Below are 72,089 nucleotides of genomic sequence, written 5' to 3'. Positions count from 1 at the left end.
ACCACGTGATGATCGGGTGTGATAGATTCTAACGTTCACATACAACGGGTGTAAGCCAGATTTACACACGCGAAACACTTAGGTTGACTTGACGAGCCTAGCATGTACCGACATGGCCTCGGAACACAAGATACCGAAAGGTCGAGCATGAGTCGTATAGTAGATACGATCAACATGAAGATGTTCACCGATGATGACTAGTCCGTCTCACGTGATGATCGGACACGGCCTAGTTGACTCGGATCATGTAATCACTTAGATGACTAGAGGGATGTCTATCTGAGTGGGAGTTCATAAGATGAACTTAATTATCCTGAACATAGTCAAAAAAACCTTTGCAAATTATGTCATAGCTCGCGCTTTAGTTCTACTGTTTTAGATATGTTCCTAGAGAAAATATAGTTGAAAGTTGACAGTAGCAATTATGCGGACAGTAGAAGGCTTATGTCCTTAATGCACCGCTCGGTGTGCTAAACCTCGAACATGGTCTGTGGATGTTGCGAACATCTGACATACACGTTTTGATGACTACATGATAGTTTGGTAATGTTAAATGGTTTAGAATTGAGGCACCGAAGACATTTTGAAATGTCGCGGAACATATGAGATGTTCCAAGAGCTGAAATTGGGATTTCAGGCTCGTGCCCACGTCAAGAGATATGAGACCTCCGACGAGTTTTCTAGCCTACAAACTAAGGGAGAAGATCTCAATCGTTGAGCTTGTATTCAGATTGTCTGGGTACAACAATCACTTGAATCGAGTGGGAGTTAATCTTCCAGATGAGATAGTGATATTTCTCCAAAGACATTGCCACCAAGCTACTAGAGCTTTGTGATGAACTATAACATAACAGGGATAGATATGATGATCCTTGAGCTATTCGCAATGTTTGACACCACGAATGTAGAAATCAAGAAGGAGCATCAATTGTTGATGGTTAGTGAAACCACTAGTTTCAAGAAGGGCGAGGGCAAGAAGGGGTACTTCATGAAACGGCAAATCAGTTGCTGCTCCAGTGAAGAAACCCAGGGTTGAACCCAAACCCAAGACTAAGTGCTTCTGTAATGAGGGAACGGACACTGAAGCAGAATTACCCTAGATACTTGGTAGATGAGAAGGCTGGCAAGGTCGATAGAAGTATATTGGATATACATTATGTTAATGTGTACTTTACTAGTACTCCTAGTAGCACGAGGGTATTAGATACCGGTCCGGTAGTGTTGGTAACTCGAAATAAAAGCTGCAGAATAAACGGAGACTAGCTAAGGTGAGATGACGATATGTATTGGAAGTGTTTCCAAGCTTGATGAGATCAAGCATTGCATACTCCCTCTACCATCGAGATTGGTGATAAACCTAAATAATTGTTATTTGGTGTTTGCGTTGAACATAGACATGATTGGATTATGTCTATCACAATACGGTCATTCATTTAAGGAGAATAATAGTTACTCTATTTATTTGAATAATACCTTCAATGGTCTTACACCTAAAATGAATGGTTTACTGAATCTCGATCATAGTGATACACATGTTCATTCCAAAAGATATAAGATAGTGATGATAGCACCACATACTTGTGGCACTGCCATTTGAGTCATATTGGTATAAAACGCATCAAGAAGCTCCATGTTGATGGATCTTTGGACCCACTCATTTTTTGAAAAGTTTGAGACATGCGAACCATGTCTATTAGTATGTGCGCATGAAGAAAATCCATGCAGATGGATCGTTTGGACTCACTTGATTCTAAATCACTTGAGACATGCAGATCATACCACATGGGCAAGATGACTGAAAAGCCTCGTTTTTCAGTAAGATGGAACAAGAGAGCAACTTGTTGGAAGTAATACATTTTGATGTGTGCTGTCCAATGAGTGTCGAGGCACGCAGTGGATATCCTTGTGTTCTTACTTCACAGATAATTTGAGTAGATGCTGAGGATATTTACTTGATGAAACACAAGTCTGAATTATTGAAAGGTTCAAGTAATTTCAGAATGAAGTTAAAGATCTTCGTGACAAGAGGATAAAATATCTATGATATGATCATAGAGATGAATATCTGAGTTATGAGTTTGGCACACAATTAAGACATTGTGGAAATTGTTTCACAACTAACACCGCCTGGAACACCATAGTGTGATGGTGTGTCCGAAAATCATAGATGCACCCTATTGGATATGGGGAATACCATAATGTCTCTTATCGAATTACCACTATCTTTTATGGATTAGGCATTAGAGACAACTGCATTCACTTTAATAGGGCACCACTTAATTCCGTTGAGATGACACCATATGTACTATGGTTTAGAGAAACCTAAGTTGTCGTTTCTTAAAAGTTTGGGGCTGCGACGCTTATGTGAAAAAGTTTCATCCTGATAAGCTCGAACCCAAAGTGGATAAATACATCTTCATAGGACACCCAAAACAGTTGGGTATACCTCCTAATTCAGACCCGGAAGCAAAAGTGATTGTTTCTAGAAGTGGGTCCTTTCTCGAGGAAAAGTTGTGGGAGGATGGTGGAGACTTGATAAGGTTATTGAACCGTCGCTTCAACTAGTGTGTAGCAGGGCACAAGAAGTTGTTCATGTGGCACCTACACCAATTGAAGTGGAAGTTGATGATAGTGATCATGAAACTTCGGATCAAGTCACTACCAAACCTCGTAGGACGACAAGGACGCGTACTGCTTCAGAGTGGTACGGTAATCCTGTCTTGGAGGTCATGTTGCTAGACAACAATGAACCTACGAGCTATGAAGAAGCAATGGTGGGCCCGGATTCTGACGAATGGCTCGAGGCCATAAAATCCGAGAGAGGGTCCATGTATGAAAACAAAGTATAGACTTTGGAAGAACTACTTGATGGTCGTAAGGCTGTTGGGTACAGATGGATTTTAAAAGGAAGACGGACAATGATGGTAAGTATCACCATTAAGAAAGCTCGACTTGTCGTTAAGAAATTTTCCGACAAGTTCAAGGAGTTGACTATGATGAGACTTTCTCACTCGTAGCGATGCTAAGAGTCTGTTGGAATTATATTAGCAATTACTGCATGATTTATGAAATCTTGCAGATAGGATGTCAAAACATTGTTTCCTCGACGATATTCTTGAGGAAAGGTTGTATGTGATACAACCAGAAGGTTTTGTCAAATCCTGAAAGATGCTAACAAGTATGCAAAGCTCCAGCAATCCTTCTAAGGACTGGAGTAAGAATCTCGGAGTTGGAATGTACGCTTTGATGAGATGATCAAAGATTTTGGGTTTATACAAAGTTTATGAGAAACTTGTATTTCCAAAGAAGTGAGTGGGAGCACTATAGAATTTCTGAGGAGTATATGTTGTTGACATGTTGTTGATCAGAAATGATGTAGAATTTCTGGAAAGCATATAGGATTATTTGAAAAGTGATATTCAATAGAAAACCTGGATTAAGCTGCTTGAATATTGAGCATCAAGATCTATGAGGATAGATCAAAAAATGCTAAATGGTACTTTCAAATGAGCACATACCTTGACATGATCTTGAAGGTGTTCAAGATGGATCAGTCAAAGAAGGAGTTCTTGACTGAGTTGTAAGGTATGAAGTTAAGAGTTAAAGCTCAACCACGGCAGAAGAGAGAGAAAGGACGAAGGTCGTCCCCTATGCTTCAGACGTAGGCTCTATAGTATGCTATGCTGTGTACCGAACCGGAAGTGTGCCTTGCTACATACCTGGCAAGAGGGTACAAAGGTGATCAAGGAGTGGATCACCAGATAGCGGTCAAAATTATCCTTAGAGGAATAAGGACATGTTTCTCAATTATGGAGGTGATAAAGAGTTCGGCGTAAAGGGTTACGTCGATGCAAGCTTTAACACCTATTCGAATGACTCTGAGTAGCAAACTGGATACGTATAGTGGAGCGACCATTTGGAATAGCTCCAAGTGGAGCGTGGAAGCAGCATTTACAATATGACCTAGAGATTTGTGAAATACATACGGATCGGAATGTTTCAGATCCATTGACTAATAACCTCTCTCACAAGCGAGATATGATCAAACCCCATGGGTGTCGATTCATTACAATCACATAGTGATGTGAACTAGATTATTGACTCTAGTGCAAGTGGGAGACTGTTGGAAATATGCCCTAGAGGCAATAATAAAATGGTTATTATTGTATTTCCTTGTTCACGATAATTATCTTTTATTCATGCTATAATTGTATTGACCGGAAACCGCAATACATGTGTGAATACATAGACCACACCATGTCCCTAGTGAGCCTCTAGTTGACTAGCTCGTTGATCAACAGATGGTCATGGTTTCCTGACCATGGACATTGGATGTCATTGATAACGGGATCACATCATTAGGAGAATGATGTGATGGACAAGACCCAGTCCTAAGCCTAGCACAAGATCGTGTAGTTCGTATGCTAAAGCTTTTCTAAATGTCAAGTATCTTTTCCTTAGACCATGAGATTGTGCAACTCCCGGATACCGTAGGAATGCTTTGGGTGTACCAAACATCACAGCGTAACTGGGTGGCTATAAAGGTGCACTATAGGTATCTCCGAAAGTGTCTGTTGGGTTGGCACGAATCGAGACTGGGATTTGTCACTCCGTGTGACGGAGAGGTATCTCTAGGCCCACTCGGTAGGACATCATCATAATGTGCACAATGTGATCAAGGAGTTGATCACGGGATGATGTGTTACGGAACGAGTAAAGAGACTTGCCGGTAACGAGATTGAACAAGGTATCGGCATACCGACGATTGAATCTCGGGCAAGTACTATACCGGTAGACAAAGGGAATTGTATACGGGATTGATTAAATCCTTGACATCATGGTTCATCCGATGAGATCATCGTGGAACATGTGGGAGCCAACCTGGGTATCCAGATCCCGCTGTTGGTTATTGGCCGGAGAGTTGTCTCGGTCATGTCTGCATGGTTCCCGAACCCGTAGGGTCTACACACTTAAGGTTCGATGACGCTAGGGTTATAGGGAAGGTATGTACGTGGTTACCGAATGTTTTTCGGAGTCCCGGATGAGATCCAGGACGTCACGAGGAGTCCCAGAATGGTCCGGAGGTGAAGATTGATATATTGGACGAAGGGTTTTGGAGTCCGGAAGTGTTCCGGAGGTACCGGGTGATGACCAGCATGATCGAAAGGTGTTTCGGGAGCCCCAGCAAGTGTTGGGGGGGCTTCATGGGCCAAGGGGAGGGGGAAAACCAGCCCACTAAGGGCTGTGCGCCCCCCTCGCCTATTCCCACGTGACCAGGGGGTTTGAGGCGCCCCATCTAGGGTTCCCACCTCCTGGCTTGGGGGCCAAGTCACCCAAAGGGGAGATCCCATCTGCCCTGGCCGCCGCCCCCCTAGGGGAAACCCTAGGGTGCCTCCCCCTCTCCCTTCCCCCTATATATAGTGGAGGTTTTGGGGCTGCCCAACACATGAGTCTCTCTCTCCCAAGGCGCAGCCCTACCTCTCTCCCTCCTCGTCTCTCGTAGTGCTTGGTGAAGCCCTGCTGGAGTACCGCGCTCCTCCAACACCACCACGACGTCGTGCTGCTGCTGGACGGAGTCTTCCCCAACCTCTCCCTCTCCCCTTGCTGGATCAAGGCATGGGAGACATCATCGGGTTGCACATGTGTTGAACGCGGATGCGCCGTTGTTCGGTGCTTAGATCGGAATCAACCGCGATCTGAATCGCTGCGAGTACGACTCCTTCATCCGCGTTCTTGTAACGCTTCTGCTTAGCGATCTACAAGGGTATGTAGATGCACTCCCCTTCCCCTTGTTGCTAGATTACTCCATAGATTGATCTTGGTGATGCGTAGAAAATTTTGAATTTCTGCTACCTTCCCCAACACCACCTATATATAAGTGAGAGGGGGCGCCTAGCACACCCAGACAATTTCCTAGCCATGTGTTGCGCCCCCTTCCACCGTTTACACCCTCGGTCATATTTTCGTAGTGCTTAGGCGAATCCCTGCGAAGATCACTTCACCATCACCGTCACCACGTCGTCGTGTTGACGGAACTCATCTACTACCTCGACGTCTTATTGGATCAAGAAGGCGAGGGACGTCACCGAGCTGAACATGTGCAGAACGCGGAGGTGTCGTGCGTTTGGTACTTGATCGGTTGAAGCTTGAAGAAGTTCGACTACATCAACCGTGTTGTGAAACGCTTCCACTTACGGTCTACGAGGGTATATAGACACACTCTCCCCCTCGTTGCTATGCATCTCCATGGATAGATCATTGCATGTGCGGAGAAATATTTTTGTTTTCCATGCAACGATTCCCAACAGTGGCATCATGAGCCAGGTCTATGCATAGATGATATGCACGAGTAGAACACAAAGAGTTGTGGGCGGTGATAGTCATACTTCTTACCACCAGCATCTTATTTTGAATCGGCGGTATTGTGGGATGAAGTGGCCCAGACCAACCTTACATGTCCACGTACATGAGACTGGTTCCACCGACAGACATGCAACTAGTTTTGCATAAAGGTAGTTGGCGGGTGTCTGTTTCTCCTACTTTAGTTGAATCGAATTTGACTGCGGCCGGTCCTTGAAGAAGGTTAAAACAACAAACTTGATGAAACACCGTTGTGGTTATTTGCCGTAGGTAAGAACGGGTCTTGCTAGAAGCCCGTAGCAGCCACGTAAAACTTGCAACAACAAAGTAGAGGATGTCTAACTTGTTTTTGTAGGGTATGTTGTGATGTGATATGGTAAAGACATGATGTGATATACGTTATTGTATGAGATGTTCATGTTTTGTAAAGTTATCGGCAACCGGCAGGAGCCTTACGGTTGTCTCTTTATTGTATGAAATGCAAACGCCATGTATTTTCTTTACATTATCACTATGCGTTAGCGATAGTTGTAGAAGCAATAGTTGGCGAGATGACCACGACACTACGATGGAGATCAAGGTGCCGAGCCGGTGACGATGGAGATCATGATGATGCTTTGGAGATGGAGATCAAAAGCACGAGATGATGATGGCCATATCATGTCACATATTTTGATTTAATGTGACGATGTTTATCTTTTATGCATCTTATTTTGCTTAGTACGACGGTAGCATTATAAGATGATCCCTTCTCCTAATTTCAAGATAAAAGTGTTCTCCCCGAGTATGCACCATTGGGAAAGTTCGTTGTTTCGAGACACCACGTGATGATCGGGTATTATAGACTCTACGTTCACATACAATGGGTGTAAGACAGTTTTTCACATACAGAATACTTGGGTTAAACTTGATGAGCCTAGCATGTACAAACATGGCCTCGGAACACTGGAGACTGAAAGGTCGAACATGATTCATATAGTAGATATGATCAACATAGAGATGTTCACCATTGAAGAGTACTCCATCTCACGTGATGATCGTACATGGTTTAGTTGATTTGGATCATGTATCACTTAGACAACTTGAGGGATGTTGATTTAAGTGTGAGTTCATTAGTAATTTGATTAATTGAACTTAAATTTATCATGAACTTAGTCCAGATAGTATTTGCAAATTATGTTGTAGATCAATAGCTCGCGTTGTAGCTCCCCTATTTTTGATATGTTCGCAGAGAAAACTAACTTGAAAGATGATAGTAGCAATGATGCGAACTTGGTCTGATCTGAGGATTATCCTCATTGCTGCACAGAAGAATTATGTCATTGATGCACCGCTAGGTGACAGACCTATTACAGGCGCAGATGCATACGTTATGAATGTTTGGATAGCTCGATATGATGACTACTTAATAGTTTAGCGCGCTATGCTTTACGGCTTAGAACCGGGACTTCAAAAACATTTTGAACGCCACGGAGCATATGAGATGTTCCAAGAGCTGAAATTGGTATTTCAGACTCATGCCCGTGTCCAGAGGTATGAGACCTCTGACAAGTACTTTGCCTACAAATGGAGGAGAATAGCTCAGCTAGTGAGCATGTGCTCAGAATGTCTGGGTACTACAATCGCTTGAATCAAGTGGGAGCTAATCTTCCACATAAGATAGTGATTGACAGAGTTCTCTAGTCACTATCACCAAGCTACTAGAACTTCGTGATAAACTATAATATGCAAGGGATGACAAAAACGATTCCCGAGCTCTTCGCGATGTTGAAATCGGTGAAGGTATAAATCAAGAAAGAGCATCAAGTGTTGATGGTTAAACAAGACCAGTAGTTTCAAGAAAAAGGGCAAGGGGAAGAAAGGGAACTTCAAGAAGAATGGCAAGCAAGTTGCCACTCCCATGAAGAAGCCAAAGCTGGACCCAAACCTGAAACTGAGTGCTTCTACTACAAGGGAAATGGTCACTGGAAGCGGAACTACCCCCAAATACTTGGCGGATAAGAATGATGGCAAAGTGAACAAAGGTATATTTGATATACATGTTATTGATGTGTGCCTTACTAGGATTCATAATAGCCCCTGGGTATTTGATACTAGTTCAGTTGCTAAGATTAGTAACTCGAAATAGGAGTTGAAGAATAAACAGAGACTAGTTAAGGGCGAGGTGACGATGTGTGTTGGAAGTGATTCCAAGGTTGATACGATCACCATCGCACACTCCCTCTACCTTCGGGGTTAGTGTTGAACCTAAATAGATGTTATTTGATGTTTGTGTTGAGTATGAATATGACTGGATCATGTTTATTGCAATATGGTTATTCATTTAAGTCAGAGAATAATTGTTGTTCTATTTACATGAATAAAACCTTCTATGGTCATACACCCAATGTAAATGGTTTATTGAATCTTGATCGTAGTGATGCACATATTCATCATATTGATGCCAAAATATGCAAAGTCGATAATGATAGTGCAACATACTTGTGGCACTGCCGTTTAGGTCATATTGGTGTAAAGCGCATGAAGAAACTCCATGCGGATGGACTTTTGGAATCACTTGATTATGAATCATTTGATACTTGCGAACCATGCCTCATGGGCAAGATGACTAAAAACTCCGTTCTCCGGAACAACGGAGCGAGCTAATGACTTATTGGAGATAATACATACCGATATGCGGTCCAATGAGTGTTGAAGCACATGGTGGGTATCGTTATTTTCTCACCCTCATAGATGATTTGAGTAGGTATGGGTATATCTACTTAATGAAACACAAGTCTGAAACATTTGAAAAGTTCAAAGAATTTCAGAGTGAAGTGGAGAATCATTGTAACAAGAAAATAAAGTTTCTACAATCTGATCGCAGAGGTGAATATTTGAGTTACAAGTTTGGCCTTCATTTAAAACAATGTGGAATTCTTTCACAACTCACGCCATCTGGTACACCACAACATAATGGTGTGTTTGAACACTGTAACCGTACTTTATTAGATATGGTGCGATCTATGATGTCTCTTACTGATTTACCACTATCGTTTTGGGGTTATGCATTAGAGACAACCACATTCACGTTAAATAGGGCACTGTCTAAATCCGTTGGGACAACACCGTATGAACTGTGGTTTGGCAGGAAACCTAAGTTGTCGTCTCTTAAAGTTTGGGGTTGTGACACTTATGTCAAAAGGCTTCAGCCTGATAAGCTCGAACCCAAATCGGAGAAGTGTGTTTTCACAGGATACCCTAAGGAAACAATTGGGTACACCTTCTACCACAGATCCGAAGGCAAGATCTTTGTTGCCAAGAATGGATCCTTTCTATAGAAGGAGTTTCTCTCGAAATAAGTGAGTGGGAGGAAAGTAGAACTTGATGAGTTAAATGTACCTTCTCTCAAATTGGAAAGTGGTACATCAGAGAAAAATGTTCCCGTGATGCCTACACCAACTAGAGAGGAAGCTAATGATGATGATCATGAAACTTCAGATCAAGTTACTACTGAATTTCGTACGTTGACCAGAGCACGATCCGCACCAGAGTGGTACAGTAATCCTGTCTTGGAAGTCATGTTACTAGACCAAGGAGAACCTATGAACTATGAAGAAGCTATGATGAGTCCAGATTCTGACAAATGGCTTGAGGCCATGAAATCTGAGATAGTATCCATGTATGGGAACAAAGTGTGGACTTGCTCGATGATCGGCAAGCCATAGAGAATAAATGGATCTTCAAGAGGAAGACGGTTCCTAATGGTAATGTTACAATCTACAAAAACTCGACTTGTCACAAAAAGGTTTTGGACAAGTTCAAGGGGTTAACTATGATGAGACTTTCTCACCCGTAGTGATGCTTAAGTCTGTCTGAATCATGTTAGCAATTGCCACATTTTATGATTATGAAATCTGGCAAATGGATGTCAAAACTGGATTCCTTAATGGTTTCTAAAAGAAGAGTTGCATATGATACAACCAGAAGGTTTTGTCGATCCTAAAGGTGATAACAAAGTGTGCAAGCTCCAGCAATCCATCTATGGACTAGTGCAACAATCTCATAGTTGTAATATACGCTTTGATGAGGTGATCAAAGCATATGGTTTTATACAGACTTATGGTGAAGCCTGTATTTATGAAAAAGTGAGTGGGAGCACTACAACATTTCTGATAAGTATATGTGGATGACATATTGTTGATCGAAAATGATGTAGAATTTCTGAATAGCATAAAAGGATACTTGAATAAGAATTTTTTCAAAGAAAAGACCTCAGTGAAGCTGCTTACATAATGGGCATCAAGATCTATAGAGATAGATCAAGATGCTTGATAAGACTTTCAATGAGTACATACCTTGATAAGATTTTGAAGGAGTTCAAAATGGATCAGGCAAAGAAGGAGTTCTTGCCTGAGTTGTAAGGTATGAAGTTGAGTAAGACTCAAAGCCTGACCACGGCAGAAAAATAGAGAGAGAATGGAAGTCATTCCCTATGCCTCAGCCATAGGTTCTATAAAGCATGCCATGTTGTATACCAGACCAAATGTGTACCTTGCCACGTGTCTGGCAAGGGGGTACAAGAGTGATCCAGGAGTGGATCACTAGACAATGGTCAAAATTATCCTTAGAGGAATAAGGAAATGTTTCTCGATTATGGAGGTGATAAAGAGTTTGTCGTAAAGGGTTACGTTGATGCAAGCTTTGACACTAATCCAGATGAATCTAAGTATCAATCTGGATGCGTATTGAACGTAGGAGCAATTAGCTAGAGTATCTCTATGTAGAGCATTGTAGACATAGAAATTTGCAAAGTACACAGAGATCTGAATATTGCGGACCCGTTGACTAAAACCTCTCTCACAAGCAAAACATGATCATACCTTAGAACTCTTTGAGTGTTAATCACATAACGATGTGAACTAGATTATTGACTCCAGTAAACTCTTTGGGTGTTAATCACATGGCGATGTGAACTATGGGTGTTAATCACATGACGATGTGAACTAGATTATTGACTCTAGTAAACTCTTTGGGTGTTAATCACATGGCAATGTGAACTAGATTATTGACTCTAATGCAAGTGGGAGACTAAAGGAAATATGCCCTAGAGGCAATAATAAAGTTGTTATTTATATTTCCTAATTCATGATACAGGTTTATTATTCATGCTAGTATTGTATTGATCGAAAACTTAAATACATGTGTGATTACATAAACAAATACCATGTCCCTAGTAAGCCTCTACTAGACTAGCTCGTTGATCAAAGATGGTTAAGGTTCCCTGACCATGGACATGAGTTGTCATTTGATAATGGGGTCACATGAGAAATGATGTGATGGACAAGACCCATCCGTTAGCTTAGCATAATGATCGTTCAGTTTTATTGATATTGCTTTCTTCATGTCAAATGCATATTCCTTCGACTATGAGATTATGCAACTCCCGGATACCGGAGGAATACTTTGTGTGCTATCAAACGTCACAACATAACTGGGTGATCATAAAGATGCTCTACAGGTATCTCCGAAGGTGTTTGTTGAGTTGGCATAGATCGAGATCAGGATTTGTCACTCCGAGTATCGGAGAGGTATCTCTGGGCCCTCTCGATAATACACATAATAAGCTTGCAAGCAAATGACTAAGGAGTTAGTCACAAGATGATGTATTACGGAACAAGTAAAGAGACTTTCCGGTAACGAGACTAAACTAGGTATGAAGATACCGACAATTGAATATCGGGCAAGTAACATACTGATGGACAAAGGGAATTACGTATGTTGTCACAACAATTCGACCAATAAAGATCTTCGTAGAATATGTAGGAGCCAATATGGGCATCCAGGTTCCACTATTGGTTATTGACTGGAGAGGTGTCTCGATCATGTCTACATAGCTCTCGAACCCGTAGGGTCCGCACGCTTAACATTCGATGACGATATAGTATTATATGAGTTATGTGATTTGGTGAACGAATGTTGTTAGGTGTTCCGGATGAGATCACGGACATGACGAGGAGTCTCGAAATGGTCGAGATGTAAATATTGATATATAGGACGATGGTATTGAGACACCAGAAGTGTTTCGGAGGGTACTGGGTACATATCGGATCACCGGAAGGGGTTCCGGGCACCCCCGGCAAAAGATATGGGTCTTAAGGGCCAAGAGGGAAAATGCACCAGCCACAAGGGCCTGGTGCTCCCCCCCCCCAAATGGGTCAGCCAAGGTGGAGAAGGAAAGGGGAAGGAGGAAAGGAAAGAAAGGGAATAGGATTCCCCCTTCCTTCCCCCTTCCCCTTTGACAAATATGGTAGGGGGCGCGCCACTTGGGAGGACACCAAGTAGGATTCAGCCTACTTGGGGTGCCCTCCTAGCTGCTCCCTCCTCCCCCCACCTATATATATGTGGAGGGGGCGCCTAGCACACCGAGACAATTGCCTAGCCGTGTGTGGTGCCCCCCTCCACTGTTTACACCTCCAGTCATATTTTCATAGTGCTTAGGCGAAGTCCTGCGAAGATCACTTCACCATCACCATCACCATGCTGTCGTGCTGACGGAACTCATCTACTACCTTGACGTCTTGCTGGATCAACAAGGCAAGGGATGTCACCGAGCTGAACGAGTGTAGAACACGGAGGTGTCATGCGTTCGGTACTTGATCGGTTGAAGCACGAAGAAGTTCGACTACATCAACTGTGTTGTGAAACACTTCCGCTTACGGTCTATGAGGGTCCGTAGACACACTTCCCTCCTTGTTGATATGCATCTCCATGGATTGATCATTGCGTGTGCGTAGAAAATGTTTTGTTTTCCATGCAACGATTCCCAACATATTCTGCTATCCCTACCCCAAAGTCACATGTCCCACTATAATTGTACCCATTATCATCTATAACATGCAATACAAATTGCACAATCCACACCCTAACTTTTATTAGTTGACATTCAATCCCCACCTTAATATTACTTCAGCCCCCTTCTCATCCTTTTATCTCGTCGTTAATGAATCATCATTAAGTATGAGCCCCGTCTCCTCTTCTTACTCCTATTGCACCCCGGGAGATGGTCGGTGTTGTCAGTTGCTACCTCCATGTATGGTGGAGCACTGCAACAACTAGCACCACTGGCATGCGACAATGCAACTCTATATCCCCTCTACCTGATCTGTCTCTCCTTTTCACACAGACATTGACTCATGGGTGCAACAAATTATGTGCACATTATATTATTGAAAGGATCGAGATGGGCCTAGAGAGGGGGTGAATAGGTACAATTACAAATTTTAATTATTACTTAGCAATTTTAGGCAATATGCGGAATATGAAAGTGAGCCTAACAATTGCAAGTGAGTACTAAGTACTAAGCAAGTAACACAAGCATATAAGTAAGCAAGCACAATATGATGTAAGTAAGTGCAAAGAGACAAGTAACCACAAGTAGAGAGTTAGGGTTAGGAATAACTGCAACTCTGTGAAACGAGGATGTATGCCGATGTTCACTTCCTTGGAGGGAAGCTAGTACCCGTTAGAGAGGTGGATGTTACCACGAAGGCACACCAACGCCACGAAGGCTCACCCTATTCTCCCTTTGAGACAACACCACGGAGGCATTTCTCAACCACTAGTGGTAGACCTTGGGGTGATCTCCAAACCCTAACAAACTTCCCGGGGGTAATCATAAAGGTTGATTCCTCTCCGAATGACTCCTACCGCCTAGGAGTCTCCAACCTCCAAGAGTAATAAGAATGTTGGAGAAAAGCTCAAGACTTGCTCAAATCACAAAGTCCTTTGGTGCAAATAAGGGGAAGGAGTGGATCTATCACTTGATCGGAGAACTTCTCTCAAATGCTCCTAAATCACTTGGGGATCTAGGACTTGGTGTAGGTGATTGAGAGAGAGAGTGAAGAGTGTTCTTAGCAAGCTCAAAGTGAATGGTCAACCTTATCCCGTGGAAGGGACAGGTATATATATAGTGGGTATGGAAAAGTGACTGTTTGGGATACTTTAGTGCACAGGATAGGTCAGACATCCGGACAATACCGGACGTTCGGTGGCACAAATAAGTCCGGACGTCCGACACGCATCGGTCATCCGGCCACTGGGAATATATGAGCCACGGATCAGTGCACAGGATACGGACGTCCGAGACGTGCCGGACGTCCGGAGCCCGGAAGTCCGGAGAAGCCCAGAAATCCGAATATGGTTCTGTGGTGAAAGTGTCGGACGTCTGAGAACTGCCGGACGTCCGGAGGTCGGACGTCCGAAGAGTTCCGGGAATCCGTAAATATCATTCTGTAAAGGAACACCGGACGACCGGAGGGAGCCAGACGTCCGTACAGCTGAGAGGGACCGGACGTCTGTAGAGTACCGGACGTCCGGAGAGAAAAAGTAGGAGTTGTGGGTTTTGAGCAAGTCTTTCACTAGATCCAACGATCCCCTCTTAATAGTGCGGGATCCCTATACTCAAGAACAAACCATAAACAAAGCCAATGTCTTGTATCTCCATTCTTGAGTTATATGCATATTGTCCCTAGTCATGATCCACACACATGGTCTTTGGGACACAATCCCGAGATATACTTGATAAACATGATTAGTCCCTAGCATACATGTTGTCATCAACATCAAAATATGATTAAGGGCATGATTGCACTTTCAATCTCCCCCTTTTTGGTAGTTGATGACAACATATATGCACACACATAAGAAAGGTAGTAATCGAAAGGATTTGTTGTGGAGCTCAAAAATCAAGAATAAGCAAGGAGTGAGCTCCCCCTCAATATGATACCATAGAGACTAAACATGAAGAGCCCCCCCCCCTCAAAATGATACCAATACAACCAAAGCTCATACACAAGATACTCAAGAAGTAAGCTCCATATAGATTCATCACTCATAGCATAGAACAGAAGTTTCGTCAATCTCATACATAAGTTCGATAGAAGCTAGTCCACAATCATAGCAATGAGTTCGATTACACATTAAACAAGCTAATATCATAATGAGCTCAAAAGCATGCATAGACCCTACTCCCCCATGGCATCAAATATCCCAAAAAAAGGGGGGAAACATAACAGCATCATAGATCATCCTCATCATCATCATCATCATCATGAGCACCACTGCCACCCGCCTCGTCGAAGAAATCAGCCCACTCAGGACCCGAGGGGAAACCAAAGTAAGAAGGAGGCTCGTCAGGAAGGTGTTCATCATGACTCACATCATACACTACGGAGTCTCTCAGACGAGCCTTCAGAGCATTCTTGGAAGTGACCATGCGAGTGACAACATCGTGATGTTGGGAGCAATGAAAGGTGAACATATTCATCATTGCAGAGTGAGACTTCCCAAGAAAGCGAGCAATGCGCCCAAAGGGTGTAGAACTGGAAGGAGAACGGGCAGCATGAGAAGGAACACTAGCTGCGGTGCGACGAGCAGGAGTAGGAGGAGGAGGAACATGATCAGCCGCCATGTGAGCTGGAATAACCCATCGCTCATACACGTGAGTGCGGGCAATGGGAAAAGAAGCGACACTCTCGATAAAATCCTGAAGGAAGGGGGCATGAGGAAAGGCCCGCTTGTGCTGAAGGATAGCGAGGCGGATCTCATGCCATAGAAAGTGTGGAACATTTATCTTCCCTTGGGGGGATGCAAAGAGGCAATGCATGAGATCAATGCAATAGCTATTGCAAGAGCCTTTGTCGCCCATCTTGGGATAGATGGTGCAGATGACACACTGATAGATGATGTAAAAAGGGGAGCGCCAAATGGAGACTTGGTTCAGACCCTTTTGTTTCTCTATGTTAGTCAACATTTCTATCGGTTTGAGAAGATCCGCACAGACCTCAATGCCCTTGGGCCTATGGTTGGGATCATCCTTGTGGATTTTGAACCCGGTGTCACGAAACCCAAGGGCATTAACAAATTGAGCATAAGATGATGTGAGCACAGCATCGGAGGTCATCCAAGTGACAGTGTTATTTGGACTAAAATAGCATGTGGCATAGAAGTGATGAATGGCAGCTTGGTTAAAGTCATGTTGAAATGCAAATGGAGCAGCAAGATTAGATGACTCAATGAACTCAATAGCCCCCGGATATTTATCCGGATGAGTGCGAATATGCTCTAGGTCAATGCAGACATGGAGAGACAAGCCTTTAGGAATGACAATAGTGGTAAAGATGTCGGCTTGGACATTAGTGCGAAAACGACTATCCTGAGAATCCCTAACAACAGTAAATTGATCAACATCGTGATGCAATTTAAGATAAGAAGCGGTGGGAACCTTGTTGAACCGCTTAATATGGCGGCCGAGTGGTAATGGAGGCTCAAGGGATATATGACGAGCATCACCGTGGGGTTGCACCGGAGGAGGAGGAGGCTGGAAGGTTGGACGACGAGTTCCCGGCTTGGGTGTAGAAATGTGAACATCAACAAACGGGGCCGGTTCCACCTCCTCAAGTTCATCCTCATAGTCCGATCCCTCTGAGGAGGAGTTGCTAGACGAGCCACCACGACGATACAAACGAGCCAGACCACCGGTGACTTGCTTGCATGCGGAGTGCTTGGTCTTAGGCATCACGACCTAGGGGAGAAGGAAGACTCAAATCAACACCCCACCATAGATCGAGGAATCGATGCATGAGGGAGACAAGATAGGGGCTACCTTGGAGTGAGGAACACGGAGGAAGCCGGCGACCGGAGCGAATCAGGCAACAGGCCAAGTATGACCGTCGGATCTTGAGCGGAGACAGAGGCGGACAGAGGAACCGTGGCGAGGGGCGAGGCCACGTCACGGACCCCGAGCAGAGAGGGGCCCCAGCAAGGGGCACGGCAGCGTGTGGCCGCGGCGAGGAGCCGCGGGACTAGAGCGGCAGCGGTGGGGAACAGAGGAGATGGAGCAAGAGGATGAGGGTAACAGGCCCGAAAACCTACCCCGCGCTATATATAGGAGCCGGTAAAAATGACCGGACGACCGGAGCCTACGGACGACCGATGTCGAATAAAGGTCTGGACGACCGGGAATGCACGGACGTCCGGCTCGTGGGCCAGGAAAGAGAAATATAACAGAGAGGATTTTACGGACGCCCGGATAGGCCGGACGACCAGTCTGAGTGCAACAGAGAAGTTTTTATGGATGTCCGGAGATCTACGGACGTCCGGTGTTGAAGAAACGTCTGGACGTCCAGTAAGCCACGGACGACCGGCGCCAGAATTGGTGAGAGGACTAGGAGCAATTTTATCTGCTACTGATCATGATGAGGAGATGACGATTACCGTTCATAGTAAGAATTTCTTATTAAGTAACTAGTATCCTAACCCCACAATAATAAACACATACCACTCGAATATTGTTCTAATGATACGAGTGGTGGCTACTGCCACCATGTATGAGTATACGTGACATGGCACAGAAAGATTTGAAATTTGAGTGCATAATCACTACTCCATCATGGAAAGCACCATAGTTAGATGTCATGGTAGCTTTGAGAGTGTTTGTTCTTTTTATGCATTTCATAGGGTGAGGATACTCATGAGTTGAGTGTTTCCCCCTACATATATGCCTACATCTAGACAAGACATTAATTTCATGCATGAATGGGTACTAGATTTCACATAATATTGTCAAGCTCCAAGATACCAAGTTCACGCCTAAGTCGACAAAACCTTGCTTCATCCAATGGTTTGGTGAAAATATCTGCTAGTTGCAGATCTGTACAAATGTGATCAATGTGAATATCACCCTTTTCAACATGATCTCTCAAGAAGTGATACCTAATATCAATGTGCTTGGTGCGGAGATGATCCTTGGGGTTCTCAGCAATATTGATGGCAATTTCATTATCACATAGAAGAGGCACATGTCTATAGGTGATACCGTAATCCTTCAAAGTCTGCCTCATCCATAGTAACTGAGTTGCACAACTGGCGGCAGCAATGTATTCAGCTTCTGCGGTAGAGAGGGCGATACAATTCTGTTTCTTCGAGGACCAACTTACCAAGGAGCGTCCAAGAAGCTAACATGCACCGGATGTGGACTTACGATCCACTTTTTCTCCATCCCAATCAGCATCCGTGTACCCAATGAGATCACACTTAGCATCCTTCGGGTACCAGAGACCCAACTTTGGGGTGTGAACAAGGTATCTAAGAATATGCTTAACCGCCTTATGATGACTTTCCATAGGGAAAGCTTGAAATCTAGCACACATGCATACACTGAACATGATGTCTGGTCTAGATGCACAAAGATAAAGCAATGAACCAATCATAGAGCGGTAAATATATGGGTCGAAAGGAGTACCATTTGTATCTTCAGTGAGAGCAATTTTGGTTTGCATGGGTGTCTTACATGGACTAGCATCGGTCATACCAAACTTCTCTAGGATATCCTTGAGGTATTTTGCTTGAGACAAGAAAATTCCTTCTTGAAATTGTTGAATTTGAAATCCGAGGAAGAACTTCAAATCCGCATTAAGTGACATTTCAAAATTCTTGGTCATTGAAGCCGCAAACTTCTTGCACAAATGAATGTTAGGAGAACCAAAAATGATATCATCTACATAGATTTGGCATAAGATCAAATCACCCTTGTCCCTCTTAGTAAAAAGAGTGGGATCGATCACCCCTCTCACAAAACCATCATCGAGTAAAAACTTCTTTAAATGATCATACCAAGCACGAGGTGCTTGTTTGAGGCCATACAAAGCCTTATGAAGTTTGTACACATAGTCTTTGTGATCGGGATCAACGAACCCAGGTGGTTGTGACACATATACTTATTCTTGTAGAGGACCGTTAAGGAAAGCACTCTTCACATCCATTTGATGTAATGTAAAGCCATTGAAAGTGGCATAAGCAAGTAAGATGTGAATGGATTCAAGATGGGCAACGGGGGCAAAGGTCTCACCAAAGTCCAAACCTTCAACTTGTGAGTACCCTTGTGCCACTAACCTTGCCTTGTTACGGATGATTACACCAGTTTCATCTTGCTTATTCTTGAAAATCCATTTTGTTCCAATGACGTTATGCTCGGTAGGTGGCCTCTTGACTAATGACCACACTTGGTTGCGTTCAAAATTGTTCAACTCTTCTTGCATAGCAACTAACCAATCATTGTCCATCAAAGCATCTTGTACCTTGAGGGGCTCAACACTAGACACAAAAGAGAAGTGAACACAAAAGTTTGTCAAATGTTTACGAGTGACTCTACCTTCCGATATGCCGGTGAGAATTTTGTCAATATCAACACGACCGGCCACTCGAGGCATGATGGAGGTTAGAGTTTCTCGAGGTTCAACTTCATGTCCATCAACCACGTCCTCAACATATGGATCATTGATGTGTGGAGGGAGATCTTCTTGTTCATGTTGCATTTATTGAGGTTCATCATCAATGATTGGAGTTTCTTGTTCTTGCCCTTGATGATGATCTTGTTCTTGAAGATTATCATGAAGAGGAACTTGATCATCTTCTTCTCCTTGAGCTAAGGGCATTGGTTGAGCAATAGGAACTTGTGATGGTATGGGTGTTGAAGTAGTTTGATGATGTGTGAAGCTTCCATCTTCTTCTTCATCATCATGAGGTTCTTGTTCCATAGGAAGAAGTGCACCAACACCCATGGTCAAAATGTCTTGAGAAGAATCTTCTTCACCTACATCACTTAGATCAACTTGCTCCCCATGGGAGCCATTAAATTCATCAAACACCACATCACAAGTTTCTACAACACATCCATTGGATTTGTTGTAGACTCTATAGGCGTGAGAGTTTGATCCATAGCCAACAAATATGCCCTCAATTGTTTTGGATTGAAATTTTCTTAACCATTCTCTTTTGTTGAGGATGAAACATTTGCACCCAAATACACAAATGTACTTGACATTTGGCTTGTTCCCAGTTAGAAGCTCATATGGAGTCTTTTCCAATATAGTGCGGAGGAAGAGCCGGTTTGATGCATGGCATGCAGTGTTGACAGCTTTGGCCCAAAAACTATATGGTGACTTGTATTCATCCAACATGGACCTTGCCATCTCTACAAGTGTATGGTTCTTCCTTTCAGCTACACCATTTTGCTGAGGAGTGTATGGAGCTGAATATTTATGCTCAATCCCTTCATCACTAAGGAATTCTTCCAAGGTATAGTTCTTGAACTCAGAGCCATTGTCACTTCTTATTGCCAAGATTTCTTTGTCAAATTTGTGTTGTGCTTGCTTGGCAAAATCTATGAAGGTGATCTTCGTCTCGTCCTTGGACTTGAGGAAAAACACCCATGTATATCTTGAGTAATCATCAACAATGACAAGTCCATACTTTTTCCCACCAAGACTATCCCATGAAGGAGGCCCAAAAAGATCTACATGAAGGAGCTCCAGGGGCCTTGAAGTAGACACAATGTTCTTGGGTGGGTGCTTTGATTGATGTTGCTTCCCGGCTATGCATGAACTACACACACAATCTTTCTCAAAAGAGACATTGGTTAGTCCAAGGATGTGATTCCCCTTTAAGATATCTTGAAGATTTCTCATGCCAACATGGTCTAGCCGGTGATGCCATAGCCACCCCTTGTCGGCCTTGGCCATTAGACAAGTTGCATGGAATGTGCTCTCTTTCGAGAAATCAACCGTGTAAAGATTGACATCCAACTCTCCAACAAAGGCCACTTCGAGAGTATCTCTCTTAAAGACTTTCACATCCGTTAGTACAAAAAGTTTATCATAACCAACAGGAGCCAATTGGCGAACAGAAAGCAAATGGTATTTAAGGGATTGGACAAGCATGACATTTGCAAGAGACATGTCATTTGTGATAGCCACCTTGCCCAACCTGAGTACCTGTCCTTTTGAACCTCCACCAAACAAAATTCTCATGAATGGTTGAATGGCTTCCATGAAATCTAGAGCAATTTGCTATCTCCGGTCATATGATTGGTACATCCACTATCAATCACCCATTTTACTCCACCGGAGAAAGCAACCTACACACAATTATGACTTGGTTAGAGGCACCCATTTTGCAATGGGACCTCTCAAGTTAGTCATAAGGGTCTTAGGGACCCAAATAGCATAGAACCGGAATGCATTTCGAGGACCAACAAATTTTGCATAAACTTCTCCATCCTTAGTCTTACGAAGTACATAGGATGGAGGCATGAATACTTTTGACTTGTTGAGAGTGGGCATGCCCCTTGTGGCCTTCCCACTACCAACCTTACCTTTCTCCTTGTGCCCTTCTCGCACAAATGTTTCCTTTAGAGGAGTCGTGCACTTTTGAGAGGACGTCTTCTTCTTGCTTGTGCTTGGGTCAAACCCAAGTCCCTCTTTGGCAAACACCTCATTGTGTTGGCTCAATATCTCATCAAGGTTCTTTTGCCCTTGAGCACATGTCATGAGACCTTTCTCGATTTGAGCCTTGAGAAAGCGATTTTCCTCAAGAATAGATGCTAGATCACTACTAGAGTTAGGAGTACAAGCATCAACATTGATAATAGGAGAAGAGTAAGCCTTGGCTAGAGTTTCAAGATAAGTAAGTTTGAGCGTCTCAAAACTCTTTGTAAGAAGGGTGAGCTCTTCTTCCTTTGTCTTGAGGGACACGGATAGAAGCTCACAATCCTTAGAAAGAGAAGCATGAGACTTCACAAGCTTACTTTTATCATTCATCAACTCTTCGCAAGAGTCAATAGCCTTTTTCAAGGAGGCAAGATCATTAGTATGAACATCAATATTTGCACCAATTTTTAAGCATAGTTCATCATTTCGTGCTTCCTCATATTGGACTTTCCGCTCAAGGATTTCATATTTTTCCTTTTCCTCGGTGACGAGGGTTTCGACTTCCTTAATGGTGATGGTGTGCTTACTCACCATCTCCATAAGCATATGAAACATAGTGAGCTTCTTTCCTTTGAGGGAGCACATGAACTTATTAAGTTTAGCAAGCATAGGATCATCTAGACCATCATCCTCATAATTATCCTCCGCATCAAGATACTCATCACTAGGAGTAGAAGGAGTGAAAAGAGGAGGGTTTGATCATGGAGTTACCTTTACCTTGTCAGGAGAACTTTGGTCCTCTCCATCATCTACCACGGCCTTTGCCATTAGGCACTTGTGAGCGTTGCCCTTGTAGTCTTTCATGTAGTTGTAGGTGACCACATCACCACTCTTATTTACTAACCTCAAAAGGTTTTGAGAGTCTTGAGCAACTCCGGCAACACCACTAACATCATCCGGATTGGATTCTTCTTGAGCAATCATTGCTTTTCCATCTCTCTTCTTAAGCTTGGAGTTCAAAGGATTTGGCAACTTCTTCTTGGGAAAGGTCTTGGGAAACCTTGGTTTATCTTCTCTCTTCTCATAGGGGCACTCGTTTGAGAAATGGTTGGTTTCTTCATAGTTGTAGCATTTTCTTACTATCTTCTTTTGAAATCTTCCCTTGAATTTTCCCGCGCTAAACTTCTTGATAAAGAGAGCCATGTCTTCATAGGAAGGGCCCTCATCGGATTCAATCTCATCACCATCTTCATCATCATCATCTTCTTCTTCTTCTTCACTTTGCTCATCTTCACATACATGTTTGGCCTTCAATGCAAGATTGATCTTTGATGATGGGGTACCATGCATGGCAAGATGTTTTGTGGCATTAGCCTTTGACTCTTCAAATAGTTGGAAGGTGGATATGATGTCATCTGTGGTCATTTCCTTGAAGGTATGGTGTTGTCTTATGTCCCACACCATTTGATGGTGATATGGGGCAAGAGCATGAAGCAACTTATCCATAAGGAATCGCTTAGTCATGTTGAATCCATCTTGTGTCTTGTCACACTCACATGACTCAATGTCGGCAGTGAGAGTCATGAGACGCTCATGGAGTTGATTGGGGGTTTCACCTTTCTCCATACAAAAGTTTTGCAATTTCCCCTTGGCAATTTCATATTGAGCACTCCGGAGGGTAGAGGTGCCAGTCTTGGATCTTATAATACTTTCCCATAGTTCCTTAGCACTTGTGATGTGTATGAACGGTCTCCTTTGCTTTTCATCCATACCACTCCTTATACACATGATTGCAGTGTCATTGAGATTCTTGTCATAAATTTCTCTTGGTGTAGGGTTCTTTGGATCAACCACATGATAACCATACTCCATGATCTCCAGCATCTCATCATTTCCATGTCAAAGATGATCCTGCATAGCAACTCTCCACAAAGCAAAATCAGAAGTGGCACTAAGTAAAGGAGGTTTGCCTTGAGGATTATATCTTGGTTTCTCACCCTGAGGTCTTGCATAAAGACAAGGAACACTGGCGTGTTCATTGCTAGGAGGTTGTTGACCAAGTGACGAAGCAGGCACAGTTGGCCTCGAAGCCGCACCACCCGAGAGTGGTGCAAGCACCATGGACAACGTGGCTAATCTCATTTGGACCAAGGCCTCAAGAGAAGCATCATGCTCCTCTTTTTTCTTAGCAAGGGCCTGTTCTAGATCCTCAGACGTAAAGGACTTGACTTCAGAGGAAGCCTTGCCTTTATCCTTTGGATCTGCAACCAGGGGAGTCCCATCAGGGTTCATCTCTCTCTAGGGCGGTTAAGCCACAAGAATAGAGCACGAGGCTCTGATACCAATTGAAAGGATCGAGATGGACCTAGAGGGGGGTGAATAGGTACAATTACAAAGTTTAATTATTACTTAGCAATTTTAGGCAATAATGCGGAATATGAAAGTGAGCCTAACAATTGCAAGTGAGTACTAAGTACTAAGCAAGTAACACAAGCATATAAGTAAGCAAAAACAATATGATGTAAGTAAGTGCAAAGAGACAAGTAACCACAAGTAGAGAGTTAGAGTTAGGAATAACCGCAACCCCGGGAGACGAGGATGTATGCCGATGTTCACTTCCTTGGAGGAGAGCTAGTCACCGTTAGAGAGGTGGATGTTACCACGAAGGCACACTAATGCCACGAAGGCTCACCCTATTATCCCTTTGAAACAACACCACGGAGGCGTTTCTCAACCACTAGTGGTAGACCTTGGGGTGATCTCCAAACCCTCACAAACTTTCCGGGGGTAATCACAAAGGTTGATTCCTCTCCGAATGACTCCTACCGCCTAGGAGTCTCCAACCTCCAAGAGTAATAAGAACGTTGGGGAAAAGCTCAAGACTTGCTCTCCTTTGGTGCAAAGAAGGGGAAGGAGTGGATCTATCACTTGATCGGAGAACTTCTCTCAAATGCTCCTAGATCACTTGGGGATCTAGGATTAGGTGTAGGTGATTGAGAGAGAGAGTGAAGAGTGTTCTTAGCAAGCTCAAAGTGAATGGTCAACCTTATCCCATGGAAGGGACAGGTATATATATAGTGGGTATGGTAAAGTGACCGTTTGGGATACTTTAGTGCACAGGATAGGTCGGTCGTCCGGACAATACCAGACGTTCGGTGGCACAAATAAGTCCGGACGTCCGACACGCATCAATCGTCCGGCCACTGGGAATATATGAGCCACAGATCAGTGCACAGGATACAGACGTCCGAGACGTGCCGGACGTCCAGAGCCTGGAAGTCCAAAGAAGCCCGGAAATCCGTAAATACAGTTCTGTGGTGAAAGTGTCGGACGTCCGAGACCTGCCGGACGTCCGGAGGTCGGACGTCCGGAGAGTTTCGGAAACCCGTAAATATCATTCTGTAAAGGAACACCGGACGACCGGAGGGAGCCAGACGTCCGGACAGCTGAGAGGGACCGGACGTCCGTAGAGTACCGGACGTTCGGAGAGAAAAAGTAGGAGTTGTGGGTTTTGAGCAAGTCTTTCACTAGATCCAACGATCCCCTCTTAATAGTGCGGGATCCCTATACTGAACAAACTGTAAACAAAGCCAATGTCTTGTATCTCCATTCTTGAGTTATATGCATATTGTCCCTAGTCATGATCCACACACATGGTCTTTGGACACAATCCTGAGATATACTTGATAAACATGATTAGTCCCTAGCATACATGTTCTCATCAACATCAAAATATGATTAAGGGCATGATTGCACTTTCAATTATGTCTTATGTATATGTGTTGAGAGGACCCCATGGATATCCATCGGGTTTGGACATGGACACAATTTTTCGCCCATGGGTTTTTCCATGGGTGGGCAGAGACTGTCTTCATGGATATGGATATGGATTTGATATATTTTAACCCGATCCATACCCGACCCATTGCCATCCTTAGAGAAAACTATGTAGCTACTCACGGACGGTCATGGTGATGGAGATGGCCACCTTGATGATTTTCCCTCCTACATAATACCAGAAAAGGCCTCCAGATTGGACTATACTCGAAAAGGCCTCCAGATTGGATCGCCACAAAACAGAGAGGTGCAGCGGCAAAAACTGAAAAACTCTCGATGGTTAGGGTTTTTGGAGCGAACAAAAATATAGGTATCGATATGCGGTGGAAAGAAGCACTAGGGGTCCCACACGACCCCTCCACGCGTCCTCACGCATCGTGGTGGGAGCGTGTGTGGCCCACGGGGCTTCCCTATTGGGAAACGTAATAGAAAATGAAAAAATCTCCGTACGATCACCCAGGAACAATATGAAGATGCATTAACAGTTTAGATTCGATTGTTACTGACTCCGAGTTGCAGCGGAAGAAGATGAGTCGATGTATATCATACTTGGAGTCCCTCGAACCATAGATGAACGATCCCGTGAATCTCCCACGGACAGTCCCTCGAACGAAAGACCGAAAGCATGGCCTCTCTACGAGTTTCAAGCGTACGGTCTTCACGATCCGATAGCGCTTCACCGTCCAGAGTTAATCATCATCGGAGAATTAGAGGGAGGGGACTAGAACCACACTGGGCTTCTAATTATGAGGATTAGAGGATCTAGGTCAAGCTCTAATTGATCGACTAGGATCAACTAGAACTAGAACTAGAGAACAAGAGGAGCCTCCAAAAACTTGTGTTTTCTAAAAGCACCAAATCCTCTAGTATATATAGGTTGGAGGGAGAAGGAGGGGCCAACACAAGGAGGGAAGGAATTCCTCCTTAGTGTGCCGGCCTAGAGGAGGGAGGAATCCCTCCCCTGGTCCAATTTAGCCTCCCCGCGTGGAAAAAGTGGGTGCCTTCCTTATTGGCCCCTTGTGGCCCAATACCTTCCACTACTTGGCTTTTTAAGGCTCGTCGATATTTATTTAAATATAAAAGAGTCCTAACAATTATTAGAGTCTTTTATTATTAATTTAATGTCTCCAAAAACATTTTTCACCTATATATATTTATCGGTAATACCCGGTATTGTCCGATAAACTTCGAAACCCTTCCGGTGACCCCAAAATGCTTCTGGTTCCTCTCAAAACTATTTTGAATATTAATAAAACTATTTCACAAATAAATCCTCGTTACTCCTGTCCTGCTAACTTAGCAGATCATGATTACTTTAAGCTTGTGACCCTGTAGGTTATGTAAACATAGACATGAACAAAACCCCTTTGTTCGATGACTGATAGCGGAAACGTGGACGTCCATATCGATCCCTATGTGTACAAGAATGACATTCGAGTGAACCTTTTGTTATCATGTGATATTCCCTTTGCTTCGCAATACTTTACAAAACCTGAGGTGTATCGGTATTATCTTGAGTCATACACATGCTCATTATACCGTTCTCCTCGTTATCGGTTTTGTCCTTCTTTCTTGTTGAAATGTTTCGGCATCCCCATGGCATAGTCACCTGTGTCTGGCCAAATGATGATGGATGCCGTCACACGAGAGGGCCCTAAGAATCGACCATTGAGTGTCCTCCCTTTGATGCGATATATTCTTTTCATCAGAATTATAGCATGATTCACCTTCTAGACAACTGTTGTTTATCTCCTGTTATCTGGTCCAGGACCCTCTAGCATGCAGGTCTTCCTTTTGTAGTCTCACCCACTACATGCATCGAAAATCTCCATTGGTAGAGTGCCACACTGCACTCGTTGGGTGTGAAGTTCTAGAACTCTTTAGTAATCCTGGTCCAGTGACCCACCTAGAAGAAGGGCAATGCTCATATCTCACAAGGTCAAGCCTCGTCGAAGACAGGGGCAACGGAGATGTCCACGACGTTGCAGCGGAGGCGAGGACAAGTATTAATCGATGCGCGCGCGGAGGGAAGGGGGGAGGGGTGGCGCTTTTTTGGTTCACAGCCGATAGGATTGGACGGAACCCGAGCCGATGCAGCGGAGAGGAGGAAGAAGATCAACATTATACATTGTCCCGAGGAGGCGAGGAGAAAGAGAAAGGCGACAGCTGGATTTCAGTCCAGCGGCCTGATGAAATCAACTAAAACCTGGTGTTTCTTCAATCGTCTCACGCATGGAGGTCCCATGCTTATCATCATTTATCTTATTTTCAATTGTGTATCTCTAATTATGGGCAGCGTGAAAATCATGTCAGCGGAAGGGGGCAACGAAAAGGAAGAAGGAAAAATAAAGATAGGCCGTCGTGTGTGCTGAGTCAGCGACGTGTGTGCTCGCCAACGCAAAGCTAGGACAATATGCGAGCGTCCCGATCGATCGTGACGAGCGGTTGCGGTTACCTGTGCTTCGTGGCTCGAAGCCGTGCGCCCGTCCATGTCAAGCTGCAGGCTGCAAGCGCTGATGTGGCCCTCGTGGTTACCTGCTACTTGATCGCGTGCTCTCCATTCATCCACGGACAGTAGATGTCGCACGCATAAAACGCCCACGCAACAGTCTAGTCAATGCTGTCGAGTTCGGCCTACATGGTCGGCAAAAAAGACCTCTTTTTTCAGACAACAAAGTCGACAAAGGAAGTACTGGGATTTTTTATTTAGACAGGTACTGGGATTTTACAAGTGCAGCGACTATTTTTGGGCTCAAAAGTGTGTAACCCCGTAGGCTCCGGGAAATAAGAAACAACAATTCGGGCTCAAAATGCAGGGCCCAAAAGTGTATCAAACGGGCCTAGCGCAGCGCTGCTCAAAGCTAGGCCCGTGCGGGCAGGAGACGACGAAGGTGGGCCTCAGACGCTGCTGCGTGCGGACGCGGCCCCGGCCCCGGCCCGGGTGAGGCACCGTTGAGTCCATCATATGCATTCATGCGCCATTCCCCGCCACTCCCGGTTTGCGCAAGACACAAAAGAAATGGAGCAGAAAAAGGAAGCAACAGCGCATATTTGGACTCGAATCGATCATGCTTCGGCTACACATTTGCTTTCCGCTCTGAAGCAACGTTTCTTCCTTGGGCACCTGCCGTTCCGGGTTTTGGAGGTAACACGTACTAAGGGCTCCTTCAATTCAAAGGATTTGATCAGAATTTTGAATGATTAAAATTCTTAGAAAAGAAATTCTATGTTGGTTGTTTGCTTCACTGGATTGAATCCTAGGGTTTTTTTACTACTTTGCGTAGGATTTCTAACATCAACTCAAACTTCTCTAAAAGGGTCTTTTGTTTTTTCTATAATACAATCAAACAACCCAAAATCATGTAAGATTGTGATGGGCAACATAATCCAATCTTATGTTTTTTTCTATTACCGCATTTCTAGAATTCTACGAATCAAAGAGGCCCTTGGTGTTGTCGAACCTTTAGCGCGAAAAACAAGAAAGAAGAAAAAGTCCTCCCCCAAAAAGAGAAAAATTCACTACAGGTCCATTTACTTACACTGACGTTAGCTTTAGTCCATGTAGTTACAAATACCCGCAATACGGTCACCAAACTTGCTCTAGGGGGTCATCTACGGTCCATTATACGATTTTGTGTACGTATGCGATGAGCTGGCCCGAGTCAACCGATGCCAAGTGTGCTTTGACTGCCACATGTGCCAGCTCGCTCGAATACACAGGGAGCCAGGTTTTTTTTTGCAAAACTGACAGTTATTAAAAAGATCCCCTCCCCACCTGGTCGGATCGAGCCACCTGGTCGGGTCGGACCGAGCCACTCCCCTGCTTCTCCCTTCTCCCTTCTCCCCTGGTTCGTCGTCGCTGCCGAGGTGGTTCGTCGTCTCCGGCGTGGGCGAGCGTGGCGACGGCACCATGAGCTCGTCGTCAGACGTTGCACCTGCATCATCGTAAGCCAGGACGTGCGGGTGAAGCGGATGCTCAGCTCCAGCTTGCCCATCTTGCGCACGCCGACGAGACGCACCGCCGTGAGCGCGTAGTTGGACAGCATCCCCACCGGCGGCTTGGACAGCTGCTTGGACGTGGCGCGCACGTGCTCACCACATTGGCCGCCTCGTCCAGCACGTGGTACCCGCCCTCGAGGCAGACACGAACGTGCACCCGCCCAGCGTACTCGCCCGGTCTCGTCGCCACACAGGTTGAGCCACTGTGACGGCGGCTCGACCCGGTCGTCGGAGCACCGGTGCACCGTGGAGAGCGGCACGCGCCCCTGGCCGACCAGCTGCCCGGAGAAGACGTCCTCCATGGCGACCATCAGGAAAGGGTCGAACGGCTCGGCGCGACGAACAGCAGGTCCTTGTTCCAGCTTGGGTTGGACGCCCCGGCCGCCGCACTGCCGAGCGCGATGCGGCCGGTCTTGAACACCTGGGCGCCCAGCTGCTTCTTGACGTACAACTCAGGGAAGGTGGGGCCGAACTGCTTCGCCTTGGCATCCGGCGGCGACGGCAGCCGCAAGTCCTGCGCCTGGATGACGCTAAGGCGGAGGTACCATAGCTTGGGGCACAAGTACGCCTTGGAGCAGGTCTGGACCTGGTTGCCGCCGGAGTTGGACTGCCACGCTTCCTGGAACGCCTCGTCAACCTGCGTGCCGACCCACACGACGAGCATCACGTCGCAGGCCGCGGTACAATCCTCGGCTTGCCCCTCCTGGGTGTAACATTGCAGCGTGAGTGCCTGTCCGGCGGCAACCTCTTGGGCACTTCTTGCAGGTCGAAGGAGACGAAGCCGAGGTGCGCGTCCGGCGGAGTGGGCTCGCCCTCCTTCTCCGGCTTCTTGGCTTCCTCGTGCACGGCGACCTCCAGCGAGGAGGCGGTGAGGCTGGCCTTGTGGAACGCGAACACCTGGTCCCACTCGCCGGCGGTCGTGGCGGCTCGAATCCGCACGGTGTGTGCGCCGATGCAGAGTTGCGTGTACAGCGGCTACTTGTCGCCGCCGTCGTGATTCTTCTTCGCCTTGAGAAGCCGGAGGAACAGGTAAGGCACACGATCCACCAAGTCATACGACATGCTTCCGCCACCCGAGGAGGCCATGCTCCGCTCGACAGCGGTCTGGGGAAGGATCTCAAGATCGCCGGTGACTCATGCGGTGGCTAGCCGCATCTTGGACGGTGAGGGCGGCGTAGCCTTGGACGGAGGAGGAGGCACCGCCACCTCCTTCATGTCCTCCTTGGCTTTCCCTTCCTCATTGGGCTTCTCGCTGTCCTTCTTCCCCTTCTAAGGTGACTTCTTCTTGCCCCGCGTCCTCTGCCTTCTTCTCCTCTGGTTTGGCATCCTCTGCCTTCTTATCTTCCGCGGGCGCCGCCACCTCCATCTTCTTCTCCTCGGCAGCGGCAGGAGCAGCCTCAGTCGGCTCCTTATCCGCAGGGAATGGCTGCGGCGGCGGGAACGGACCATTTGGGAACGGGGGGAGGCCGAGGGGAGAGATCTGACCAAGGCGCGACGGCTCGGTCCAAGACAGCGGCCGAGGAGGGCTGTTTTGTTCTCCGGCGTTTTTGCAAAACCCCATGCTTTCCTTTGTATTCAGGCGAACAAGATGGCATGGCAGTCAGCGCACGCGTGGCACCTGTTGACTACTGCCATATCAGCGTGTACGTACAAGAAACCGTATAATGGATTGTAGATGACCCTTTAGAGCAATTTTGATGACCGTATTGCGGGTATTTATAACCACATAGACTAAAGCTAACGCCAGCGTAAGTTTGATGACCTCTAGTGAATTTTTCTCCCCCAAAAAAGATTGGTATTAACAGGAAGTTGGAGAGAAAACACTCTGCAACAGATCTCGTAAACCCGAAGTAACTTTAGAGTATCATGTAAAGTAGGCCCATCTTCCCTTTGGTTTACACGAAGATCATCCTCCAGTAAAAGTTTTGGCGGCTAGAAACCGCCTAGAAGCTGAAACTTTACGCGTCGGCGTCGCCCCGCCGGACCGCACTATCGTGTTGCCGCCACGCCGTGCCGCCCCACCGCCTCTCCAACCTTGCGTCACAGCTACCCTCACGCTGCTGCTGCCGCTGCCACCTCGCCACTAACCTCGCCTCATCGCGCCGCCACTGACTTGTAGTCCCTCGGACATTAGCTAGAAAAGTTTAATGGAAAACTGGAAGAAAAAACAGGGGAAGAAATTTGCGAAAACTGACAAAAACTGCTTTCAAACAACTTCCTATAGATTATACAGCCATCCAGTGAAACCACTAAGGCCTCCTTTGGTTTGAAGAAATCTTGTAGGAATTTCATATGATAGGATTTGTATGGAAAAATTCCTTTAAAGCCCTTTGGTTTGTAGAAATAGAATCCTATTTCTATGCAAGAATTTTTGTTATCCTCCACATTTCATAGGAAAATAAATATCAGGCTAAAATCAATGAAAAAATTCTTATGATGTGAATCATCCTATTCATAGGATTTTAGATACATGTCATCTCATTTCTTATGACTTTTATATTCTTGTGATTTTTCTACCTATGAACCAAAGGAGGCCTAAGTCTTTTAAGAAAACCGTTGGAGCTGCTCTTGCTTCCAAAGCAAGGTACAGAATCCTCATAAGAGATCCTTTGACCATCTTCTAGAAACACTCCCATCTTGATCTTATCATTCCATCCACTAGTATTTCGCCTCATCGCCTACATAACCGGATCTTGCTACAGCGGTTGACTAGAGCCAACTTGGATCGATCAATTGCTCGGGTTCGACTCCCCATCGAAATTCAAAATCGGAAGTGCCAGTGGCACTGCAGCCCAGGCTACAATTATCTTCGTTTCCCGTCGGCCATCCCCACAAGGAGACAGGAAAGGAGAGCGCCACACCACCTCACATGCACGTACGTCACGGGCACCCGCCCGCTGTAAATTCCAAAACCTTGAGTACTTGTGTGCCCCGCGCTCCAGAATCCAGAGCCCGTTCCTGTCGGATTGGCGCGTCTCTGTTCGGCACCCGGATGATTGAAGGGCCGAAAGAACGAACCGCAAAACTGTTTCACGGATGGAAGAAGAAAATAGCTGCAAACTGGGATGTACCGACACGGAGCTACTGGCCTGCTGCCATGTGTTCCATGGCTCCCACAATGTCGACAGTACACCACCTAGTATGGTCGGATGTACCGGGTCGAATGAGACCGCCGAACCGACGGCTTGTCGACCATCACAACTGTTTTAAGCATCATCAGCAGGACTGATCATCAACATCAACCCGGGTTTATGGACCTCTCAATGAAGATAAGAGTATGTTAACTTAGCCAAAAAAAAATAGCCATTTCACCTAGGCAAGAAGCTGCGGTGCAGCAGGAAAGAAGACAAAACAAAAGAGCAAATGCACTTTTTCCGGGGAAAAAAGAATTAATTGATCAAAAGCTGGAGCACTCAAGAAAAAAAAAAACTGCACTAAAAATATGCCCGTGTGCACATGTATAAAGGCAAAGAAGGCCCAGAAGCTGCAAATTAAAAAGACAGAACACCGAAGCACTGAAGCACAGCTCCACCTCCATTTCACACTCTCCCCTGCTTCACTTCACTGAGAGGGCGGACGGACGAAAAGCTGCTTGCTGGGAGCCATGGCTCCCCCGCTCCTCCTCCTCGTCGTCTTCCTCCTCCCGGCCCTCGCCGCCGGCCACCAGCACCCCTCCTCCTACGGCTCCTCCGCCCTCTCCGAATGGCGCAACGCCAAGTCCTCCTACTTCGCCGCCGACCCCGGAGACGCCATCGGTAAGCACGAACAAACCTCGCCTCGCTCTCCGCCCTCCCTTCGTCATGGCAGCAGTCCAAGAAACGAATCCACCAAACTGTCCTTGCACTTTTACCAAAATTCCTCGCATCCATGCCGCAGGCATTAATTAGTTTTCCTCTTTCGGTATGTTGCCGCCAACGGAATTTCCACTAACCGCACGCTCGGTTACCGGAGCTTCTCTGCTCGTACCACAGTTGGTTCTTGCGATCCTGGCGGCCATGGACATGGGTACGGAGCTGATCTGTGCTTTCTTTTTGTGGGTTGCGGCGTGCAGGTGGCGCGTGCGGGTTCGGGGATCTGGGGAAGCACGGGTACGGGATGGCGACGGTGGGGCTGAGCACGGCGCTGTTCGAGCGCGGCGCCGCCTGCGGCGGCTGCTACGAGGTCAAGTGCGTGGAGGACCTCAAGTACTGCCTCCCCGGCACCTCCATCGTCGTCACGGCCACCAACTTCTGCCCGCCCAACTACGGCTTCCCGGCCGACGCCGGCGGCGTCTGCAACCCGCCCAACCACCATTTCCTCCTCCCCATCCAGGCGTTCGAGAAGATTGCGCTCTGGAAGGCTGGCGTCATGCCCATCCAGTACCGCCGGTACGTATGCTCCATTCTTGCCTGCACTCGATCTCACTCTGCTTTGGACTCCATGTTCGGCTAGATCTAAGGCAAAAGTTTCCTTGGTTTCCTGATTCAATCTGTGTGGAGCTGGAAAAGTGCTTGCCAAGCTAGAGATTGCTTTGCTTTGCCGCAATGTGGGATCCCGGAAAAGCTGAATTGCAAGTGTCCGTTGGTGAGGAAAGTATGGGGGGGATCATGGGGGCCCTCTTCCACTGTGGTGAAGTGCAAGTTCTTTTGGTTAGGATTCGAATTAGGGTAGTTTTATCTGCTGTCCTGGCCTTCTTATGCTCTATAATGTGGCTTTCCTTTACTAACAAGGTAGTACAAAGATGCATAGAACCAAGTGTAAATGTACTAATGTGATTCAGTGTTTGGGTTAGGAGGAAAGCACCTATGAGCCTTTTGATGCAGCATCGAGCCATTGACTATCTAGAGTATCACATGCTCGATTTGCGTGATTTGATCAATTATAGTTGTACTGTACTACAGTTTGGTTCAGTATTTGCATCCTATTCATTGGTGTAAGCATTAGACTTCCGTGGCTCCTTCAGTTTATTTTCTTCTTTGGGGCTCTGTTGGAATTAAAACAGCGCTATCATCTCGATGATGATAATGCAGCTGGTGATAACTAGTTGTCCTCCCTCCGTTTTTATTTACTCCGCATATTAGGTTTGTCTAAAGTCAAACTTTATATACTTTAAACAAGTTTGTAGAAAGATATATTAACATATGCACCACCAAATATATATCATTGGATTCATCATTGTATATATTTTCACATCATATAAATTTTATTCCACGATTCACGACGGTCTATGGTTACTAGAGTGCAGAATCTGTATGCTGAGTTATCATAACTCATACGAAGAAATTAATTAAAAACATAAAGAAACTAAGCACCTCTTATCTGAGTGATTATCCTGGGTTTTGTTGACAACTGAGGAATTCTGAGAAATGTGGATCCTATTGACAGTTAGTGCTTAAAAATTATATTGACTGCTGTAAGGACTGGTTGAACCATATTAATGGAGAGTTTGCAAGAATGTTTTTGGAACTTCTAGAGTTGTTGATCTGCACCGAACTAGCATCACCAAGTTATTTGCTTCTGGGTTTACATGATGTGCCCTCCAGTACCCGGTATCACCAAACTGGCCCTACAAATAGTAGTGGCGCATTAACTGGTGTTGTCCTTAATATTCTGTGGTTATGTTTGATATTTATGCCAGTTGGTAGCTCCTTGGGATCCTTTAAACAACTTGATCTATTTTCTTGAGGGAAATTTAGTTGATTATTTGTAATACTAAAACTGTGTTAAAAAGGAACTTTGGACAGTTACTTGCCTGGCCGCTTAATCATCTTAGCTTTACTCTTTTTGTGGTTTGTGATTGGTATTTAAGATCCAAACAGATTAGGATATGGCAAATGGTAACACTTCACACTCAAATTTGGTAAATTAGCAAGCACTATTCTGGTGCTGCTCAGAACATAAAGTTAGCAACCTGCATATATGCCACACTTAAAAGGTGTAGCAGAAATCTATAATAATAGGTACTTCTAGATGTTTTCATGAATGACAGGTTTAATAAAATGTGCTGTTAATGTGCTTCTTTTATCCTCAAGATTTCATGTTTCAAATCATCAGATGACAATTAGCCTGGGGCAATTGGCAGCAATATCGATCCTGCTGTGCTCTGCGACTAAACTATGTCAGACTTTAGCTTCATCAGCTGTTATATAGCTCCTTTACTGTTAGCGTATAGCAATCAGCACTATTTCCAAGAGAAAGAATAGATGTATGGTAGAGAACAAACCACTGTTTCACGGAACAGCAAAAATGCACATCATCAATAATAAAGCTATTAGCCTATTACACAAGTTATCTGCTTCTCAGGTATGCATGAGATACCTACCTGGTGACAATCAAATTGGCCCTGCAAGTTGTAGTGGCACATTAATTGTGGTTGTCCTTGTTATTCTATGTTTGTGTTAGATATTTATGCACTGGTTGGTAGCTCTTTGAGGTCCCTTTGAAACAACTTCATTCGATTATTTTTCCACAGAAAACTTCATTATTTATTGGTGCTACTAGGACCGTCTTGAACTGAAACTAATCATCTTAGCTTGTGCTTACACTTCATTTTATTTGTTAGTGTTCAAATTCAAACAGATTACGATCGCATCTGTAAATTAGTGAAGTTCTACTCCTGAGTCATTCAGAATATAAAGTTAAAAACGTGCACGAATGCTAAACTGAAAAGTATATTATAGAAGGGTGTAATAATCGATATGTGCGTCTAAGTTGTCTAGTTGCTTGAAAAGTTGAGGTGCTTCTTTGAGATGGTTTCCTGAATGATGGATTTGTACAACATTCTGCTATCAATGTGCTTTCGTGATCCTGGAGATTTCATGTTTCTTAGGACAATTGATATGAGGGCATTTGACATGGAAATATAAATCCTACTATGATCTGGGACTAATCGATGTCAGGCCATTTCATTACTTGTTAAGTAGTTTGCAGGATTCGCATGAGAACAAGTGAAGACAAATAAAGCTACTGATAGCATTAACCTGTCGGAAAAAATGCCTCTGGTTCTTTGCTGAGATTGACTTGCTTTCTTATGAACAGCGTCAAGTGCCTTCGTGAAGGCGGCGTGCGGTTTTCGGTCTCCGGGAAGAGCTTCTTCTTCACAGTCCTAATCAGCAATGTTGGTGGCGCTGGTGATGTGAGATCAGTGAAGATCAAAGGAACAGAGTCTGGCTGGCTCGATATGGGCCGCAACTGGGGCCAGATATGGCACATCAACTTAGATCTCACAGGGCAGCCGGTGTCCTTTGAGCTCACCTCGAGTGACGGCACGACAATGACCAATTTCAACGTTGTGCCCAAGGATTGGGAGTTTGGCAAAACATACACTGGCAAGCAATTCCTGCTCTAGAGAATTATTGATAGCGACTTACAATTTCTCAAAGAAGAAAAATCATCCTATGAGTTGGTTGTAGTAATGTATATCCTTCTGAGGAACAAGATTATTATTAGGAAAGGAATATAATCTCTACTGTACATTCCTCTGAGGAACGAGCTGATTATTAGGAAACATATCAGTTTAGTGCAGAGCCTCAGATAGTTGTTCTACATACTACATGCAGTTGTAATTGTTGGATGTACTATTTCAAATCTGATAGTTGCTCCAGACTCCAGAGGCTTGATGTATCATTCGGAAATGGTCTGACAGTTGCCCCAGTGCTTGATGTATCATTCAGAAACATTCTGGTAGTTGCTCCACATGCTCGTTGTATCATTCAGGAAATAGAAGGCCATATTTGGCGTTTTGATTTCATATTTGTATTGACTAGATTATTTATACCCCGCCAACATTGAAACATTTAAGATTTTATATATGTAGATCTGCAAGAAAAAATTCAAGAATCACTCCCCAGTAAAACCAAAACCAAACAGAAAGGTCCATCTCTTCTACAGATTGCAACGAGGGATAATCATTCATTCAATTGCATTTCAGCAACAACTCGAATGTTCAATACCGGACCCATTGCAGTTCAGCTACCTGTCCAATGTAAACATTGGTTCAGTTCCATTTCAATTATAACTCAAATGTAAAGTTGCAGCAGTAAAGCTATACCAACTAAAGCTAGAAATATAATACAGTAGAACAAATTAACCAGACTTATAAAAATCAAAACCAGATTCAACGCAGCTACTTGATCAGGATTTCAGGAATAGGTATCTGCCGTCTTGATTCACATTTTTATGGAGTGTTCATACTTCATACCACTCCAACAATAACATCTCTGCATCTGTAGATCTGCACAGAAAAAATATATCAAGATTCGTTCCCCAGTGAAACCAAACCAAATCAAAAGAATGCATCTCTTCTACACATTGCAACGAGTGGTAAATCGTTCATTCAATTGCGTTTCAACTAAGTCAAATCAATTGCACTTCAGCTACACACTATCTAAAACGAGAAGTATAATAGAACAGATCAACCAAAGTTAGAAAGCCAAAACTGAATTCAACACAGCGAAGCACTTGGTAAGGATTCAGAACAGAACTAGTTTCATTGACCGCAACAAGGTATTACAGCCTATGAACACAAGACACGGAACACAACGACGCACGCCAAAGCGGTAGCAAATCCCATCTCCCACAGCACACATCACAGAGGACACACGACAGACACAGTCCCAACTACCGCTACCGCCACCCGCGGAACCCACGGATCTAGCCTCCGAAGCCGTAGAGGGTGCGGCCCTGGCGCTTGAGCGCGTAGACGACGTCCATGGCGGTGACGGTCTTGCGGCGGGCGTGCTCTGTGTAGGTGACGGCGTCGCGGATGACGTTCTCGAGGAAGATCTTGAGCACGCCGCGTGTCTCCTCGTAGATGAGGCCGGAGATGCGCTTCACGCCGCCCCTCCTGGCCAGCCTCCGGATCGCCGGCTTGGTGATGCCCTGGATGTTGTCGCGGAGCACCTTCCGGTGGCGCTTGGCGCCGCCCTTGCCCAGCCCCTTGCCGCCCTTGCCGCGCCCCGACATCGCCGCTCCGCCTAGCTCCGAGAGGTGTGCGAGATTGGGAAGAAGAGGAAGTGCTGCTGAAGCTTGTGTTGGGATTGGGGGCTGAGGCGGGTTTATATCGAGAGGATTTGGGAGGGAAGCGCGGGATTTTGGTGGGTTTGGGGCGGGAGGCGCTTGCCGGGTCGATCCGTGGGACGGTGGGTGTGGGACGTTGGATTGAAATGAAGGGTCGGATGGGGTGCGGGTGCGAGGCTGGTGGCGCGGATCGATGACGTGGCGGCGGATGGATTTGAAATTGGAGACCGGGGACTAGAGGAGCGCGGTGGATTGCAATGTGTCTGCTTTTTTTTTTGAACTGTTGCAAAGTGTCTGTCGGTCAGGACGGTATGGAACATGGGAGGGCCACAACGTTGCTCCAGAGCAAGCGGGCGGGTCAGCACTTCATTTCAAATAGTTTGAAAACCATATTTAAAAGTTTTAAAAAATACTAACAAAAATTTTATGTGGTAGTATGGACATACACTATACACCTGTGAAGTTTGATGACGAAGTAAATTAACATGTGCTACACAAAGAAGACAAGAGCGTGGATTTTTTTGGGGGGATGAACAATGTGTGCATGGTTTAACTTTTCAAATTTAAGAATTGCCATATTTTATGTGTTTCGTCATCAAACTTTACACATGTGTAGTATACATTCATATTACTGTGTAGGGTTTGTTTCCAAATAAAGCGTTCAGGACACCCGTGTGTCCAAAAATGCTTTTCACAGGTGACCCTTCTCTGTTGTGGAGTGCATGTTTTGTTTCCCTCAAAAAAGTAAGTGTAAGTTTTGTTGAAGCATAGCCAATGCTCTGCCACCGAGAGTTGTCTCGGCTCTAAACATCGTGCTCAAATTGCCTAGTTAAGTCTACTATGCAGCACTACCTCCCTAGACTAGAGATCAAAGAGGAACCCTAAAAACTAGAAGTGTATCCATGGAGTGAAAAGATAGAGAGGGGGAAGGGAGATACCGGAGGAGGACCCCGTCTCGAAGGATCTGCATGGAGCAACGATCCCCGACGGCACCTGGAGGAGCACCGGCGAGGGGAGGCGACGGCGGCGACGCTGGAGGTCCCTGGGGTGTGGAGGGGGCGCTGGTGGGAATGAACCCAAGCCCCCACCCCGCCCCACCTCTTCAGGGCCAGTAATCGCAGACCCCGTGCGCACGGTACATAGCTCGTGGACACGGGGGGGCCGTGCGCACGGTACAAGCCCGTGGACACGGGGTACTCAGGAACTTTTGACCAATGATATCCCTTGAAGGCATGGCCAAATGGAAATTCTTACCAGGCTTTGAAGGAGCATTTTAGTCTAAGTTTCCAAATACATAGCATGTGAAATCCAACACTACTAGAAGGGTATATGTGGAGCACTTTGCACTAGATGAGAAAATCAACAACACAATGAATCACACGAGAACCAAAAACACAAGAGAGACAAATACAACACACACAAGAAAACAGATTTTAACCTCCAAAGGAGGGCGGTGGCCGAAGCCACCATGTTTGAGTTTGTTTGGTATGGCACCGCGGAGATATGAACCTTTGGCCCAAGACCACTCATCTTTGAAGCACAAGTGCCACCTAAAACTGGCTAATGTGAAAGATTTTGTTCAATTTATGCACTTCTAGGATGAGGTTTACGTTTTTTCCTTCTTTTTGAGTTTCGCGGAAAAGGACTATCAAACGGAGTCCAATTACCTTGAAAATTTACGGAGACTATTTTTTTACCATAAGAAGCCCACGGAGCATTGTAGATGGACCAGAAGAGTCCCGAGGCCACCACGAGGGTGGAGGGCGCACCCTACCCCTTGGGCACGCCCCCTACCTCGTGGTTGCCTCGTGGACCCCCCTGACTTGTTCCCGACGCCAACACCTGTTGTATATCCCCAAACTTCTAGAACAGAACCTGGATCGGGAGTTCCGCCGCCGTAAGCCTCTGTAGCCACCAAAAACCAATCGGGACCCTATTCCGGCACCCTGTCAGAGGGGGGAATCATCACCGGTGGGCATCTTCATCATCCCAGCGCTCTCCATGATGAGGAGGGAGTAGTTCATCCTCGGGGCTGAGGGTATGTACCACTAGCTATGTGTTTGATCCCTCTCTCTCTCTCTCGTGTTCTTGGTTTGGCACGATCTTGATGTATCACGAGCTTTACTACTATAGTAGGATCTTATGATGTTTCTCCCCCTCTACCTTCTTGTAATGGATTGAGTTTTCCCTTTGAAGTTATCTTATCTGATTGAGTCTTTAAGGATTTGAGAACACTTGATGTATGTCTTGCATGTGCTTATATGTGGTGACAATGGGATATTCACGTGATCCACTTGATGTATGTTTTGGTGATCAACTTGCGGATTCAGTGACCTTGTGAACTTATGCATAGGGGTTGGCACATGTTTTCGTCTTGACTCTCCGGTAGAAACTTTGGGGCACTCTTTGAAGTTCTTTGTGTTGGTTTGAATAGATGAATCTGAGATTGTGTGATGCATATCGTATAATCAAACCCGCGGATACTTGAGGTGACATTGGATTATCTAGGTGGCATTAGGGTTTTGGTTGATGTGTGTCTTAAGGTGTTATTTTACTACGAACTTTGGGGATGTTTGTGACACTTATAGGAATAACCCAATGGATTGATCGGAAATAATAACTTTGAGGTAGTTTCGTACCCTACAATAATCTCTTCGCTTGTTCTCTGCTATTATTGACATTGGAGTGACTCTTTGTTGCACGTTGAGGGATTGTTATATGATCTAATTATGTTATCATTGTTGAGAGAACTTGCACTAGTGAAAGTATGAATCCTAGGCCTTGTTCCGAAGCATTGCAATATCGTTTTCGCTCACTTTTATCGCTTGCTACCTTGCTATTTTTATATTTTCAGATTACAAAAACCTATATCTACCATCCATATTGCACTTGTATCACCATCTCTTCGCCGAACTAGTGCACCTATACAATTTACCATTGTATTGGGTGTGTTGGGGACACAAGAGACTCTTTGTTATTTGGCCGTAGGGTTGTTTTAGAGAGACCATATTCATCCTACGCCTCCCATGGATTGATAAACCTTAGGTCATCCACTTGAGGAAAATTTGCCACTATCCTACAAACCTGTGCACTTGGAGGCCCAACAATGTCTACAAGAAGAAGGTTGCATAGTAACATCAAGCACTTTTCTGGCATTGTTGTCGGGGAGGTTAGTGCTTGAAGTTGTATCTTTAGATCTTGCAACTGAATCTTTTAGTTTCTTGTTTTATCACTAGTTTAGTCTGTAAAAGAAAACTACAAAAAAATGGAATTGAGGTTGCCTCATATGCTTCATCTTTTCAATGTCTTTCGTGAAAATAAGGATTTCGATAATTGTTCTCAATTGCTAGAGGAAGAGTGTAATAAAATGTTTGGCATAAAATATTTGTATGATGAGCATGATTGCAATGTTGTTAGTATGAATTCTTTGAATATCCATGATGCTAATGATATGCAAAGCTACAAGCTTGGGGATGCTATGTTTGATGAAGATGATATTTTTAGTCCCCCAGGTTTTGATGAGCAAATTTATTTTGATGATAGCATGCCTCCTATTTATGATGATTATATTTATGAAAGTGGGTTTGGAAGAGTGCTAACTCTAGGTAATATTGATCCCACTATTTTGGAGGGCGTTGAATCTTTTCACAATATTGATAAAAGTGGATTTGGAGAGGTCATGACTTTATTTAGTGATGAATCCACTATTTCGGAAGAGGTTCCAATTGATTATGAGAACAAAGTTGCTATCTATGATGATTATTGTGATAACATGTATACTATAAAGAATAATGATAACCATGGAACTTGTCATCTTGAATTTAATTTTCAATTGGATTATGCCTCACATGATAGTTATTTTGTTGAGTTTGCTCCCACTACTATTCATGAGAAGAAATTTGCTTGGGTGGAGAGTAATAAAAATTCTATGCTTGTGCATCATGAAAATAATGCTTTATGTGATGCTTATATTGTTGAATTCATTCATGATGCTACTGAAAATTATTATGAGGGAGGAATATATGTTTGTAGGAGTTGAAATAATATCAAGTTTCCTCTCTATGTGTTGAAAATCTTGAAGTTATGCTTGTTTTACCTTCCTATGCTAGTTGATTCTTGTTCCCATAAGTTGTTTGCTCAAAAAATCCCTATGCATAGGAAGTGGGTTAGACTTAAATGTGCTAGTCATATGCTTCAAGATGCTCTCTTTGTGTTTCAATTCTTATTTTTTATGTGAGCATCATTGAAATCATCATGCCTAGCTAGAAAGGCATTAAAGAAAAGTGCTTGTTGGGAGACAACCCAACATTTACCCCCACTGTTTTTGTGTGTCCACATGATTAAGCTACTGTACTAATCATGTTTTATATCTTTTGTTTCAATAAAGTGCCAAGCAAAGCCTTTGAGATAGTGTGGATGATAGTTGACTTGATTCTATGCAAAAACAGAAACTTTTGTGCTCAGTCCAGGAAATTTGAAAATTCACTGGAACGTGATTTTGATCTAAATTTTTTACACAAGATTGATATACAAATTTCCTAGATTGTCCTAATTTTTCAGAATTTTTGGAGTTAAATAAGTATGGAAAGTTTCCAGATTACTACAGATTGTTCTGTTTTTTGACAGATTCTATTTCCTATGTGTTGTTTGCTTATTTTGATGAATCTGTGAGTAGTATCGGAGGGTATGAACCATGAAGAAGTTGGAATACAGTAGATACAACACCAATATGAATTTAGAATGAGTTCACAACAGTACCTAAGTGGTGATTTATTTTCTTATACTAACGGAGCTTACGAGTTTTCTATTGAGTTTTGTGTTGTGAAGTTTTCAAGTTTTGGGGAAAGTTTTGATGGACTACGGAATAAGGAATGGCAAGAGCCTAAGCTTGGGGATGCCCAAGGCACCCCAAGGTAATATTCAAGGGCAACCAAGAGCCTACGCTTGGGGATGCCCCGGATGGCATCCCCTCTTTTGTTTTCGTTCATCGGTAACTTTACTTGGAGCTATATTTTTATTCACAACATGATATGTGTTTCGCTTGGAGCATCATTTTATTTTGTTTATATTTGATTGCTGTTATTCATATACATGTTTTATATCTTTTAGTTCAATATAAAAAGTCAAGTATAGCCTTTACCATGCTAATTTTACAAGTCTATACGTTGTTGTTTTGAAAATAGAAAGTTTGCTGTTATGTTTTGAATATTGGTGAATAGTAAGAACATGATAAAATCTTGAAATTTTGACACAATGAGTAACAACAAATTTTCTACAGCGTGATAATTTTTCAGAATTTTTGGAGTTAGGGAAGTATGATTCCTCTTGCATTCTTTATAGACTGTTTTGTTCAGACAGATTGCTATTATGTTTGCGTATGTTTGCTTGTTTAATTATTCTATTTGAGGATAGGAGTGTTAAATATGCAGAGGCATTTAGTAGGTAATATCAAATAATAATTTTAGTGATTTTCTATAGTAGAGAATGGTAAGGTTATTGTGTTGATTTGTACTAACTTATCTCACGAGTTCTTGTTGAGTTTTGTGTGTATGAAGTTTATGAGATTTAGAGAAACCGTGATATAAAAGGAATTAAGGAGACATAAAAGCTCAAGATTGGGGATTCCCAAGGCACCCCTAATTAGTATTTCAAGAAGTCTCAAGCATCTAAGCCTGGATGCCTCGGTTGGCATCCCACTTCAACAACTATCGGTTAGTTTTGGTTGAGCCTAAGTTTTTTGCTTCTTCACATGATATGTGCTATCCTTGCAATGTCATTCCATTTTATTTTGCTTGCTGTTTGAATAATATCCCAAGATCTGAAATTCTTAAATGAGAGAGAGTCTTCACATAGTTACATAATTATTCGACTACTCATTGATCTTCACTTATATTTTTTGGAGTAGTTTGTCAATTACTCACGTGCTTCACTTATATCCTATGAGTAATGGTTGAATAAATTGAATATCGTAAATCTGAAATTATATATGCTTCATATGTTTATACCATGGGGAGTAATGACTTCACATATAAGAAGTAGAGGTGGTAAATTTATTGGAAGTTAGCAAACATAGTATTGGTCACTTGAACAATTCATGAAAGAATATTGAAGAAAGAGAGATTACACACACACACACACACACACACACACACACACACACACACATATATATATATATATATATACATCTGGGCTATTCTGTTATGCGTAACAGAATATTATTCTATTACCCTACTTCAACTGGCGATTTTCAGGCGGTTGTACTGATTAATTTCGAGCGGTTGAACTGATGCTTTCATTTCTGTTTAACATATTGTCTTCTTTAGTTCAATTTTTTTTTTGCAATTTTTTTATCGAACGCGGCGTGTAATATATCGTTGGAAAGCTCTTGACAACTATATTTTGAGTATATTAAACCTTTTTTGCAAAATCATCATGGTTTAAGAGCAGTTTTGAAGAAACCGTTTTTTCAATACCGAAAACGTTAATTGTATTTCGGACTCAATTTTCAAACGGTCTGTCAGAATTGAGCAAATAAGATGGCCTTGGAAAGCTGGTGAAAATCCGCATCTTTCATATATCTATTGTTTTTTCTAATTCAATACGATTTAAAAGTAATTTAAAAAATAGTGAAATTCTGAGCGAAATATATTTTTGCGTTTTTTTGCAAACGATTTGTCGGATTGATGCAAATGATACGGCGTTGGAAAGCTGTGGAAAATGCACAACTTTCTTGTATTGAAATGTTTTTCTAATTTCTTACGGTTTAAAAACAAATTTGAATACGGTTAAATTTAATTTTAAACGTGATTTTTTTTTAAAAATGTCGAAATGGGGCAAATAATAAACCTTGGATAGCTATAAAAAATGCAAAACTTAGTCATGTTGAACGTTTTCTCATATTCGCAACCGTTAAAGAGTAATTTGGATTACGGTGAGACTCATCATGTTGTTTTTCTGTCAGAAAAAACAGAGTACTTGTACTGATGTACGTGTGCGTTTGTACTGATGTATTCTTCAGAGAGTAATTTTGAAAGGTTCCAAAAAAAAGAGTACTTGAACTGATGTCCATATGGTTTTGTACTAAGCGTGTTTTCCCATCTGAAAAACAGAGTACTCGTACTGATGTATGTGTGTATTTGTACTGAGATATTTTTTGTAGAGTAATTTTGAATGGTTCTAAAAAAAAGAGTATTTGAACTGATGTCCACATGGTTTGTACTGAGCGTGTTTTCACTGGCTAGATTTTGCTCGGACTAGATTTTCACTGACCTTTTGAATTTGTTTCCCTATTCAAATTGATGATGTCGTTAGCTTTGAACTTGAGTAGCTTATCTAGTAGAGCTGATTGAATTTAAATAAAATAAAATGATATGTTTGTTTTCTTCAAACAAATTTTTTTTGCAACGAAGTTCTGTACATGCCTCTATATGCAAGTTGAACTTTTGTTTGTGAACTTTATTTCTTTTTGGTGTTTTCATAGTGTTATCTTTTTTTGGACACCTTCTTTCTGTGATTCCGAACTTTTTGCTTTGTTATCATTGAACTTTCTGGATTCTATGTACCTGAAACCTCCTCAATTCTTCTCTGAATGTCTCACATCTCTTTCTTTTCTAAATTTCCAAAAATGGGTTTTTAATAGCAAAACTTTTTATTTATGAACTTATGGTTTTTCTATCATGAACTTGCCCTCAAAACATACTTTTATATCTGCAAATGAACTTTTTGTAGGTGAAGCTCTCTCCTATAGATCTACATGAAGTTGTTTTCTGGTTTTACACCTACACCGACAACATAATTTTTGTTATGATAGAACACCGTTTTGTATAAAGCTTCATAAAATCACACAAAGCTTGTGCCAAATGAATCGTACAAAATAATGACCAAAAATCACACTTGTCACAAAAGCAAACTTTTGATCTTGCCCTATGACAGTCTTTGAACTTTCTCAATTTAACAATGGCACCAAGTAACAACTGGAAGGTGCTTCAGTAAGAAAGGTCAACAGCATAATCTCTACTGAGCTTGCTCCATGACACTTTCTGAACTTGTCCAATTTACCAGTGGCAGCAAGTAGCAACTAGAAATGCACTAGAAATTGTTTTGTGTTTGTTTTAACTGAGGACCACGTGCTCCATGGTGCAATTATCCAAGAATTGTGCCCCAACTTCATTTCATCCCTTCCTTGCATCCCTGGTAAAAGCAAAGCAAACGAAAGGAGAAAGGCCTTGGTGAACGGTGAGTGAGGTGTCCATCAAACATGCAAGTGTCGCGGACATCAAATACCTTTGGAAGATTGTAAAACCATGCTTCTTTGTAAAACCATGGACTTACATGTGAGCAAACGGAGTTGCGGGTTGGGTTGAGCCAATTCTCCAGCACTAGGAATATGGAAGCTCCATAGCAAGTTTAATAAAACCAGAACTAGACTGAATTAGAGTTTGAAATTGAACTGAAATAAAATATAGGAACTGTACTGAGTATATTTTTAGATTTCTGCTACCATGCATCAAGACATTTTATATATGTTTTTTACAGTAGAACATATACTATTTTTAAAAAAGTTACAGTAGAACATATACTAAAAATATAGGAACTATACTGAGTTTATTTTCAGATTTCTGATAGCATGGATCAAGACATTTTATATATAAGTCAGGTTCGCTTTTGAAATTTGATGCATGTTTGCACTATAGAACTGCTACTATTTTGCAAGTTGGACCTAAGTACTTGTTAATTTTTTCCATAATTTACTCTTGAAATCAGTTCCAAGACCAGGGGAAATCAGTTCCATGCCCAGCCAAGACTGATAATTACTTGTTCTACTTCCATGGTTCATTTTAGTTTTAGATAATAGGTTCAGAAACTAGTCACCTTGAGATGAAGAGTTGTTAGGTTCCTTGTTTTCATCATGATATTTGAAATACATCATATTTTTGCTACTTTAGTTGCAGCCCCAATTCCAATAAGAGGTCTGTAAAAGTAATTGGCTAATATCATATTAACAAAAACAACCTGTCCAGCCAGCACCCATGACAACTACAAGTAGCAAGTAGCATATTGGAAAAAAGCCTAGTATCAACTATAGCAAGTAGCAAGTGTGAGCATTCAGATTTTTGTATTGTACACCATCGCCATTTCAGAGAGCAGTAAGCATCCACAGAATTGAGACATGCAGAATTCAAACTAATAAAATATGTTGAATCCATCAGTGAGCATGCATCACCTTGGACTGTTGTGTGTGCTCAACTTGGACGGCTGTGCAAAGCTTGGTGAAGATGGTGGCTTCAATTCTACTTGTACTGATGTCCGTGCTCCACTTGGGCGGTTGCGAGTAACCATGGTGGATGAGCTTGTGGCCGAGGGCAGCCAAGGCGACCACCGGGAACTGTAGGTGGTCGTGCTTGTTCTCGGCAGCGTACTTACATGAGGTGGAGGTGATGGCTGAGGAAGTCAGAAATCGGCGTTGAACTAAAAAATAAGAATTGCACTAACTAAAATTAGAATTTGAACTGAGTGTGTCACTGAAGATGAACTTGTGCATCTATTTTTTGCTCCCGCACCAGTGTATCAAATTTAGGATGACATGAATTTGTGTGCATATAATAAGATGAATGAGTGAGAGAAGAAAGAGAGCAGTAAAAGGATTTTGTATTTTTTCACCTTGAGATGATATCTCTTCTTGAGGTCTTGACAAAAAGTGCCGGTGGAGATACCACACAACCACTACCTAAACACCAGACCTTTAACAAACGACGATCTCTGCTTCCAGAGTCTGGACTTATTAGCTTTTCATAATCTGAAGATGTGTAAACCTTTTTTTGCAAATTGCTACAAAATCCCCGTGCATGGTGAAGATGGTGGCCATGATTTCATCTTGGACTGTTCCCCGCGCTCCACTTGAACGGCTGCCAGTAACCATGGTGGATGAGCTCGTGGCCGAGGGCGGCCAAGGCGACTACCGCGAACAGTAGGTGGCCATGCTTGTTCTCAACAGCGAACTCACACTGAGGCATTGGTGAATGGCCTCAGCTGGCGGGGTTGGTGGACGACCTCGGATGGCGGTGTCGGACCACTCACCGGGATGAGGAGTTTAAATATGTGTACTGCTCCATAGCAAATGTTTATACTACACATATGCATAAAAAATAGCTTTTATTTGACAACAAAGAAACATCACAAAGGATTTATTATTTTAGTTCTTGTAGGCATGTCAACAAACAACTTGAGAGCAATAGGAATAGAATATGTTCTCCCATGCAAACTGGACAAGTTCTCACAAGCATAAGAATAAAAGGCTAGGCTTGGCGTTGTACAAAAACATTTCGTAACCGTTCACTGACTAAATGGGGTAACGCAGCATGGAACAATTGAATTTCGGGTAATAAGATGAGAGATAGAACTAAAAATAAATTATGGAGAGAGAGAGAGTGAGTGAGTGAGAGAGAGGAGATTAACTGACAAGGATTTAAATGAACTCTCACTAGCAGTATTTTTGTACTTCTCATGTAGTAACACATGAAGTTGTTGTCAAATACATGGACCACGTAATAGTTTTGAACTTAATTATATGACCATCTAACTAGATAGCACTGAAGTAAGTATCAACATCTTAGCTTGCAACAAATGTCATCACTTTTAGTTATGGTGGTCGCATGCCAGAACTATTCATAAATCAGACTTTTTAAGTTACGCACAAAATAATAAAAATGAAGCGCATACCTTAATGCAACAAGCGGTAAAAATGTGGAATGGAATGAAGAAATCAACATTAATACATCTTTAAGTTTTTCTAATTGTACAGTCCAAATTCCATTATGTCACGACCGGCTTTTCAATAATATGATTATTGATAAAATCGATCTTTTAAACCCAGTATAGGAAAAGTCATCCTTTCTGGTAGACAAAAGCTTGATCAACAGAGAACCAGTAGCATCAAATATATTACATGATTGAGCTGAGGCTGCTCAACAGTTTATTACAAACTCGCCAATATCTTACATAAGGGCGGTTATGACACAGGGGTGGGGTGGCATGCTACTAGCTCGAGGAAAAGTGGTGGTGGATAACTTGACTTCTACTGGCAGTACATCGAGCGTCGAGGTGAGGCTCGATGAATTTATTCGGGGTTGCGGAAGCGGATAATACAATGACCAAGACAGGATCGCACGGGACTGACTGGGACTCCTCTAGGCGTCAGACTCGCTATCAAACTCTTCATCCATGAGATCGCCTTCATCAACATCTGACCAAATCAACAAGCCAGGTGAGTACTTGAAAGTACTTGCAAGAGAGTTCGGACAAAAGATATAATCAATGAATGCATGAATGCGTCATGAACAAGGATGATGCTCATAAAATAACGATAATATTGCAGGACTTGATGAATAAAATAAATAACTGAAAACTGATCGGGTGTCTAGAGCGACGCCTCGAAAGGTAAATAAATAAAATGCATGCCATAGTCAGACGTCTAAGCGACATCACATAAAGGGCTTTAAAAGAAATGCCACAGTCGGACGTCTGGGCGACATCACATAAAGGGCTTTAAAAGAAATGCCACAGTCGGACGTCTGGGCGACATCACAGACAGGGCTTTAAAAGAAATGCCACTGTCGGACGTCTGAGCGACATCACAGACAGGGCTTAAGAAGAAATACCACAGTCGGACGTCTGAACGACATCACAGACAGGGCTTAAAAAGAAATACCACAGTCGAACGTCTGAGCGACATCACAGACAGGGCTTTAAAAGAAATACCACAGTCGAACGTCTGAGCGACATCACAGACAGGGCTTAAAAGAAATACCACAGTCGGACGTCTGAGCGACATCACAAACAGGGCTTTAAAAGAAATACCACAGTCGGACGTCTGAGCGACATCACAGACAGGGCTTAAAAAGAAATACCATAGTCGGACGTCTGAGCGACATCACAGACAGGGCTTTAAAAGCAATACCATAGTCGGACCTCTGAGCGACATCACAGACAGGATCTATGACAAAAGTAAATAACAGGTCTGCCACCGTCGGACGTCTGAGTGACATCACAGACAGGGCTTGTAATAAATGTAAATGACAAGATTAGTCCATCCACAAGAATAATCTGTTAACTGGATTTATCACACATAAATCCCACCGGAGTTTTGTCCCTGTGGTTGATACCTGACAAGATAAGATGGATATAGTACTTGAACAAAGTACAAGACAATTGACGGATTTGAGACTCTGCAGAGTTTGGATGAACCGACCACAGTCAACGGATTTCCGTAGTCACGAAGGACTATTTCTGTTTACGGTATTTCAGTAGAAATACATTTAACTAGTACACACCCATTTCACCTCACGATGCCAGGAATCACCCTAGTCAACGTCCAAGAAAAACTTTGAGACGGGGAGGCCACAACCTCGAATAGCATGGGATCAAATTTCTATACGCGCGCTCTAAGGGGTGCCCCCCTCTTGGTCCCAACCGGAAACACCCATGCCCCCTGACCGGATGACGGGCTTTAATCCAGGGCCATGGAACCCTCACCCCGGTCTCTCTATTGGTGTGTACCAGGAAAACGATTTACAACTTACTATGCCATATTCCTTTCGGAAAACATGTGACAGTATAGGAAGGAATGAATGGGAATGTGATTTGTGTCATGACGACACGGAAGTCAAATAATCTGGCATAAGACTGGCATGTCACAACACTGCCATCTTACCCATCCTCATGCCAACACATGGCTATGCAAATATGTATCCAACAACATAATGCTTACCGAAACTTACTTTCCGATTATGTATATGAAATATAACATTCAAAGAGCTGTTCATAAACATGCCATGATCATACTAAAATGCAAACACGCAACAACACTCATCATATCAAGAGTTCAAACATGCTTGCCTGGTTCTGAGTAGTCGGAGTCTAACTGTGCGAGGTTTGCAGCTCCGTCACCTCCTCCGGTATCTACGGTATAAGAAAAGATACGCACGCAACGTAAATACCATGAGTGTACAGAAAAGTGTTCCAAATTTTTTTCAAATAAATATGATAAAAAACTAGACAAAAATTTGAAGAGGACAGAAAAGAATCACTCAAAAATTCCTTTCTGTTAAAAAGTTATAAGGGTTTTAACCCAAGGACTCATCTGTAATGAAACGGAAACTTCCAGGGGGCTTTGCAAAAAAATACAAAAAAACGGTTCAGAGTGGAAGCGTATTTGCCAGAGTACGCTTTTAGTAAACGATTCGAAAAAAACACAGGAGAGGCTGACGGGCGGGTCCCACCCGTCAGGTTTGAATTTTCAAACGAGGGAGCCGGGGCTCGTCGGCGCCCGAGAGCCGCGGTGGTCGCCGGCGGTGATCCACGGCGTGGCAGGGAGATCGGAGAGTACCTCTATGTTCAGGGCGCCATTCCGCGTCTGTGGGAGGTGGTGGTGGTCGCCGGCGAGTACCACGTTGGCGGCGACGCTTGCTCCGGCGGATGGCGGTTCGGGTGGTCGTGGATCTCGCCGGAGAGAGCTGCGAGGTCAAAATTGAGGTGGGGGTTATCTTACTAGAGGTGGTACGAGGATATGGTCGAAAGTAGGGCGGCGGAGGGGTTCTCACCGGTGAGAACGATGCCGGAGCCCGAGGCGGACGGAGGTGGCCAGAGTCGAGGAGGAAAGACCCCTCGAGGCTCGTTCAGTGGCGGGGCGGGGTCTGGTGAGATGGTGGAGTCGTGCGGAGGCGAGAGCAAGCTCGGGGTGCTATATATAGCCGCCCCAAGGCGGTTGCCGAGAACGGGGTTCTCCGGCAAGGTGATTACGGCGGCGCAGTGGTTGCACAGGAGGGTTCAGAGGTTGAGCGTCATCGTGGGTGTTCCCTGGTTCCGTTTAGATGCTAACCGTGTCGGGATTGGGTTGTTTAGGGGGAGCTCGACGAAACGGGGCGGCGCGGGCCCATCGGCGGCAGGGAGCGTGCTCTGCGCGTGCCGCGCCACGGCGACGGTGCTGCATGTGTGCGCTGGTGAGGAAACGGCCACACGGAGCCACCAGGGGGTTTGGGCGGCGCCGAACGGTGTTATGCCGCTGTTCTGCTCCCTATCGGCCGCTATGGTGATAAGGCCGCCGCAAGACACGCCGGCGGAGGCGGGCCAGGGCGCCACCGACGCCAGGAAGGCGCCAAGCGCGCGTGTGAGGCTCCGGACAAGCAAGCCAGGCCGTGAGCTACGTGCCAAGTGCACTGTGAGCTTGTGACTGAATTCTGTCGAAGATTGACACTGAAATTCTGAATTTAATTGAAGATGGACAGAAACAGTGTATGCAAGGTGTTCGACAAAATGATCTAGGCATGTAGGGATTTTTCCTTGAGCTGATTTTTGGTGGAGGGGCCTCTCATTGCATCTAGAGGCTGCCGGAATATTTGTAGAATTTTTGGAGAGGTGAAGATATGAATTTCACCAAATTTGGCAAATCTGGTCCAAACTTGCAGTGAGTGAAATTTGAAATATTTGAACAGGAGAAGAGTGGATCAAGATGGTTCTGGGTTGTGGGTACAAAGGACTATCCAAGGGTGTTGAGTTGAGGTCAAAAATCAAAAGCATTAGGGTACTTGCTTTGCAATCCACCTAGGCTCAAAAGGAAAGACAGATTTATATTGGGAGGAGAAATAGTTGGAATAAAATCCAAAAATGGATTTTATTTGTTTGGACAGAATGTTTGGATTGTACCGAAGTGGGAGGAGAGGTTTTGGGAAAATTTCACCATAGGTGGCATGGTAAAATTTAGAAGGGATCAAAACCAAATAAAAGCCCAAAACTAAAAGGGTTTTCTTTTTAAAAAGAAACTAAATCCAAGAAAAGGATTTTTGAGAGGGCAAACTTAGAAGATGGTTTTTAGGAAGGGTTTAAATGACCTTCTTTCAAACCAAGCAAGGCTCTTTTGAAAAACAAACCACCAAAATTTTTGGAGTGTCACAGCACCTACCCCCTTAGGAAAAATCTCGTCCCCGAGATTTCAGCTGATCCTTAAACAGGTGTGGGTGCTCTGTCCGAAGAAAATCCTCGCTCTCCCAAGTTGCTTCATTCTCGGTGTGATTACTCCATTGAACTCTGAAAAACTTAATGGTTTTCCGTCGGGTCCTCCTCTCAGACTCTTCTAATATTTTTATTGGGTGCTCCCGGTAAGTGAGGTCCGGTTGCACGTCAATATACTCATGTGAAACTTGCTTCTCTGGGTTGCTCATGTATTTTCTCAACTGCGAGATGTGAAACACGTTGTGGATACCGGATAAGTCTCCGGGTAGGTCCAGCTGGTAGGCTACCTTGCCTCGTCGGGCCACTATATGAAATGGTCCGATGAATCTTGGTGCTAGTTTCCCCTTAATCTTGAATCGTTGCAGACCCTTCATAGGAGAAACTCTCAGGTAATACCAATTCTCCGGGTTCAAAACTGATTTCCCGATGCTTTCGGTCGTAATAACTCTTTTGCCGACTTTGAGCTGTTTTGAGTCGTTCTCTAATTGTCTTAACTTTCTCCTCGGCCTCCTTGAGCATATCTGGGCCAAAGATATGGCTGTCTCCGGTCTCTGACCAATTTAGCGGGGTACGACATCTTCTCCCATATAGAGCTTCAAAGGGTGCCATTTGCAAGCTGGCTTGATAGCTGTTGTTGTATGCGAACTCTGCATATGGCAAACTTTCTTCCCAACTGTTCCCGTAGGTGAGGACACAAGCTCTTAGCATGTCTTCTAGGATTTGGTTTACGCGTTCCGTCTGCCCATCAGTCTGGGGATGGTATGCGGTACTGAAGGCTAGTTGGGTTCCCAGTGCCTGTTGTAGGTGATCCCAGAATGTAGAGACGAACTGTGTGCCTCTATCGGAGATGATAGTCTTAGGGACTCCATGTAGGCAGACGATACGGGCAAGATAAAGTCTGGCTAGTCTCTGAGTGGTGTAAGTTGTTTTTACCGGAATAAAATGTGCCACCTTGGTTAATCTGTCGGTTATGACCCAAATGGCATCGTTTCCGTGTCGTGACCGTGGCAGTCCAACGATAAAGTCCATTCCAATCTCGTCCCATTTCCACTCGGGTATCTTATTTGGCTGTAACAGTCCGGCTGGTTTCTGGTGCTCGGCCTTGATACGTTGACAAGAGTCACAGCAGGCAATGAACGTGGCTATATCTCTCTTCATACCGTGCCACCAGAAATTTTCCTGAAGATCCTTGTACATTTTTGTCCCTCCAGGATGGATTGAATACGGAGCTGTGTGACTTTCAGTCAATATCTGCTGTTTGAGGTCCTTGACATTTGGTACGCATAGCCTTTCTCCATACCACAATATTCCTTGCTCATCCACGTTGAATTCTGAGGCTCTTCCCAAACTCACTTTTCTTTTTATGCCCTCAATGCTGGGGTGTCCGTGCTGGGCTTCCTTGATCCTTTCCATCAGGGTAGGCTGTATTTCTATATTCGACACACTGCCTTCGGTAACCATTATTAGATTGAGTCGGGCAAATTCTTGTTGAAATTCTGGCCTCAATTTTGGTATACTGTCGTCGTCCGTGCTGGGATTGCGACTAAGTGCATCTGCCACAACATTTGCTTTTCCGGGATGATAGTGGATTCCAACATCATAATCCTTCACCAACTCTAACCAGCGTCGTTGCCGTAAATTTAATTCTGGCTGTGTGAAAATATACTTAAGACTCTTATGGTCTGTGTATATCTCACAACGATTCCCAAGCAGAAAGTGTCTCCATTCCTTGAGTGCATGGATGACTGCTGCTAATTCCAGGTCATGAGTGGGATAATTTTCCTCATGCTTGCGTAGTTGTCTAGAGACATACGCAACTACCTTGCCTTCTTGCATCAATACGCATCCGAGGCCTTTCCGGGATGCGTCACAATATACCTCAAAATTCTTGTGTATATCTGGCACGATTAATACTGGTGCCGTTGTTAATTTGCTTTTTAGCTCTTGGAAGCTTTTCTCACATGCTTCTGTCCATTCAAACTTCTTGCCTTTCTTGAGCAATTGTGTCATGGGCTTTGCTATAGTGGAGAATCCTTCAATAAATCTCCGATAATATCCTGCCATTCCCAAGAAACTCCGTACGTCCGTTACGTTAGCTGGTGGTTTCCAGCCAAGTACGGCCTTGACTTTTTCCGGGTCTACTGCAATACCTTCTTGGGTTAGCACGTGGCCCAGAAAACCCACCTGCCTTAGCCAAAATTCACATTTGCTGAATTTGGCGTACAGTTGATGTTTCCTGAGTTCTCCGAGTACAATCCTGAGATGTTCGGCGTGCTCTTCTGGTGTTTTGGAATATATCAGAATATCATCGATGAATACCACAACAAACTTGTCCATATACTTCATAAATACTTTGTTCATGAGGTGAACAAAATATGCGGGGGCGTTGGTTAGTCCGAATGGCATCACTGTGAACTCATACAGCCCATATCTGGAGGTGAAAGCGGTCTTGGGAATATCTTCTGTTCGCACTTTTAATTGGTGGTATCCTGATCTCAAGTCAATTTTTGAGAAGACTTTGGCCTGTGCGAGCTGATCGAATAAATCATTTATTCGGGGCATTGGGTATTTGTTCTTGATTGTGACCATGTTGAGAGCTCGATAATCAATACACAACCTCATTGTTCCATCCTTCTTCTTGGCAAATAAAATTGGAGAACCCCAAGGTGAGGAGCTGGCTCGTATGTATCCTTTCTCCAATAATTCTTTTATTTGCTTCTTCAACTCTACCAATTCGGATGGTGCCATTCTGTAAGGTTTCTTGTAAATAGGAGTGGTTCCGGGTGCTAGCTCAATGCTGAATTCTATCTCTCGGTCTGGTGGCATGCCTGGTAGTTCTTCTGGAAATACGTCTGGAAATTCACATACTACGGGGACCTTGTTTAGCTCAGAAACGTCCACCTTGTTTAATCTAGGTTGCCGAGGTATTTGTCTCTCTTTGGCTGAAACTTTTATTTTCTTCCCATGATGGTGTGTGAGAATCACGGTACGGTTGAAGCAGTCAATAAAACCTTTGTTGGTGGTTAACCAATCCATTCCTAGGATGACATCCAGTCCCTTGCTTTCCAGCACAATAAGGTTGGCGTAAAACTTCAATCCTTCAAATTCAATAACCACACCTTGACAGTAACTCTGGGTCACTTGCTTAACTCCAGGGGACTTGACGATCATTGATTTTTCCAAGGGAAGCATCGAAAAATTATTTTGCAAAGCAAAACTTTTCGAAACAAATGAGTGAGAAGCTCCAGAATCAAACAAAACCATGGCAGGTATTGTGTTGACGGGGTACGTACCGAGTACGATATCTGGGGCGTTCTGTGCTTCCTCTCGGGTCACGTGGTTCAGGTGACCTTTCCGGTGGTTGTTGTTGGGGTTGAAATTGCTTCGCTTTGGTGCTGAATTATTTCCACCATTATTGAGCTTCGGGGTTGAGTTCCTTGGCTTGGGACACTGCTTGGCATAGTGCCCTTCTTCTCCACAAGCATAACAGGTAACGCCTGGGCGATAGGTGAACTCTTTGTCTCTTGCATGGAAATTCTTGGTTGGACGTGAATTATTCGTCGGGGTTTTGTGTGAATCCCCCTTCTGAAATTCCTTCTTGCTTCTGTGATTGCGAGAAAAAGTAGTCTGGTCCCTTTTCCGTTTGCGGAAATCTTCCAGGCTACGTCGCTCATTTTCCAGGGTAATGGCCTTATCCACCAGTGTTTTAAAATCTGGAAAGGTGTGCACAACTAGCTGGCACTTAAGGGCGGGTGCCAGGCCTTCCAAGAATTTTTCCATCTTCTTGCTCTCGGTCATGCGTTCTTCATTGGCGTAGCGAGACAGCAGTGTGAATTGGCTGTTGTATTCTGACACTGTCATGGCTCTTTGCTTGAGTTCATCAAATTCCTTCTTCTTGATTTTCATGACGCTCTTAGGAATATGTGCCCCACGAAAACCTTCTTTGAAATTTTCCCAGGTGATTTCATTTTCGTTGGGGTGCATGTGCAGGAAGTTTTCCCACCACGATGCAGCTGCACCTGTGAGATAATGTGGTGCATACAGTACTTTTTCACGGTCTGAACACTGTGCGATAATTAATTTTCTCTCCATGTCTCGAAGCCAGTCCTCGGCCTCAAGAGGCTTGTCAGTATGAGAAAATGTTGGAGGACGCGTCTTTTGTAACTCAGATAATTTGGATTGCGGTTGATACTGACCACGGTTACTTCCCATATTGATGAATTGGTTCATCATTTCCTGGTGTTGCTGTTGACTCTGTTCGTACAAACGACAAACTTGTGTAAAAGCTGTTTCACTGCCCTGTTGACTTGTCTGTCCCTGAGTGAAATTTTGGTTCTGCGGTGTGCCATAATTTTCTTCTGGCTGAGTTGGCATGGAGCGCGTCCAAGGACGAGACATCTTTCACTCTGGGGATATATTTTTGTGAACTCGTAAGATAAGAAAGAGAGTCGCAAAAGTCAATAAAATCACACACAAAGAACATTTTTTTAAAACTCCAGGATATTTTTGGAAATACACGATTTCGCGCGGAGAAGGACTAGTGCATATCTTACACGCGGGCATAATTATACATTACATCACTCAGGATATGCGTACATAATCCTGACATGTTATTTAAACTAGTGCACTCCTCCAGATCCTACATGGTGCGCAAACAGGCTACTTCTCACAACCTATGTACATAAAACATATTACACAAGTCGATACATCGCATGGCGTCTATGCATACTTAGTCGGAGATGGTGAGGATCTCCCTTGGCCTGCTGAGGGTGAGACGCAGAGACGCTGGGGAATCAACCTCCTCCTCGCTAATAGGTTCGAGACGAGAAACGTTGTGCTGAGCTGATGGAGCAGGTGCCGTAGGTGGAATAACACGAATACGAGTGGGTGGAATAGGTGGGGTAGCACGTATGGGAGTGGGTGCAACAAGTGGTGCAGAGCGGACGGGAGTGGGTGCAACAGCCTGGTTAAATTCCTCTGTGGTAGGCAGACGACGAGCAGTGGCGAGTATGGAAGGTGAGTGAGAGGCTGCGGATGACACGAAAGTCAATGGTGGAGCGGTGTGTAGGAGTTCCCTCCTGTTAGCAGCACAGCCATGAACTGAGTCCATGCGTGCAGCTACGAGGTCATCCACCATGCAGTCGAATGCTGCCTCCAGGGCTCGGAGGTACTCGACAAGCATCTCAAAGGCTTCGTCTCGCTCTCCTCTGGGGCAAGAGAAGGAGTAGTGACAGGTATAAGGCACATGGCATGGAAGGTAGCGGTAGCGACGGGTCTTCATTGCAGGAAGAACATCCCGAAGACGGGCTATCGTCTCGCGGGCAGCCATCTGCATAGCATGCCTTTCTGTAGGCATGGCTCTCCCCACGAATCGGAGACGGCGTATTTCAGCATGGCCTCCCCTGAATTGCACCGCGGCCTGGTGCATAGTCAGACTGTCGTTGATCTTGTGTGGATAAAGCGTGAAGACTGGGCGCACGGATGGCCCCATCGCGACCTGAACGATGAAGGAGAGGAGTTTGACGAACCCCTCAGGCACGTTGGCGAACATTTGAGACTCGCAGTCGTTGCCGGCCATCTACAAAAGTAGGCAAAAATTCTGAGTGGTCAGATCATAAATTTTATGCTGACTGTCAGAAAATGACTACATTTGTAAAAACATGAATAACTCTATCATGCTAATAACCAATTAGCGATCGCACCTAGTGGCTTCCTACAGTCAGCCTGGCTCTGGTTACCAAATCCGTCACGACCGGCTTTTCAATAATATGATTATTGATAAAACCGATCTTTTAAACCCAGTATAGGAAAAGTCATCCTTTCTGATAGACAAAAGCTTGATAAACAGAGAACCAGTAGCATCAAATATATTACAGGATTGAGCTGAGGCTGCTCAACAGTTTATTACAAACTCGCCAATATCTTACATAAGGGCGGTTATGACACAGGGGTGGGGTGGCATGCTACTAGCTCGAGGAAAAGTGGTGGTGGATAACTTGGCTTCTACTGGCAGTACATCGAGCGTCGAGGTGAGGCTCGATGAATTTATTCGGGGTTGCGGAAGCGGATAATACAATGACCAAGACAGGATCGCACATGACTCACTGGGACTCCTCTAGGCGTCGGACTCGCTATCAAACTCTTCATCCATGAGATCGCCTTCATCAACATCTGGCCAAATCAACAAGCCAGGTGAGTACTTGAAAGTACTCGCAAGATAGTTCAGACAAAATATATAATCAATGAATGCATGAATGCGTCATGAACAAGGATGATGCTCATAAAATAACGATAATATTGCAGGACTTGATGAATAAAATAAATAACTGAAAACCGATCGGGTATCTGGAGTGACGCCTCGAAAGGTAAATAAATAAAATGCATGCCACAGTCGGACGTCTAAGCGACATCACATAAAGGGCTTTAAAAGAAATGCCACAGTCGGACGTCTGGGCGACATCACATAAAGGGCTTTAAAAGAAATGCCACAGTCAGACGTCTGGGCGACATCACAGACAGGGCTTTAAAAGAAATACCACTATCGGACGTCTGAGCGACATCACAGACAGGGCTTAAGAAGAAATACCAAAGTCGGACGTCTGAACGACATCACAGACAGGGCTTAAAAAGAAATACGACAGTCGGACGTCTGAGCGACATCACAGACAGGGCTTTAAAAGAAATACCACAGTCGGACGTCTGAGCGACATCACAGACAGGGCTTAAAAGAAATACCACAGTTGGATGTCTGAGCGACATCACAGACAGGGCTTTAAAAGAAATACCATAGTCGGACGTCTGAGCGACATCACAGACAGGGCTTAAAAAGAAATACCACAGTCGGACGTCTGAGCGACATCACAGACAGGGCTTTAAAAGCAATACCATAGTCGAACGTCTGAGCGACATCACAGACAGGGTCTATGACAAAAGTAAATAACAGGTCTGCCACCGTCGGACGTCTGAGCGACATCACAGACAGGGCTTGTAATAAATGTAAATGACAAGATTAGTCCATCCACAAGAATAATCTGTTAACCGGATTTATCACACATAAATCCCACCGGAGTTTTGTCACTGTGGTTGATACCTAACAAGATAAGATGAATATAGTACTTGAATAAAGTACAAGACAATTGACGGATTTGAGACTCTGCAGAGTTTGGATGAACCGACCATAGTCAACGGATTTTCGTAGTCACGAAGGACTAGTTCCGTTTACCGTATTTCAGTAGAAACACATTTAACTAGTATACACCCATTTCACCTCACGATGCCAGGAATCACCCTGGTCAACGTCCAAGAAAAACTTTGAGACGGGGAGGCCACAACCTCGAATAGCATGGGATCAAATTTCTATACGCGCGCTCTAAGGGGTGCCCCCCTCTTGGTCCCAACCGGAAACACCCATGCCCCCTGACCGGATGACGGGCTTTAATCCAGGGCCATGGAACCCTCACCCCGGTCTCTCTATTGGTGTGTACCAGGAAAACGATTTACAACTTACTATGCCATATTCCTTTCGGAAAACATGTGACAGTATAGGAAGGAATGAATGGGAATGTGATTTGTGTCATGACGACACGGAAGTCAAATAATCTGGCATAAGACTGGCATGTCACAACACTGCCATCTTACCCATCCTCATGCCAACACATGGCTATGCAAATATGTATCCAACAACATAATGCTTACCGAAACTTACTTTCCGATTATGTATATGAAATATAACATTCAAAGAGTTGTTCATAAACATGCCATGATCATACTAAAATGCAAACATGCAACAACACTCATCATATCAAGAGTTCAAACATGCTTGCCTGGTTCGGAGTAGTCGGAGTCTAACTGTGCGAGGTTTGCAGCTCCGTCACCTCCTCCGGTATCTACGGTATAAGAAAAGATACGCACGCAACGTAAATACCGTGAGTGTACAGAAAAGTGTTCCAAATATTTTTCAAATAAATATGATAAAAAACTAGACAAAAATTTGAAGAGGACAGAAAAAGAATCACTCAAAAATTCCTTTCTGTTAAAAAGTTATAAGGGTTTTAACCCAAGGACTCATCTGTAATGAAACAGAAAACTTCCAGGGGGCTTTGCAGAAAAATACAAAAAAACGGTTCAGAGTGGAAGCGTATTTGCCAGAGTACGCTTTCAGTAAACGATTCGAAAAAAACACAGGAGAGGCTGACGGGCGGGTCCCACCCGTCAGGTTTGAATTTTCAAACGAGGGAGCCGGGGCTCGTCGGCGCCCGAGAGCCGCGGTGGTCGCCGGCGGCGATCCACGGCGAGGCAGGGAGATCGGAGAGTACCTCTGTGTTCAGGGCGCCATTCCGCGTCTGTGGGAGGTGGTGGTGGTCGCCGGCGAGTACCACGTCGGCGGTGACGCTTCCGGCGGACGGCGGTTCGGGTGGTCGTGGATCTCGCCGGAGAGAGCTGCGAGGTCAAAATTGAGGTGGGGGTTATCTTACTAGAGGTGGTACGAGGCTACGGTCGAAAGTAGGGCGGCGGAGGGGTTCTCACCGGAGAGAACGATGCCGGAGCCCGAGGCGGACGGAGGTGGCCGGAGTCGAGGAGGAAAGGCCCCTCGAGGCTCGTTCAGTGGCCGGGCGGGGTCTGGTGAGATGGTGGAGTCGTGCGGAGGCGAGAGCAAGCTCGGGGTGCTATATATAGCCGCCCCGAGGCGGTTGCCGAGAACGGGGTTCTCCGGCGAGGTGATTACGGCGGCGCAGTGGTTGCACGGGAGGGTTCAGAGGTCGAGCGTCGTCGTGGGTGTTCCCTGGTTCCGTTTAGATGCTAACCGCGTCGGGATTGGGTTGTTTAGGGGGAGCTCGACGGAACGGGGCGGCGCGGGCCCGTCGGCGGCAGGGAGCGCGCTCTGCGCGTGCCGCGCCATGGCGACGGTGCTGCATGCATGCGCTGGCGAGGAAACGGCCACGCGGAGCCACCAGGGGGTTTGGGCGGCGCCGAACGGCGTTATGTCGCTGTTCTGCTCCCTGTCGGCCGCTATGGTGATACGGCTGCCGCAGGACACACCGGCGCAGGCGGGCCAGGGCGCCACCGACGCCAGGAAGGCGCCAAGCGCGCGTGTGAGGCTCCGGACAAGCAAGCCAGGCCGTGAGCTACGTGCCAAGTGCACTGTGAGCTTGTGACTGAATTCTGTCGAAGATTGACACTGAAATTCTGAATTTAACTGAAGATGGACAGAAACAGTGTATGCAAGGTGTTCGACAAAATGATCTAGGCATGTAGGGATTTTTCCTTGAGCTGGTTTTTGGTGGAGGGGCCTCTCATTGCATCTAGAGGCTGCCTGAATATTTGTAGAATTTTTGGAGAGGTGTAGATATGAATTTCACCAAATTTGGCAAATCTGGTCCAAACTTGCAGTGAGTGAAATTTGAAATATTTGAACAAGAGAAGAGTGGATCAAGATGGTTCTGGGTTGTGAGTACAAAGGACTATCCAAGGGTGTTGAGTTGAGGTCAAAAATCAAAAGCATTAGGGTACTTGCTTTGCAATCCACCTAGGCTCAAAAGGAAAGACATATTTATATTGGGAGGAGAAATAGTTGGAATAAAATCCAAAAATGGATTTTATTTGTTTGGACAGAATGTTTGGATTGTACCAAAGTGGGAGGAGAGGTTTTAGGAAAATTTCACCATAGGTGGCATGGTAAAATTTAGAAGGGATCAAAACCAAATAAAAGCCCAAAACTAAAAGGGTTTTCTTTTTAAAAGAAACTAAATCCAAGAAAAGGATTTTTGAGAGGGCAAACTTAGAAGATGGTTTTTAGGAAGGGTTTAAATGACCTTCTTTCAAACCAAGCAAGGCTCTTTTGAAAAACAAACCACCAAAAAATTTTGGAGTGTCACACATTAGTTCTCAATCTACAATAGTTAAATAGCAGCAGGACACCAAGTTCAATATTTGCACACAACAAAATTAGCTACCAAAGATAACACACGCACACAAGTTTAGTACCAATAGCTATAACTAGCCAGATTCATTCACGGAAGTAGCTGCACAAGTGCAGTAGCAGCTCGCTGCTCATACCTGCTCGCCAGCTTTTATGCCTCGTCTTGCTGTTGCCTCAAAACATTTTGCCGCTTACTACTTATCTCCGGCAGTACCCTGCACACACACACCATGGGCCACCAGTTAACATATATGCACATACACACACATAGAGAACCAACCACACACCTCATTGTCTACAAACCAGGACTACATCTTATGCACATTATGGACTAATGATGTAGCAGCAAAAGAAACTACATTTGCTTGTTGATGTGTACAGATGTAGCAGCACAGAGATGTGTACTGATGTACCTTTTACTGCTCGATTCTGGAAACATGTGCTTGCTGTCTCGTTGAACGGCTCGGGGTGGCGACAGTGAACGGCCCTGTCCATGTTAGAGCTGAGGACGGAGATAAAATTTTGGTGAAAGCCTGGCATAAAGCACTTGAAACGGGCAAGCACATACTCGGCCATGTCCTCATGTATGATCTACACTTTGGGATGGTTTTGAGAACGGCCATGAGTGGTCAGTGTGAACGGCCTGTGCTAGTGGCTGTGGACGACCATCATCGTCTGTGTGGGTCTGGTAGGCCTCAGAGGCAAGCTTTCAAAGGAGGTCGTCGATGGCGATTTGTGCCAGTAGGGAGCCATGGCTGTTCCGGAGATCAGGAGCTGTCAAAGGAGGCAAACTCCTGAGTTGCAGCATCGAACGACTTGGTGCCGTCTCGTTGAATGGCCGGGGCGTTGCAGTGATGAAGCCTCACCAGTGGAACGAGGTAGCATGGTGGAGGGATTGGAGTGAGTTCGACCATGAGCGCAGCCGCCATGGGATGAACTGGATGAAGTGCTGAACATCAATGGAGGTGAGGAGGTGCTTGGCTAGAGCAAGGCGGAGAAAGGAGAGATAGTGGAGGCGCGGGGAGGACGTCGTTCGGGTGGCCCTGGTGGCGATGGATGGTTTTGGGCAGCACGATCTGGGGCAAGGCAACTGCGACAACTCGATCTGTGGTTGGAGTGCGGGGCGGTGGCCAGATCCGAGGGAGAAGGTGGGGAGCGGCGGCCGGATCCGAGGGAGAAGGTGGGGAGCGGCGGCTGGATCCGAGGGAGAAGGTAGGGAGCGGCGGCCGAATCCTAGGGAGAAGGTGGGGGCGGCAGGCGGAGCCGAGGGAGAACATGTGGGGCGGTGGCCGGAGCTAAAGGAGAAGGTGGGGACAGGCTGCGCACTGGGGGAGAGGGGAGGCCGCGACGGCGTGCTGGGGGAGGGGGATACAGCGGTGGCGCACTGGTGAAAGGGGAGGTCGCGGCGGCGCGCTGGTCAAAGGGAGGTCACGACGGCAGGGTAGTTTAGGTGGGCTTTTTTAGCTCGTAGTTCCTCAGATTGCTCCTTATAGGGCCGAGGGTAACAAAATAATATTCTGTTACTAGTAACAAAATAGCCTTGTCCTATATTATTTTCAAACCTGAGCAAATTAGTTGAAGTTGGACAAGGAAAGACAACATAATGAGTTATGCTTGGGTATATTTGTATAGAAGTTACATTGTTATGGATCCTCCAACATGTGGTGCTTGCTATTTAGAATCCTTTGCTAGCCAAAATCTCTATACTAAGCGGGAATACTACTTGTGCATCCAAAATCCTTGAACCAAGTTTCTTCCATGAGTGCCCACCATATCTACCTATATGCGGTATTTACCTGCCGTTCCAAGTAAATTTGCATGTGCCAAACTCTAAACCTTCAAATAATAATCTGTTTTGTATTCCCGAACTGCTCATGTAGCGACTAGGGGCTGTCAGTATCTTCCATACTAGGTGGGTTATTCTCACGATGAGTGGACCCCGCTCATCATTCACGAGAAAATGGCTGGTAATTGGGATGCACAGTCCTATGATCAAAAGATCAAAAACAAAATCGCAAATAATTAAACAAAACTCCCCCAGGATTGTTGATAGTTGGACGATACCCGTTGTTTCGGACCAGCTGTGGAATGTGCTTGTTGGTGGTGGGGGAGTAAAAACTTTACCATTCTATTTGAGAACCGCCTATAATGTATCTAGTATGGAAGATGTTGGGAACTCTTAGTTGTTATGTTGACAATGAAAGCATACCTCTCAAAATTATTTTATCTTGTTTTAAAAGCTTCGAGCTCTAGCACCACTGCAAATCCCTGCTTCCCTCTGCAAAGGGCCTATCTTTTACTTCTATGCAAGAGTCAGTAGTTACCCTTCTCATTCCAACCTACTCTTTAGTTGGCAAGCATCATGTGGTGGGGAAAGATCTAAGCATATATGGCCATTCAAATATTATTTGATCATGAATTATTATTGTTGACAATTATCTATATGATAAGTAAGTTGGGAGGAGAAACATTAAGCCCCTATCTTTCTCTGTGTTCGATGGATGCTATTTGTTCTAAGAATATGCTTTGAGTGGTAGCAATCATGGAAGACTATATGATAGTTGAGTATGTGGGAATTGCTAAACCAAAGCTCTTACATAGACCCTTCCTAAAAATAAGATGAATTGCAATTGTTTGATGACTGAGAATATAGTTTGTTAGTTTTCAAGAAAGTTTATGGTCTATGCTTTAACATGTGAATATCTTGTTACTTGATTATGAGACGCTTTATGATATGAGCTACTGTTTATGATACATAATGATGCTAGAGAAAGTGACTGAAATTATCATTGATCAAACTTGTGCATTTACTAGCATTCCACATCAAAAAATCAGTTTTTATCATTTACCTACTCGAGGACGAGCATGAATTAAGCTTGGGGATGCTTGATACGTCTCCAACGTATCTATAATTTTTCATTGTTCCATGCTATTATATTATCCATCTTGGATGTTTTATATGCATTTATATGCTATTTTATATGATTTCTGGGACTAACCTATTAACCTAGAGCCCAGTGCTAGTTTTTGTTTTTTCCTTGTTTTTGAGTTTCGCAGAAAAGGAATATCAAACGGAGTCCAATTGACCTGAAAATTTATGGAGACTATTTTTGGACCAGAAGAAGCCCACAGAGCATCGGAGATGGACCAGAAGAGTCCTGAGGCCACCACGAGGGTGGAGGGCGCGCCCCCCTACCTCGTGGCTACCTCGTGGACCCCCTGACTTGTTCCCGATGCCAACACCTCTTATATATCCCCAAACTTCCAAAACAGAACCTAGATCGGAAGTTCCGCCACTGCAAGCCTCTGTAGCCACCAAAAATCAATCGAGACCCTGTTCCGGCACCCTGCCATAGGGGGGAATCATCACCGGTGGCCATCTTCGTCATCCCGGCGCTCTCCATGACGAGAAGGGAGTAGTTCACCCTCGGGGCTGAGGGTATGTACCAGTAGCTATGTGTTTGATCTCTCTCTCTCTCTCTCTCTCTCTCTCTCTCTCTCTCTCTTTCTCTTGTGTTTTTGATTTGGCACGACCTTGATGTATCGCGAGCTTTACTACTATAGTTGGATCTTATGATGTTTCTCCCCCTCTACCTTCTTGTAATGGATTGAGTTTTCCCTTTGAAGTTATCTTATCTGATTGAGTCTTTAAGGATTTGAGAACACTTGATGTATGTCTTGCATGTGTTTATATGTGGTGACAATGGGATATTCACGTGATCCACTTGATGTATGTTTTGGTGATTAACTTGCGGGTTCAGTGACCTTGTGAACTTATGCATAGGGGTTGGCACATGTTTTCGTCTTGACTCTCTGGTAGAAACTTTGGGGCACTCTTTGAAGTTCTTTGTGTTGGTTTGAATAGATGAATCTGAGATTGTGTAATGCATATCGTATAATCAAACCCGCGGATACTTGAGGTGACATTAGGGTTTTGGTTGATGTGTGTCTTAAGGTGTTATTTTACTATGAACTTGTGACACTTATAGGAATAGCCCAATGGATTGATCGGAAAGAATAACTTTGAGGTTGTTTCGTGCCCTACAATAATCTCTTCGTTTGTTCTCTACTATTAGTGATTTTGGAGTGACTCTTTGTTGCAGGTTGAGGGATTGTTATATGATCTAATTATGTTATTATTGTTGAGAGAACTTGCACTAGTGAAAGTATGAACCCTAGGCCTTGTTTCGAAGCATTGCAATACTGTTTTCGCTCACTTTTATTGCTTGCTACCTTGCTGTTTTTATATTTTCAGATTACAAAAACCTATATCTACCATCCATATTGCACTTGTATCACCATATCTTCGCTGAACTAGTGCACCTGTACAATTTACCATTGTATTGGGCGTGTTGGGGACACAAGAGACTCTTTGTTATTTGGTTGCAAGGTTGTTTGAGAGAGACCATCTTCATCCTATGCCTCCCACGAATTGCTAAACCTTAGGTCATCCACTTGAGGGAAATTTGCTAGTGTCCTACAAACCTCTTCACTTGGAGGCCCAAAAACGTCTACAAGAAGAAGGTTGCATAGTAGACATCAACGACGACAGCGAAGCCATGTCCCACATGGACACCACCCCTCCCGTCACCGGCCGATGGACGGACACATCCACCTATGACGTCTACATGGTGGACACCCCCAAGGACGACAGTGATGGTGCTAATGGGGGTGGCACTCCCAGAAGGGACAATAACAAGCCTGGAGAGGAGCCCCCTGATGTCCGCTAGAACTACGTCGGTATTTCCCCAAAGAGGAAGGGATGATGCAGTATAGCAACGGTAGATATTTCCCTCAATGATGAGACCAAGGTTATCGTACCATTAGGAGAACCTCCTCACACCATGTAAACATCACCTGCACAAAAATAACAAATACTCGCAACCCGACGTGTTAAAGGGGTTGTCAATCCCTTCCGGGTACGGCACCTCAAGATAGGCAAATAACATGATGTAAAAGTGGTAGATAGGATAAATAGATCATGGAACAAATAAATTGCATCAAGGTATTTTGTATTTTTGGTTTAATAGATCTGAAAATAAACGTAAGAGAAAATAGATCGCAAAGGAAAATATGATGAAAAGAGATCCGGGGGCCGTAGGTTTCACTGTGGCTTCTCTTGAGAAAAATAGCGAACGGTGGGAAAACAATTACTATTGGGCAATTGATAGAACTTCAAATAATCATGACGATATCCAAGCAATGATCATTATATAGGCATCACGTCCAAGATTAGTAGACCGACTCATGCCTGCATCTACTACTATTACTCCACACATCGACCGCTATCCAACATGCATCTAGTGTATTACGTTCATGAGAAAACGGAATAGTGCAATAAGAACGATGACATGATGTAGATGAGATCCTTTATCTATTAAGGAGATATAGATCTCATATTGGTATCCTTAGTAGCAATGACACATATATGTCGGTTCCCCTTCTGGCACTGGGATCAAGCACCGTAAGATCGAACCCACTACAAAGCACCTCTTCCCATTGCAAGATAAATAGATCAAGTTGGCCGAACAGAACCCAAATATCGGAGAAGAAATACGAGGCTATAAGCAATCATGCATATAAGAGATCAAATAAGACTCAGACAACTTTCATGGATAAAAACATAGATCTGATCATAAACTCAAAGTTCATCGGATCCCAACAAACACACCGCCAAAAGACTTACATCATATGGATCTCCAAGAGATCATTGTATTGATAATCAAGAGAGAGAGAGGAAGCCATCTAGCTACTAACTACGGACCTGTAGGTCTACAAAGAACTACTCACGCATCATAGCAGATGCACCAATGGAAGTAGTGAACCCCTCCATGACGGTGTCTAGATTGGATCTGGTGGTTCTGGACTTGGCGTCTGGAATTGATTTTTGTTGAGTCCCCTAGGGTTTCTGGAATATTGTGGTATTTATAGAGCGAAGAGGCGGTTCAGGGGGCACCCAGGTGGGCAGCACCCACCAGGGCGCGCGTGGGCCTCCTGCGCGCCCTGGTGGGTGTTGCTCCCCTCGAGCAGCCCCCCAGGTGCTTCCTTGCCCAATGGCTTTCTCCTGGCCCAAAAAAAATCCTACAGGAGTTTCATTGCATTTGGACTCCGTTTGATATTGATTTACCGCGATGCAAAAAACATGCGGAAAACAGCAACTGACACTAGGCACTATGTCAATAGATTAGTACAAAAAATGATATAAAATGACTATAAAATGATTGTAAAACATCCAAGAATGATAGTATAATAGCTTGGAACAATAAATTTTTTTGATACGTTGGAGACATATTAGCATCCCCAAGCTTAATTCCTGCTCGTCCTTGAGTAGGTAAATGATAAAAACAATTTTTTTGATGTGGAATGCTGCCTAACATGTTCATCACGTTTCTTTTCTTTATAGCATGGACATATGGCCTTTTATATGATTCAAAGCAATAGTCTATTTTTGACATGATTACTTTAATATTCAAGCATACCAACAAGCAACCATGCCTTTCAAAATATCAACACTAAAGCAAGTTATCCCTAGCCCATTATGCTCAATCATTGATCCATTCATGAAACACACTCGAATATTAGATACACCCAATGCTCAAATAAGATCATAGTGCCCCTTAGTTGGTGCTTTATAAGAGAAGATGGAGACTCAAATTCAAAATAAAAATTGCATAAGTAAAAGAAAGGCCCTTCGCGGAGGGAAGTAGGGATTTGTAGAGCTGCCAGAGCTCAAAGCTTAAATTGAGGGATAAAAAATTGTTTTTGAGAGGCATACTTTTCCCACCAACGAAAACGACTTGGAGCATCCCAACACTTGATACATCATAGGCGGTTCCCAAACAGAAAATAAAGTTTATTCCTTTTTCCACCATAACTTTCACTTTCCATGGCTAACCGTATCCACGGGTGCCCTCCATACCAACACTTTCCAAGGAATTTATTATTTGACAACATAAAGTAAATTCATTTTTCATTTCGGGATTGAGCACCCCAAATACCTTTGCCGTACTCTCGTGCAATGACAAGTGGATGAACACTCATCATGAGAATAACACATCTAGCATGGAAAATATTGGCTACCCTTTACCGCTTCACGAGTAGTAGAGCACACAAAAGATAAACTTATTTTGAACATTAGAGATGACACATGCAAATTTTCTTAGAACGGCATGGAAATACCGCATATAGGTAGGTATAGTGGACTCATATGGCAAAACTGGTTTAAAGGGTTTTGGATGCACAAGTAGTGATCATACTTAGTGCAAAGTGAAGGCTAGTAAAAAGATTGAGAAGCGACCAACCAAAAAGCAAAAAATCTCGTACCCAAGCATTAAGCATAAGTAACACCGAATAATGCACCATAAGTAGGATATAAATTTCAATGCATAACTATTGACTTTCGTGCTTGCACAGGGAGTCACAAACCTTAACATCATATTCTTACTAAAGCACAATTACTCATCAACATGACTCACATATCATATCGTCATATCTCAAAAACATTACTAAAAATCAAGTTTATTTTGTCCAATGATCTTCATGAAAGTTTTTATTATACCCTCCTTGGATATCTATCACTTTGGGACTATTTTCATATGTTGCTTTTGATAACCTCAACCAAATATAAGTGAAGATCATGAGCATAATTTTTCTTTCTCTCAAAATAATCTAAGTGAAGCAAGAGAGAATTTCTTAAAATTTTACTAACTCCCAAATAAATCTAAGTGAAGTATGGGAGCATTTCTTCTAAAATAACAAATCACACCGTGCTCAAAATGATATAAGTGAAGTACTAGAGAAAGTCCATGGCTCTAAAAATTTAAGTGAAGCATAGGAGCAAGCATATCATAATTTTTGGCTCTCTTAAAAGGGTGTGTCCAGCAAGGATTCAACACTTAAAACACAAAGCAAAACAAGTAAAGACTCATATCATACAAGACGCTCCAAGCAAAATTCATATCATGTGACGAATAAAAATATAGTTTCAAGTAAAATACCGATGGTTGTTAGAAGAAAGCGGGGATGCCACTCGGGGGCATCCCCAAGCTTAGTTGCTTGCTACTTCTTTGATATTATCTTGGGGTGCCTCGGGCATCTCCAAGCTTAGCCTTTTGCTTATCCTTATTCCTTCATCCATCATAAGATAACCCAAAACTTGAAAACTTCAATCACACAAAACTCAAACAAAACCTTCATGAGATCCGTTAGTATAAGAAACTAAACCAGTACTATAAGTACTGTAGCAAACATATTATTATTTTGTTTTTGCATTATATATACTGTATTCCAACTTTTCTATGGCAAAAACTCATAAAAAAACCCATAGAATCATCAAAACAAGCACACAACGCAAAGAAAACAGAATCTGTCAAAAACAGAACAATCTATAGCAATCTGAATATTTCGAATAATTCTGTAGCTCCAAAAATTATGAAATAAAATATAGGACGTCAAGAATTTGTCTATTAATCCTCTTCAGAAAGAATCAACTTAAAATCACTCTTCTGTAAAAAACGAAAAATAATCTCGTGAGTGCAAAAGTTTCTGTTTTTCAGCAAGATCAAATAAACTTTCACCCAAATCTTCCCAAAGGTCTTGCTTGGCACAATCACTAACTAAAACACAAAAAACACAATAATAACAGTATAATAATTGTGCTAACACACCAGAATAGAAAGCAAAAGGCAAAAAAAATTATTCATTGGGTTGCCTCCCAACAA

At 44.1% G+C, this 72,089-nt stretch overlaps 2 protein-coding genes across 2 annotated transcripts; one reads left to right on the top strand and one right to left on the bottom strand.

Moving 5' to 3' along the window:
• The first annotated feature begins 32,931 nt into the window (after positions 1-32,931).
• On the top strand, positions 32,932-37,173 carry LOC123046219 (expansin-A10). Its single transcript, XM_044469526.1, has 3 exons — positions 32,932-33,199; positions 33,496-33,811; positions 36,462-37,173. Exons 1-3 carry the CDS (start codon positions 33,049-33,051, stop codon positions 36,769-36,771), a joined length of 777 nt encoding a protein of 258 aa, XP_044325461.1. The 5' UTR covers positions 32,932-33,048; the 3' UTR covers positions 36,772-37,173.
• Positions 37,174-37,891: 718 nt separating this feature from the next.
• LOC123046220 (histone H4) lies at positions 37,892-38,471 on the bottom strand. Its single transcript, XM_044469527.1, has one exon. It carries the CDS (start codon positions 38,385-38,387, stop codon positions 38,076-38,078), a length of 312 nt encoding a protein of 103 aa, XP_044325462.1. The 5' UTR covers positions 38,388-38,471; the 3' UTR covers positions 37,892-38,075.
• Positions 38,472-72,089: the final 33,618 nt, after the last annotated feature.

This window comes from Triticum aestivum, chromosome 2B (genome assembly GCF_018294505.1).
Source record: "Triticum aestivum cultivar Chinese Spring chromosome 2B, IWGSC CS RefSeq v2.1, whole genome shotgun sequence".
In the NCBI taxonomy this organism is placed as follows: Eukaryota; Viridiplantae; Streptophyta; class Magnoliopsida; order Poales; family Poaceae; genus Triticum; species Triticum aestivum.
Note: the sequence above shows the minus strand (reverse complement) of the source record. Positions and strands in the feature narration are given on the sequence as shown.

What these genes read in the sequence shown, in the direction of transcription:
- LOC123046219 (XM_044469526.1), top strand. Translation starts at nt 33,049, where the DNA reads ATGGCTCCCCCGCTCCTCCTCCTCGTCGTCTTCCTCCTCCCGGCCCTC. An exon ending in CGACCCCGGAGACGCCATCG is followed by an intron (nt 33,200 to 33,495) that starts GTAAGCACGAAC and finishes TGCGGCGTGCAG; the next exon opens with GTGGCGCGTGCGGGTTCGGG. An exon ending in ATGCCCATCCAGTACCGCCG is followed by an intron (nt 33,812 to 36,461) that starts GTACGTATGCTC and finishes TCTTATGAACAG; the next exon opens with CGTCAAGTGCCTTCGTGAAG.
- LOC123046220 (XM_044469527.1), bottom strand. Translation starts at nt 38,387, where the DNA reads ATGTCGGGGCGCGGCAAGGGCGGCAAGGGGCTGGGCAAGGGCGGCGCC.